Source organism: Cryptomeria japonica, chromosome 8, assembly GCF_030272615.1.
Source record: "Cryptomeria japonica chromosome 8, Sugi_1.0, whole genome shotgun sequence".
In the NCBI taxonomy this organism is placed as follows: domain Eukaryota; kingdom Viridiplantae; phylum Streptophyta; class Pinopsida; order Cupressales; family Cupressaceae; genus Cryptomeria; species Cryptomeria japonica.
In genome coordinates this window covers 226,156,029-226,228,117 of record NC_081412.1, presented here as the reverse complement: position 1 = coordinate 226,228,117, position 72,089 = coordinate 226,156,029, and positions in this window count along the sequence as shown.

The following is a 72,089-nucleotide window of genomic DNA, read 5'->3' as shown; positions in this document are numbered from 1 at the left end:
AAAATTTATATTAGAAATATATTATATTTAGTATATATTTTATTTAAGATCATAAAATTATATATTTAAAATATTTTTGTTGTTTAATTTTATTAATTTATAATTATAACATATATAAAAATAATAAATATAATTTATAAATAGTTAATTATATATTTAAATTTTTTTTTAAATTTTAAAAATAATTATATTTAATACATAAATATATTATTAAAAAACATTATTTTATTTTCATAATTATATTAGAATATATAGTATTAAATATAATTATATTATATATATTTTGATGTGTACTATCTATTATTATTAATCTTGATTACAATATTTGAATTGTAGATATATCTATCTCTATCTCTTTCTTTATCTCCCTCTTTCTCTTCTCCATGTCTCTTTCTAACCTTATCTACCTCTTTATAGACTACCTTAGTGTACAATAACTATGCCAAAGTGGTGTCGAACCTCAACTAGGAAAACTCAAACTCTCTCTCTCTCTCTCTCTCTCTCTCTCTCTCTCTCTCTCTCTCTCTCTCTCTCTCTCTCTCTCTCTCTCTCTCTCTCTCTCTCTTGCATCACTATCTCTATATATCCATATTCCCTCTTCAATATCTCTCCATATATATCTTTCTTAAGATCATGTCAATGGAGGCTTCAATAAATAACATCATTCATTAGATATCCTACCATTGAGACTCTTCTTGCATAAATAACATCATTCACTAAATATCCTACCCATTCACCTTATGTGATACACAACTTTGTTTGAAAAATAGATCAATTTCTTTCCTTATTGCATTTCCATACCTGTTCAACATAACTATTGTACATCAAAATTTGAATAGATAGAAATTATATTCCACTTATTTATATTTGAAATAGTTATTTTCATTTTAAAAACTAATTTTGAATTTCAATTTTTATTTTTTATAGTTTAATAATATGGACAATCATGTTTAAACATTTCATTATGTTTGGATTTACAAAAAGTATAGTTCACCCATCCTTATTTTGTTTATTTATTTCATACTTATACATTCTTCAAATTTACTCCTGTTAGGATATGACCAAAGATACAAATTGTGATGCTATCATTGAACTGTCTACTGGAGATACAACCAAAAGTATTGAAATCCCTTTATTGCCAATGGATATCACAACCATGCCAACAGAATCATGTTTTTCTCTGAATAAACCAGACTATCTTGCAACTAATGTCCAAAATATTGCTTCAATCATGTCCAGTAGCTGTCATGATATTGTACATAAATTCAAACATACATGTCAATCAAAGCCTCTTGTGGATCATATTGAAAAACTTCAGGAGACGTTGCCAACATTCCAAGCCATTTATACTAAATTAGATGGGCTATTCACTTTCCTAAAGGAGATATATTGTCACCAACAATATTCAAGTGATAAAGACTCCTCTGCCTCCTTTTTCATTGATGCATATCAAGCATACTTAAAAAATATGTGATTAGCTATTTTAGCTTCTCACAATGTAATTACCATACACTTATATTTGCGCTACAACTATCAGTAGAGATACTCAAAAGTAACTAAACAAACTTCTATTTTGGTATTATGTGACCTATGTAATCTATCAATGTACATTATCGACATAAGTAAATAAATAAAAATTTATTTTTGTATTATGTGACATACCTAATCCATCAATGTAAATTGTCTTATATAATATGATTCTTTGAGCTTAAAACACTCATCAATTTTAGAAATATATTTTTTACATAACATTTTAAAAAAAATTACATCATGTACCGATTCTTATTGATGTATCTTAGAACTTTATTTTTTGAACTAAATAGTTTTAAAATAGCTTAGATGAGTTGTATCACAAGGAATACTTCAAAAAATATTTGTTACAAGTTTGTTTCAATGTTTAATGAGATGTATAAAACTCATTATATACTCTCCATGTTTTACAAATAGCTTAGATGAGATGAGTTAAGTTTGATGAACTGTTCTTTTAAACATAGCTTAACAAGGAAACAAAGAGTTATATTATAGTTTATAAAGATAGTTAAAAAAAAAGGAAACATTGGTGGATAAATTCAACAACCCTTCAAACACTTAATTTTTTAAAACAAATCAATCTCAACTTGAATGCTACTTTGAAGAGTTCTTTTTTGAAAACTACATTTGTGGAAAAAAAAGATTAACATATTTCAATTTATATAAACAAACATGCTATTCCCACTCAATTTCAACTACATGTTGACCGTAATTTCTTTGTCGCAACCTAATTGTCACATGTCAACTTATTCACAAGTCAATATCTTCCAGTTAGTTTGAATTGAATGATGGTAACATTTACTTCAAATGACATAGCAAACATCCTTGCAGGCATGTCTCTTGTTGACCCTTCTTTACAAGTTACGACAATACATTCCATTCAACAACCTCATTCTACAAATGTCAAATACCGAGTACAACTCTCTGATGATATTCACACCCATCCAACATTGTTTCTTGACCAAATGAACAATCTTGTTTTAGAAGAAGCTTTAGTCACAGGTTCTATTCTCTGTCTTACAGAATATTCTTGCAAGATATTTGACAAATACACGTATGTCAACATTTTATAAATATTATTTTTTCATTCTTGTTTGTTCTTATAGACCTCCTTACTAAATAAACATCTCATTTTTATTGCAGGGCTATTATAATTGTTAGCTTGGACATTATTTTAAATAATGCAGCAATCATTGCATCTCCAACTCTACTCTGACAAGCTATTGCCTACCTTCCATCAAATAGTTTTGAAGACCCATTGAACCCTTTCTCAATTATTCCCATTAAAAAATTGACCCCATATCACAAACAATGGTCCACTGAAGGTCGAGCATTAGCAAAAACCCCTTTTCATGAATTTAAAAATGCAGGCCATGATGGGAAAGTTTTTGGATTTGATTTTGTAGACATGTTAGGTTCTTAAATACATGTGACTTGTTTTAATGAACTTGTTGATAGATTTTACCATGTTATTCACTCTAGTAGTCTTTATGTGATCTTCAACGGTCGTATTAAAGTGGCAAACACAAAATGTAGTAGCTCCACAAACACTTTTGAAATAATCCTCCACAACTCTTCCATAGTAAGTCCTTGCACATGCATAGACTCTACCATACCCAAGCATAGCTTCCACATTAAGAGCATAGATTCCCTACAGTCATTTCCTATTAATTCCTTTTTAGATGTCATTGGAATATTTTTATCCATCTCACCTACATCAACCATATGTAAAAGAGATGGCACTGAGACAATAAAGTGTACTGCTACAATCATAGACATGTCAAGTTGTACCATAGATATTACATTTTGGGGTCGCCACTATCAAATCAAGGGAAAATAAATATTTGAAATGTCCCTAGAACCGAATCCTCGTATTCTTTTGATCAAGTCTAGTCGTATAATATCTTGGAATGGAAAATCACTTGATACTATCTTTTCAACTATGCTTTTAATCAATCCAAATTTGTTGGAGACCACAACATTACAAACATGGTATGCCAAGAAAGGGATTGATGAACCCTACATTTCATTGTCACAAAGCCATCTTTCCCCCCACAGATTTGAAAAACCAATAGATATTTCATCTATTACTGATGAAAGCTTTCCTAAAAAAAATAATTTATGTGTGAAGGCCACTATTACAAAACTTCACTTGGACAACTTTTACTACCTTTCTTGTCCACAAGTAGTGGACAAAAACAAATGTAAGAAAAAAGTTGTGCAAAGTTCACCCAACACATTCCAATGCCCAAAGTGTTCCACTGATCTCTCTGAATGTGATTTTAGCTACATGCTTAAAATCGACTTGCAAGATGAAACGGGTGAACTTCTTAAAGTTACCGTATTCGAAAGACCATCAAATACCTTGTTGGGTGTTGGTGCAAAATATTTTCTGCTTGTTCTGGCAGAACCTAATGCTGTGGAGCATATATTGAGCAATATTATTGATTGCCAATTTTTCTTTGATCTCAACATCAAAATGGTTCCACTTGGTGGCCACGAAATGCAAAGCATTGTTATTACAACCATTAAGCCTACCTAAAAGTTACATTTAACATTGTTTATGGATATGTATCCAATTTGTATATCTTTTTCAATATTATGTATTTGACTTGTCCATATATGTAAAGATAATTTTTTTCAAACATATATATCAAACTATTTTGCATTATTTATGGTATGTTTACACATGTATTTAAACAAGTTTTTATGTCATCATCATGTATTGTAGTTAGTCATGTTACTTCAAATAATGCTTCTAAATTTACTTTAATCAACACATTACAAAAAATTAATGCAAACATTCTATATATGTAAAAATAATCAGCCTCAAATAAAGGGTATGTGTAGGATCATGGTGTGCCAAAACAGGCCCTTAAGTGGCAATGAAATTTCAGAAAATCAAAGTTATGCAACTTGACATGAAAATTTGAATAAGTTGTGAACATTATTTTTAAAATATGTAAGAAGAGAATATATAGAAAATTGAATGTATTTTATAAGCTACTAGTTGGTTTTTGGAAAAAAAAAAAATCCTATTTGATGAAAATTTCAAATTTCAATGCAGTGGTACTTAAATTTCAGGAAAAAAATAAGAAGTAGACGTATGTCTGACCACCCTAATCACAATAAAATAATAAAAAAAATTTATAATATTTATAATATAAATATTAGACTCATGTCAGGATGTGATACATTTTTATTTTTTTTCTATAGAGTAAATAATTATTTATGATTTTTTTACTACAGCTTTTAAGAAATTTAGAAACTCCTATGTCTGAGCACATTAACTTGGTCAAAACCTTATGAATTATTATTATTATTATTTTTTCCCTATAGTAGACGAAGCATAGGATGTGATGCATGTTTTGGAATCAAAAAATGTTATACCATTTGAAAGTTATGAGTGTTTTTCAATCAGTCTATCATTCAGGACTATTCTCAGAATTCAATTAGAAAATAAACAATAATTATTTATTAAAGTCAAAATAAGACAAGCCTTATATTGTTGGAAAGTTGGTAATGTCCTTAAAAAACCCTTTTCATTTTATCAATTTTGGCTACAAAAAAAAGTCGTCAGCCACCAGTGTAAAGTCTGGAAAATCAAGGAATACTGAAAAACACATTTTTTCATTTGACTTTCTAGGCTTGTCACTTCCAAGACAAATACCTAAGAATTTGCAAGCCAAAATTTGACATTTGAAAATTTATCTACAAAAATCAGATATCCGATATAATCGGATATCAAATTATATCGGATATCTGATTTTAATAAGTAAATTCTCTAACTAAATTTGCCCCTAATTAATCTAATGTTTATTAATATATTAATATTAATTTATAAATAAATTAGTATATGATATTAGGGAGAGGGAGAGAGAGAGAGAGAGAGAGAGAGAGAGAGAGAGAGAGAGAGAGAGAGAGAGAGAGAGAGAGAGAGAGAGAGAGAGAGAGAGAGAGAGAGAGAGAGAGAGAGATGGGGAGGGGGAAGGGAGAGATGGGTAGGGGGAAGGGGGAGAGAGAGACAGACAGACAGACAGACAGACAGACAGACAGAGACATAGAGAGAGAGATGGGGAGGGGGAAGTGAGAGATAGAGATAGAGAGAGATTAGGGGAGAGAGATAGATGGAAAGATTAGGGGAGAGGGATAAAGAGATATTAGGGGAGAGAGAGAGAAGGAGAGGGAGAGAGAGATTATTGGAGAGAGATAGAGAGATATTAGGGGAGAGGGGGAGAGAGAGATTAAGACACCATAAGACCCAAAGCGACCCAATATGGTGTCATAACGGGTCATATGGTGTCCTAAGGGGTCATAAGGGCTCATGGGATACCATATGACCCCTAAGGACAACATACAACCCCTTATGACACCATATGGTGTTGTGAGGGGTCATATGGTGTCTATAGGCATCATATGGTGTCTAGGACACCATATGACCGCTTAAGACACAAAATTGTGTCGTTATGGGTCATATGGTGTCCTAAGGGGTTGTAGGACATAATATGACCCCTTAGGACACAATATGACCCAAAGCGACCCAATATGGTGTCATTTGGAGTCATATGGTGTCCTAAGGGGTCATATGATGTCTTAAAGGGGTCATATGACACAATATGACCCACTAGGACATAACATGACCCATAATGACCAAGTATGGAGTCTTAAGAGGTAATATAGTGTCCTAAGGGGTCGTTGGACACCATATCACCCCTATGGATACCATAGGACCCCGTATGACACCATATGGTGTTGTTAGGGGTCATATGGTGTCCTAAGGGGTCGTAGGACATAATATGACCCTTGAGGACACCATAGGACCCAAAGCGATCCAATATGGTGTCATAATAAGTCATATAGTGTCCTAAGGGGTCATAAGGGTTAATGGGACACCATATGATCTCTAAGGACAACATATGACCCCTTATTACACCATATGGTGTCGTTAGGGGTCATATAGTGTCCATAGGTATCATATAGTGTCCTAGGACACCATATGACCCCTTAAGACACTAAATTGTGTCCTTATGGGTCATATGGTGTCCTAAGGGGTTGTAGGATACCATAGGACCCCTTATGACACCATATGGTGTAGTTAGGGGTCATATGGTGTTCTAAGGAGTCATAGGACATAATATGACCTCTTAGGACACTGTAAGACCCAAAGCAACCCAATATGGTGTCATAATGGATCGTATCGTGTCTTAAGGGGTCATAAGGGTTCATGGGACACCATATGATTCCTAAGGACAATATAAGACCCCTTATGACACCATATGGGGTCGTTAGGGGTCATATGGTGTCCATAGGGGTCATATGGTGTCCTAGGACACCATATGACCCCTTAAGGCATCAAATTTTGTCATTATGGGTCATATGGTGTCCTAAGGGGTCGTAGGACACAATATGACCCCTTAGGACACAATATGACACAAAGTGATCCAATATGGTGTCATTAGGGGTAATATGGTGTCCTAAGGGGTCATATGATGTCTTAAAGGGGTCATGTGATACAATATGACCCATTAGGACACAATATGACCCATAATGACCAAATATGGTGTCTTAAGCGGTCATATGGTGTCCTAAGGAGTCGTAGAACACCATAGGACCCCTTATGACACCATATGGTGTCGTTAGGGGTTGTATGGTGTCCTAAGGGGTTATAGGATATAATATGACCCCGTAGGACACCATAGGACCCAAAACGATCTAATATGGTGTCATAATGGGTCGTATGGTGTCCTAAGGGGTCATAAAGGTTCATGGGACACCATATGACATCTAAGGACAACATAAGACCCCTTATGACTCCATATGGTGTTGTTAGGGGTCATATGGTGTCCATAGGGATCATATGGTGTCCTAGGACACCATATGACCCCTTAAGACACCAAATTTTGTCGTTATGGGTCATATAGTGTCCTAAGGGGTCATAGGACATAATATGACCCCTTACGACACCATATGACCCCTAAGGACAACATAAGACCCCTTATGACACCATATGGTGTCCATAGGGGTCATATGGTGTCCTGAGACACCATATGACCCCTTAAGACACCAAATTATGTCATTATTAGGCATATGGTGTCCTAATGCATTGTATGGTGTCCTAAGGGGTCATAAGGGTTCATGGGACACCATTTGACCCCTAAGGACAACATAAAACCCCTTTTGATACCATATGGTATCATTAGGGGTCATATGGTGACCATAGGGGTCATATGGTGTCCTAGGACACCATATGACCCCTTAAGACACCAAATTGTGTCGTTATGGGTCATATGGTGTCCTAAGGGGTCGTAGGACACAATATGACCCAAATCTCTCTCTCTCTCCCTCTCCTCCACCCTCTCTCTCTCTCCCTCTCCTCCTCTCTCTCTCTCTTTCCCTCTCCTCCTCTCTCTCTCTTTCCCCCCTAGTCTCTCTCTCTCTCTCTCTCTCTCTCTCTCTCTCTCTCTCTCTCTCTCTCTCTCTCCCTTTCCTGTCTCTCTCTCTCTCTAAAATATGACCAATAAAACCCGATATCGGATATCGGATTTCTTTCATTGCCATTAATGTGGTAGTTCAGTAAAAAAAAGGCGGCAATGGGAAAATTTTTGGGGACCATGAATTTATACATTAAAATCAGATATTCGATAAAATCGAATATCTGATTTTATTGGATATCCAATTTTAATGTACATAAAAAGAGCCTTGTGGGCCATTTTGTGGATTCCAATGTCCCACGGTCTACATATTATGTTTTATGTCGATGATCGCGGGTTTTTAGATAGGTTGAGACAAATTTGTGCTTTTGGGAAATTCTTAAAGTCAAATCTTACATTGTCAATCATGTAGGAGCATCCATGTGGAGGAAAATGGGGAGTAGTAGTCGTTGGAAGTCTAAACGCAAAAGAAAACTACCAAATGACCAAATTGAAGTGTATAGAGAAAGAGATAGAGAATGTCATAGGAGGAGAAGACAAGGTATGTTAAATATTGCTAATGTTACTTCAAGTGAAGAGGAAATTGAATTTGAAAATGTGCCACAACTTATTGAAAATGAAAATGTAGATTTTGAAAGTGAAAATTTTGAAAATGTTAAAAATGTTGAAAGTGATAATCAAAATGCTCAACATGTGGAAAATTTTGACATAGGAGGTGAAAATGTGGAAAACTTTGACATTGAAGGTGGAATTGCTCAACCAAGTGAACCATATGTAACACCTAATTACTTTAGAAATGAAGACCCTCTCATGGATGAAAGACAAATTCAGAATCCAAGACCTTCAAGAACCCCAAAATGGTTATTTGAAATCGATGAGAACATTATTGTGAATCTTGAAGGCAAGAGGTCAACAAGAACCGTTCGGTTGTGGGCTACGCAACTTTTCAACCAAAATTTTAGCAATAAGACATTGACTGGGCAATGCCAACTCTTTGTTCAATTGCTAAAGATGATAAATATGATACCATTGCTAAACAAATTGAAGATTCATATGAACAAGAAGATGGAGAGAAATTCTATTATTGCAAAAAATCTATTTGACTCTCTCAATTCTATTGGAAAGAATACCAAAGAAAGAGATAAGAGAGCCGCTCGAAGAGTGATTACAACCTCCTTAGTAAGCCATCAATTGAGGAAGGCTCGTCAAATGAGACAAACTTGTGTTGATTTTAACATAAACCGTAAAACTTTGGATAGAGCACTTGCACGAAGACAAAGACTTGACGGCCCACTTCAATAAGATACATGGGATTTTAGTGGGAGGCTTCCACGTGTTGATAGAAAGTTGACTGACAATGTGAAGGAGGAGATTCAACAATTTTTGGCACTCTAATTCTAGAGTGTCACCCAATGTAAAGGACGTTTTGAAATTAAGAATTGGCAACCGAGACTGCACACTGCATCCCAAACATTTCTTGGAATCAAGCCAAACAATGTTGTACAATTTTTTTTGTGAATTACATCCAACTTTACAAATATCACAAAAGGCCTTTGAATCTTTGAAACCATTTTATTGTGTTCCTCTTAAGATTCACAATACTTGTTGTTGCAAGTACCATGTGGAGTTTTCAATGTACCATGAACTTTTATGTCATACTCATTCTACGATGCATACTAATGAGATGTTTTAGGAGTGTGGTGCAATGATATTTCTGAGATCATCAAGAGACTTGCAAGATCTATTTTTATGCCCTAGAGATGATGGCTGCTATTTCTATAGAAATGATTGTTTGAATGAGAAGTGCTCAGAATATGGTGGGTTGTCAAAGTTTGTTTCATGTTTTCATGAGGGCAGTGAACACGAGTTTGGAAAGAATTATGTTGAGAAAAAAAGATATGAGACAGTGAAATATAGTTTGAAGAGTTGAGGTGAAGTTTCTAGATGCGAATTAGTCTCAAGAGAAGTGAGTATTGCTGATTTTATTTTGGATTTTAAGGAAAATGTTTTCTACAAGTAAGCAAGGCACACCCATAGGTCTCAGTGGTTGGATCGATAGTTCAGGATGTGTAAGAACTCTTTCCCAATTGGCACTATTGTATCGGTGGTTGATTTTGCAGAGAACTATATATTGCAACCACAGAATGAGGTACAGTCTCAGTACTAGAATTCAATCCAGATTACTATTTTTGTTCACATTACATATAGACATGCTCCTGATAGTACAGAAGAGGATAGGAAGATAATTAGGGAGTATCATTTTTATATAAGTAATGATAGATCACACTTCTCCGAGTATGTGAAACATTCTTTCGAGAATTTTGTTGAGTTCTTGCATGAGAAAGATATTTCAATTGACCGACATATAATATGGTTAGATAACTATACGATTTAATTCAAGAATTCCCATATGTTTTATTGGTTGAGTAGAATTCATGTAGAGAGACGTATACCTTATATTTGGTGTTTTTTTGAGGTGGGGCATGGGAAGGGAGAGCATGATGGAGCAGGTGCATGTTTGAAGAGAGCTCTAGTAAAGGAGCAATTGAGGATTTTAGGTGCAAATTTCTCTGATGCACATTCTACTATTGATTGGTGTAGTTCAACATTGTCACATGGAGGTACTCTTAATTCAGCAGTGACCAAATTCATTTGGTTGGTTGAGGAGGGAACAGTGGGAGATAGATTGGATTGTCAAACAAATAAAGATTCTTGAAAGATGCATTCATTTCTCAGCTCAGATGCAAGTACATGGACCATTTGGACATGAGCGTTGGCTTGTTTTTGTCAGAGTTGTGTTCGGTGTGATTGGGATAAGTGCAAGTCAAGTGAGTGGGTTGATATGTGGGTTCCCCACTATCTAACTCCTTTATCTCAAACAATATCCTTGTCCAACAATGACATGGAAAGTTCACTTGAGTATGACCGTCTATTAGATCTTATACAACCAGGACATGTTTTTGTAGTTGTCGCACCGCAAGGGAATGAAGAAAGATCAGAATATTGGTTGGCATGATGTGTACAGGGAAAACAAAAGCTAACACAACTAGTGAAAGATAATGACGGGTTCACATATCCTACAGGTTCAGTTGTTGTTGTGGGAACTTGGTTGTGAACATACATGATTAGAAAGAATGGCATACCTACATTTGAAGACTATGAGAGACACAAAACCATTATAATGTATAATTATCGCAAAACCTTTATGCTCATGCAGGTCTTTTTTGATGATATACATCAGTATCACATTATGATTTTTGCATCAACATAGTGGGTTATGTTGATATAATTTGAAGGGACATATTTTTGTGGTATATAATCCCACATTTTCATTTATTATCATGCATTTCAGTTGAAGTGATTATCATAAAGCCTTTTTGTTCATCCATGCATTTTATGTGTAGACTAACAATTCTTAAAACTACAGGTTCATGCTAGATCATTCGTCATTGACAAGACCCTCTCTTGGTGATGGTACATATTCCTTTGTGCATTAATGAGATAAAATTTTGTGCATACACATTAAGTCAAGTGAATGTATTTCTAAACTAATTTGTATTAAGTGTTATAATTTGTTTCTTGTAGCACATTCATTCTGCATAAAAAGGTTACTTATTTTGGTCTTCATTTCTATGCAGGCATTGTTGTACGTAAGCTTTTCTCTTAGGACATGAGGATGTCTGATGCACATGAAGTGGGATGTTGTATTTGTATATGGATGTGAATTGATGTAACATTGTTATGATGATATACAATTTCCATGAGAAAATTGGTTTAGTTATATTGATGATAATGTCCATGTATCTGTACATGAGTACATTGGTGTAGTTGTATTGATAATGAAAAAAAATCATGTTTGCATATCTCTTCATAGATGTCACATGCAAGTGTAATGGTAATTATGTGTATACAATACATGGAAATATTGATGATAATTATGTTTCTATATTTTAATGCTTTTTTATATATAATTTTAGCACTTAGGGCGTTCAAGGGACGACCCTGGCAGGGTATGACTGACGATTTTTTCGCCAACCAAAAAATTGTTGCCCTAATAAAACCGTAGGGAAACTTGAAAAATTGAGATAGGATTTTGTAGGGATCCCTCTCATGGCACCATAGGTTCAAACAAATCATTTGCAGGTGCCATGGATTCCGAGTTAGGCCCATCAAATTTTGACAATTTTTAGCTCTTAGGGCACTCAAGGGACGATGCTGGTAGGGTATGACCCTGAGCGTTCAATCAAGTGGGGGGAAAAATAAGGAGCATGAATAGGGTAGTAATGCCTAACTGGACATGTTGGAGCTGGAGGTTTATCATCACAACGAGTAGAACGAGAAATTGGCCACACGACAACATTCGATTGAGTGAGACTGACGATTTTTTTGCTAATCAAAATATTACTGCCCTAATAAAACCATAGGGAAACTTGAAAAACCAAGATAGGCTTTTGTAGGGACCCCTCTTATGGCCCCGTAGGTTCAAATGGATTTTTTGCAGGTGCCATGGATTCCAAGTTAGGGCCCATCAAAGTTTGACAATTTTTAGCACTTAAGGCGCTCAAGGGACGACGTTGGTAGGGTATGACCCTGAGCATTCGATCAAGTGGGGGGGGGGGAATAGGAGCATGCATAGGGTAATAATGCCTAACTAGACATGTTGGAGCTGATGGTTCATCATCGTGATGAGTTGAACGAGAAATTGGCCACACGACAACATTCGATTGAGTGAGACTGACGATTTTTTCGCCAACCAAAAAATTGCTGCCCTAATAGAACCGTAGGGCAACTTGAAAAACTGAGATAGGATTTTGTACGGACCCCTCTCATGGACCCATCGGTTCATACGTATCATTCACAGGGACCACGTATTTCAAGCTAGGGCCTATCAAAGTTTGATAATTTTCAGCACTTATGGCGCTCAAGGGACGACGCCGGTAGGGTATGACCCCGAGCGATCGGTCGAGTGGGGGGGAAATAGGAGCATGCATAGGGTAATAATTCCTAACTAGACATGTCAGAGCTGACGGTTCATCATCACAATGAGCAGAATGAGAAATTGGCCACACGAAAACATTGGATTGAGTGAGACTGACGATTTTTTCGCCAACCGAAAAATTGCTGCCCAAATAAAACCGTAGGGAAACATGAAAAATTGAGATAGGCTTTTGTAGGGACCCTTCTTGTGGCTCCATAGGTTCAAATAGATCATTCGCAAGGACCACAAATTTTGTGTTAGGGCCTATCAAAGTTTGACAATTTTTAGCACTTAGGGCGCTCAAGGGACGACGTCGGTAGGGTATGACCCCGAGAGTTCAATCGAGTGGGGAGGAAAAATAGGAGCATTCATATGGTAATAATGCCTAACTGGACATGTCGGAGCAGACAGTTCGTCATCGCGACAAGCAAAACAAGAAATTGGTCATGCGACAACATTCGATTTGAGTGAGATTGATGATTTTTTTGCCAACTAAAAAATTGCTGCCCTAATAAAACCCTGAGCGTTCGACCGAGGTGGGGGGAGAAATAGGATCATGCATAGGGTAATAATGAATTGTATTAAGTATTGTTCATTAAATGAATTATATTGTATTGTTAATTAAATGAATTGTATTGTTCATTAGATGAATTGTATTGTATTTTTGATTAAATGAATTATATTGTATTGTTCGTTAAATGAATTATATTGTTCATTATAAAAACAACACTTACGATAAAATGAAATAAATTTTATTGTTCATTAAATAACCATGATTAACCATTGTTAATTATTTAAATGAAGATTAAAGATTTCCATGATAACACCATGCACAGATGAGCAACAATTTATAGGATCGAATATCAACTTCTGTATATATAAAAATGTCAAATGATTACAAATGTATGTCCATACACAAATATAGCATAAACACCAACTGAAACAAAATGTATGTCTAAATACGTGAATGTATGTCCATATACAAAATATACATGCCAAATAGACATGTAAGCATCCCAAAAATATCTATAACACCCTAAGTTGTTGATGCATCATCAAAATCGATCCTCTTCACCACACTGCTCGGCTCTAAAGGATCATGCACAAGAAAAACAAACCATGATTAATATTAGTTATATTATATAATTCAAATTCGAAAACTTAACATAAAAATGAACTATAATTGAACTATTCATGTTTACCTCATCTCCACATTTTCTCTTCAGCTTTGCAGAACTCTTGATGTATGTCTTCGGTAGAGGAGGTATGTTTTGAATATTCTCATACACAACCTACATATGTTCAGAAACATGACATTGATACAAGTTAGCATATAATTGTCATTGATAATAACAAATTATATCTACTAATCACAAAATAAAATAAACACACATCTACTCGACGCATCTCTTCTTCTTCTTCAGGTACATTGGGTGTAGTCATCAAGGATGTGAAGCCAAGAATTCTCTGTATATATACAGAACAAGTATATGAAACTATCAATCTATGTATAGACATGTATAATCACTATAAGTTATTTAAACTATTCATTCAATCATACTTGCATTCAATTACCTTTCCCTTGTCTCCAACTACACTACTAGATCCTAAATCACACTACTCTGCACTCGTGTTGCTTGTGCCCTACAAGAGTAAAAAAAGATATACATGCAAGTTACTACATAATCTAATTAATACCAATATAAATGATGAGCATGTATGTACAATAAAATACAAATGACTAGGTGCAATAATATATGTACTGTCAAGCTATCAAGGCCAAATGAAATGGCCGACAAGGTGCCCTCCTGAATCTGTCTCAACTCCTCCTCGGTCATCAATTGTTAAATAGACCATGTAAATAAAAATTAGTACTTAATATTATCTAGATTATAAATATTCATTTTAAATTTAACATGAACTGTGAAAATACAAATCTTACCACTACATCATCAATGTATGATGATGGTGCCTCCTCGCCTCTATCATGTGAGGAATCCCCAGGGTATCCTCCAGTCTGTGTAATAATATCTGGTGCATCATGCATCTCATGCACCTCATAATTTGCACTGTCTGTAGGAGGATCAATGGGTTGTCCAACTGGACCCAAGCATACGTGCCCACACATGACACAACTATGGGGCACACATGTGTGGAGTTGAGGATGATGTGTCAGTGCCACCAGATGCACCGCTACCATCAAGAGTAGGCTGAGCTACTAACCCAGCCTGAGAAACCAAAAGGCTACTCAAAGAGTGAATAGTCGATATGGTCCGTGAAGCTGCCTCACAAATGATATCAAGATGCTACACTACAGGTGGGGGATCAACATGAGGAGGGGGGACATATGGGCCCTAGACTACTCTGACTACCCTAGGTCTATTTTGGGGCATACCTAGACCTACACCCTAGAAAGGTTGGATGTCAAAGTAGTTAATATGTTTGCGTAAAACAAACTCAGCATACAAGTTTTTTATGAAATAGAAGGGGACATCAAGATTGTTGTTGGGTGGTTTGTCAAAAACCATCCACCAACGATCCCAAAAGTTTTTCACAATACCATCATTTGTGCACCATTTAATAGAAAGTTGTTTTTTGTGGATCTATAGGTTGACCAGTGCGTGGATTCACAAACAATGAGGCGATAGCGGCTTTGGATATCTTGAGATCCTTGATATCCTTATACGACAAGCCATCTGCATATTTTTCCCTCATAGAATTTTGCCACAAAAGGGCAGCATTGTACTCCTCAATCATGGTTTCCATACTCTTTATGATCGACATCAGAGGATCAAACATTGGGTTTAGATGAGGGATCCTACGATATACTTTTGCAATCCCCCTCAATTCATTCCAATTTTGTGCAATCAAATCCTGAATTGAGGGGGGGTTTGGCAAAGGAGGGTTTGGTTGTTGCAGTTGTGGTTGATCAATATTTTCATTGTTATCCCCCATTTTTAACCTAATTGAATGTAAGCAATTAAATGTGGCTAATAAATTTAAACAATTAGGTATTTGATTTAAAAAAACCTAGTTTTCATGAAAAAAATCATATTTTCAATGAAAAATCAAATAAACATTAACAAAAAATACAAAAACTGAATGAAAATGATTGAAAACAATAAAATTCTTACCTTTCAATATATTTTTTAGCAATTTTTTGCCAAAACACTAGATATCGGGTGCACCAGATATCGGTTTTTTATAAAATCGCATAGCCCATGAGTTAAAAATGACTGACAAGCTATCACTATCGAAATATATTTCTCTTAAAAAATTGGATATATCCGATTTAGTAGATATCCGATTTTTGTACTTAAATTATTTTAAAATAGCATATATAATATAATAATATATTATATAATACGTATTATATAATATATTATTATATTATATAATTATATAATCTATTATATAATAATATATAATAATATATAATGTACAACTTGAGTTGGCCTAGTGGTGGAGAACTTGTGCTCTTGAAAGAGAGGTCACAAGTTCAAATCTCATAGGGGGTACGGTATGTACATCTTATTGGCTTTGGCCTATTACCGATCAAAAAATATATATAATAATATATAATATGTTTTTTAATTTAAAATTACAAATAAAAATCAGATATTCGATTTGCATAGGTAATTACCATGCCAAGATGTACTGACACCCAGACCAAGCAAAAAGTCAACACAGATTTTCACGTTTTTAGGCAAGTGAAGAAGGCTATTTTTTTTCACATTGCCACTTTTTGGCCCCCCATGATCCTGCAATAACCCTAAACATATGTTGTATTATTTTCATTTATGATCAATTTTTTTTTTTTTGAACAATTAAACTCACAAGTTTCTTTATAGTGATTTCATATGCTATTTCACATTACACTTGCACTTTTTTTGGGTATATAAATATTTTTAAACCACTCTTGCAAACAGATACATGTCTTCAATTTAGATTATTGATTTGTTATATATTTATATTTTAAATATCTTCATTCACAGATAGATCATATTGCTTTCATTCTCAACACACTGTGCCATATAAATACAAAATGATATAGTGGAAGAAAGACATGCTCATCGAAATCAAATGCAACGCGCAAGGTACCATGGAAGGAAAAATATTCTTAATAAAAGAAGACGAGAAACCCGACACTCTTTTGTTGGCCAGGCCTCCACATCCACAGTATCAGCTCCCCACTTTCCAAACCATCTAGAAACACATGTACCCCAAACCCAAATACAAGTCAACCTGCCCTGATTGGCGAAATCCATAGTCCCCCAAAATTTTATCAAAAATATTGCATTGCTAGAAACAACTTTCATTCAAAATTGGACAAGCATTCAACGATTTCAACATGTCTAATCTGTATGGAGAGATATCCAGGAATTAAAACTTGAGAATTTAATGGAATCAATACTTGTTACAGATGCACAACAAAAAAAAAAGGGCACCGCTACTCAAATTGAAACAACATGGACCCTAGTGAGCAACCTCGATGTTTGCAAATACTAACTCAAGTTGAGGAGATGTTGATAGCAAGGATTAGCCCTGTCCTTCAAGTTACCTATGCAAGAGGAGGCCAACTAAAATATAGTGGCCACACTATTTGTTTTCCTCAAGATATTTTTTCAATTGAATCCCACTTGCCTAAGTGTATAGATGGATTGGACATGACAATAGTAAACAAGGTAAGAACTGGCCAACAACAATACAACTTCTATGTTAGTAGAGGATGTGTCCATGAGGCATTACAATATAAGATTTACTATGACCCATACTACAAAGATGTAGAATTACATGAATTAGCATTAGCATCTCTACCCATTAACCCCACTAATATATTTGACCTTCTATATGCAACAACTTTAAATCTTGATCCCATTGATCTAAGTTCCATGCAAGAATATGTTATAGAGTATGATCCATTCATAGAGAAGTTGCAAATAAAAAATTCATCTGTGGCAAATCTTCCACCTGCACGTCGAGAGGTCGAAGAAGTGTGCTCTTTACTACAACTAGGGAAAGGACACCCAACTCCTATAGTTCAATGGCCACCCATTTCCCCATCTCCTATAAATGAATACACTACTGAAGGATTGCTTGTAATGTCATTCCCCACTTTTTTCCCTAAAGGTATAGCTGCATTGAAACAACCATGCCTCAAAGAAGTTATGCTACATGAGTATGCTCTCCATCTTTTAAGATAACATGATAATAGGTTTGGTCAACACCCAAGGTTTAGGTACTTCATATTGAATATACTTATGCACAATATAAGTCAAGCCACCGCATCTGTATTTATCCAGGATCAACTTCATAATTCAATGCCTATAAGAATTTCTGACCTTTGTCATAGATTAAAGGACTTGCCTGATGACAAACTTGCAGATCAACTAATGCACTTTAGCTCGTCAATTTGTGGAACAAAACCATTCTCGAATCAACATAGAGGGGAACTTATAGACATGATCATCCAAATTGGTTGTCCAATGCTATTTTTCACACTCAGTGTTGCTGATACAAAATGACCAAACTTGCATAATATCATGTCGTCCACCACACCTACAAATCCATATGCAACTGCTAGGTGGAGGTTATAAAATATAGTTCAAAATCTACACCTTACTACAATGTATATGCATCATATATTTACTACATTACGTGAAGAAGTGTTGGAAAAACTTCTTGGCGCAAATGACTATTGGTATAGGCATAACTTTTGCAACCTTATAATTTTACCATTAGCTCTTACTCTTCTTTTTTTTGTTTTTTTTCTCTAAAAACATCATTTCCCAAGTATGAATGGCAACATAGAGGCTCTGCACATATCCATGGTTTCATTTGGCTACTAGAAGCACCTGACATTGGCAAATTACAATGGAATAACATTCAATTAGGACAAAATGCACTTGATTACATTGATAAATATGTCTCTGCATGGAACCCACAAAGTCTTGAATTGAGAAACCAAGTGTTCCACCGATCCGTTGTTGATGACCCTTGCTTGATGGACACAAGCATGATAGTGTCAAGTGATCCTTCCATTGACTATTGTGATTTGGCCAACCGTGTTCAAAGACATACAAAGTGTACTATCTAGACATGCCTTTGAAGGAAGGGGACATCTCTTGTATGCTGTTAAAAAGCCCCTTGGAGCATTAAATAAAACTAATATCTTTCTAATGATAAAAATGGCCAGTCTATGCACACCCCTGCTCGCAATGATGGCTGCCTAAAACTTCACAAACCATTTATACTCTCAATATGGAGGGCTAATGTCAATTGCCAACCTATTCTCTCAATTGATGTTGTGATCAAATATATTGCAAAATATGCAGCTAAAGCTAAAAACAAATCCGAAACATACCATGCAATGTTATCTCGAATTTCAACAAACTTTGAGTTTGATAAACCAGCTCCTAATGATTATTTTTGCAAAATGCTTCTTGACAACCTTGTGGATCATGATATAAGTGCCCAAGAAAGCTTCCACCTTCTACTAAAGCTACCACTCTCCCTTTGTAGAAGAACCTTTTTTTCTTTAAATGTGAACCGAAAAAAATTCCAACGCGTACCAATCATATCCACAGATACAACCATATATCCAAACTATATTGCCTCTTACACGGCATGACCAATACACTTAGAGAGAATGTCTCTTATTGAAGTAACTCAAAAATGGTCCTTCAACGCATCAAGAAAGAACGATCAATGGAAATAGCGAGCTACATTGGTTATAGTTCAAGTACCGCCATGATTCACAACCATCCTTGCAAAGGAAGAAAAATGTTATCAAGCATTTTGTTGGAGTGAACTATTATTGTACCACTCATTCCACAACATTGAAATAGATTTCGGCTCAACAGATGATGAAATTCAAGCATAGTGGTAAAGGTTCTCACACAACTACAACCCATGGCATGTACGTTGCACACCTCCAAAAGTAGATGGAAAATCTAATCCTAGCACTCCTTCAAGCGATGAAGAATAAAGCCAGAAAACATCCTCAATGAATGGTAAGTACTATCAGCTTCATACCTAGGACTTCCTATTCACCTAAATGAACTTGATATCCTTGGCCAATGTGATATTGACTTGAACCATGACTGGGGGGAACATCACTTCAGTCCACAAGAAAAAGAAATAGGTACAGATTTCATACACCCCAGTCACTGAACATTTCATCCCCATCATGTTCTCCAGCAGCAGACCCAAAATAACCTATGTATACAACAACAAAGGGCATATGATATATTTATTTCACATCCACATGGTAATAGTTTGCAACCACCATTGAAAATTATTGTTCAAGGAACTGCTGGCACATGAAAGTCGCACCTCATAACAAGCATAAAGTCAACACTCACAAGATCCACACTGAATGGACAATCACCATTGTTTCTCCTCGCACCAACAAGATTTGCAGCATTCAACATACAAGCATCAACAATTCATTCAGCACTCTGAATTCCAATCAAAGAAGTGGTCCCTCTACAAGGAAAAACCAAGCTTCCAAGAAAGTAGGTACTTCATTTGCTACATTATAATTGATGCAATGAGCTTCATTGGTCCAAAGTTAATACAACGCATTGATATTAGGTTACGTGAGGCATTCCCTACCCATAACCAACTCCAATTTGGAGGATGCTCAATCATTCTCTTTGGTGACTTGGGCCAACTACCACCTGTCAAGGACATTACTATGTATGCTTCAACTTCATATGGAGCGACATTATGGTGTATCTTTATAAAAATTATAACATTAAAAAAATATTTCATCAAATTGGAGAGCAACGTGCCCAAATTGCCTTTCATGCACTTCTCTCCAATTTACGAAATGTAGAACCTACTATTGCAGACTGACAACTTTTAATGTCTCCATCAAATTCGATGCTTTCTTCTGCATAGAAAACTATATTCTTATCATCCACACACCTATTTGCAACAAATGAAATGGTATCATTACATAACAAACGCATGTTGTTGTCTATGGCAAAGCCTATTGCCCTATCTACTACAGAACAACTCGAGCGATTCACATTCTAAAATCCAGATGAGGAAGAACTTTAATCTAATATCCTCTTATGTATTGGCCAGGAAGTTATGTTATTTGCAAACTTGTGGGTGGAAACAGGACTTGTCAATGGTGCACTTGGACAAGTAAAAGAAATTGTATATAATGGTGGTGAAAGACCACCTGAACTTCCCTTATTTGTTGTTGTTCAATTCAAAAATTACATTGGCCCAGTTTGGGACCAAAACAACCCAAAAAATATCCCTCTTGTTCCAATAAGTTGTGGTCTTCGCTGTCAAATACCACTAAAAAAGGCATGGGCCTTAACAATTCACAAAGCACAAGGCCTCACACTTCAAAGAGCAACAATCAACATCGACAATATTGATTGTCAAGGGTTGACATTCACAACAATTTCAAGGGCTGTGACCTTACAACTCTTCGCATACACCCTCTAGTCATGCTCCAAAGATATTCACATATACAACATAGTCCATATGCTGCTCGGCGAAAACAAGAAGAGGAACGACTGACAACATTATGAAAAGAAAACTCTTCAATAGATCAAACATAACTACAACAACTCCAGGTTTTTCCTCTTCAACCCCTTATCACATTAAATCTTCTAAGTTTCCCATGCTTTTGAATACACCAAACAGAAATCTTATATGAATTTTAAAATTAGAGAATAAAATGATGTTTTCATTCCATTCCAAATTTCATTTTCCTTTATTTTATTTCATCTAAATTTCTTAGAAGTGGATCATTTACAAAATTGTTAAAAAGAAGTCCCTCTACTAAAACAAAACATGTACACACATTTGTTCAAACCAATAGTGTTTGTCCTTATATGGATTGTGCTTTATAAAACTCTATTTGACGGATTTATTGTGTTTTGTAACAGCATGTAAAATCTTCAAAAGAATGGTTTGGGCCTAACATATCAATCTACGTATCATTTATTTCAAACACTTGTTGTTGCTGAAAAATGTATGATCTCTACATGGTTAAAGACTTGATGTATCCTAACATCTCAACCTTCTTTTAATTAATTCTACTTAATTTTGCTCATTAAACAATTATCTCGATACAATGAATCATTGAAGTGGTTTAACTTGTTAAAAAAAGTATTCCATTTTACCAATTTTCCTTTCCATTTGATCATATTTTGATTTTTATATATACTATAAATTCTACCATTGCAATCTTTTTTCATTGATTCCAAAGGACCTATACTATACCATATAATGTTTATATTGTTATTCTTTTATTTCCCCATCTTATATTCAACATACCCATTGCACACCAAAATGCAATTGCTAGTATAAACATAATTTACATATAGTACCTTACACATATATGTTGGCCCTTGAAAGCGAGTGATTGTCAAGCAAAGAACAAATACTAACAACAGCAAATGGCGTAATACTACCTGGACCCAATGATAATTATTGGTGGCTAATTGAATATGAAGATATTTAAAAGCAACTTGAATATTATCAACTTATAAAGCATCCATATCGGCAGACAAGATAGAAATCTAAAAACGACAACATCAATGAAAAAGAGACCAAATATCGGCTAAGGCATTGTATCACCAAATTTGTAGATTGGTACATGCCCGGTTCGACAACAAATGACAATTAGTGACCATAATATCTACACTTGGAGGAGCGCAATATCAACTAGAACAATAAGCAGGTTGATCGATTGAACATTAATCCTTCCAGCACCTTGGTCGATAGGGAGATTAATGCTAAATGTTAACAATAAACTAATCTCGTTAATGATAATCCATTACCGACAATCAGTAATAATGAATGGTTGCATGTACAAACCCAATTGGGATTAAGGCAGCGATTAAGAGAATGATTGAATGATGCAAGTATGAAAGGACATAGGACATGTCTTTCACCAAGTGTCTTATCATTCCACAAATAAGATATAAAAGGCATTTATAATTTCTCAAAGAGTAGGGAGGCTTTTCAGTATCGACATACTCTTCAAAAGTAATATTATTGGTTTTCCTTATATCATCACGGCGATTACTGGTGATGTGAAGATCGATACAAAGTCAAACAAATATTAAAATCAAAATTAAAGAAACAACATAACTACGTGGCTAAGTGGATATAAGTTTAAACTGTGGAAGATAGATATAAATTGTCACCATCGATCAAATCAGATCAGAACCATGATTAAGTTACAGGCAGTAACATCCTTGTTCTTGGGGGTTTGCATGGTGATGTGCTTAATACGTATGTTTAATATATGAAGTCCGATGGTGTTTTTATGGAATGGTAATATTAGTATAAACTATGACAGTCATCCTTAATTCCATATGCAGTGGCAGACCAGATCTGTCTGCCATTACCAGCCACCAAACATATTACTAACAAGTAATGTTTAAGTAGTAGTATTAGTAATTTATATAATAGGTGGTAATATTACTTAATTTACATATTTATTTATGTATACATATACTCAAATCAAAGTAAGGAATCATGTAACGATTGTAAATATGGATATTGATAATAATAAATGTTAATATTATACCTTTAGAAATTAGTAACAATTCATATAAATAGTAATTATTAAATACGTAATGATCTATAAATAAATTAAAATAAGATTAACTATTTAGTATGGTAAGATAACAAGTATTTGATTGACTAAAGAAAGAAAGAACATTCCAGATATGATTCATGTTAAGGGAGTCTTGACTCTTAATCAAGTTAGTTTTAGTCATAAGTACTTTAAAAATAGATTAATTATGGTTAAAATTGATCAAAACCTAGCAGGGGACATTATAGTTAAGAAAAAGACAATAAATAATCAACTAACAATTAGAAAGTATTGGGGTTTGGGGCTAAGGCGTGTTAGGGAGTTCAATCTTATCTAATTGGGTAAACAATTATGGTATCCTTTCAATAGTAACAACGAGCAGAGTTCAACTTTAAGAAGTAAATACCTAATGAACTCAAGATCTTTAGCTTCCTTTATGAAATTACAGAATATGCCATCGAGGCTTATACGTTGGAAAAATCTTAAGATTTCTAAGCTTGCTATTCAGAAAGTTACGAGATAGAAAGTTGGATCTCGTAATAATGTAAAGTTCTGGAATAATAATTGGCTAGGGGAGGAGCCTCTCTCTTCTTCTCTGATTTTTAGACCATTCATCGATGAATGAATTGATAGGTTTGGTAGCTTGGTTAAAGATTGAACATTGGACTAATGGAACGTGGATTGATCTTTCAGTGGTTCATGGGGATCTTGGGAGCCTTATTTTTATTCTTAATTCAATCTATTTATCTCAGTTTGAAGATAAGTTGGTGTGATTTGGTTCATCATTGAGCTCATATGATATTTCTTTTTCATTACCTTTCCTCAAACCTACCCTTCACCACCCCCTTTTATGGGTTAAAGTGTGAGAGTCCAATTTAATCCCTAAAATTGATATTTTCTTCTAGATATTTGTTCAAAATAAAGCCCTTACTCTCAATGACAATTTATATAAATGAGGTCTTTATTTGGCAAATAGATGTTTCCTTTGCCAGGATCAAGGTCCATTCAACCCTTCTTTGTAAGAAATACCTCTTCTTTCAACAAATAGAAATTGATTCGACTCATACTTGCCATATTGTCCACATCTCCTTTTATGTCATCTAGTCAAACTTGGTTAAACGTCTATATGGGCACTTTCATTTCAGTATTCACTACTGTGGTGGAAAACACATTGTTTGAACTACCCCAACTATTTGAGGTATTTCGCCAATGCTCCTCTAAGTCACGGTGAAAAAGATCATATCACTACAACGCCAAAGTATGCCAAGAATAAAAATGAGCTTTATGGAAAAACAAAGTCTCATCAAAATGACATGTCGATGAGGCACATCTAATGTCACATTGAAATACATGTCAATAAGACACATATAAAGTCTCTCTAAAATAGGGATGTTGGTATAACACCGAGTATCTACAAAGACTGAAAGAGGTCTCATCAAAATGCAAAGTCAAATCGAAATGCAAAGTCACATCAAAATGCAAGGGTATCAAAGAAACTTGTAGGATCTCTCACCGAAATGCTTCATCACTGTGATGAAAAACATAGTTTGATATCTACTCTTCTTTTTTCCAATCACCTTTGTCAATGCAAACATGTTGACCTATAAAATAGTGACCACCCTCTCCTTTTAGTCTACTCTTATGGTGAGAAACACGATGTGTTGTCTTCATATAGATAAGATGGCGTGATTACAATATTGCAATAACATATTTTTTGAGTCAATCCAATTCATCCAGTTCCTTCATGGCTCTATTGCCTTTGTCCTCTTATGAATTGTACCTCCAAATAGCTAGCCTAAAAATGTCTTCTTTATCTTCTTTGTGGCCTTTTACTAAATACCTCCACAAACTTCATGCGTGTTCCTTGCACACATACAATCAAATCTACTCAACCTCTAGGAAACTTCATCATCCAACATTGAGGATACCCATCATGTTATATCTCTATAATTTTCCAACATTGGACAACACCAGGTCACTATCAATTTTCCCTTCATTTGGGACATTCATTATCCTACATCTATGTCCAATGGATGTCTTTGCATCTCTGTCCAATGTATCATCTCAACTATTGACATCAATGACAATCTAATTTCAACATGTTTGTGTGCACACAATTCCTATGGAGGTGGTTATTGTGTTCATGGTTTCTCTTACTCTAACCAATATTATCTGGATTAGAAACCCCACCTGTGATCCTATTGAGGTGGATTATTTAGGGGTTGCCAGGGTTTCAACCTATAGGTCGTTTAGAGGTGGTGGTTTTTGGTGTTTTATGCGGATGTGTCTTCTTCCTCTGTTAATGGCTTCTCCCCTTGTATTAGTAGTCTCCTACCATTTGTGGATGGCCAGTGGTGGCACAAGGTGGGTTGGTTACTCATGGATGCGTAACTAGCATGTGCTCTTCTCTTGTCGTACTTGATTTGGTGGTGATTGTTCACTTCCTCTAGGAGTGTCTTTTTTCTTGGGCTTTGACACTTACCTCCTCTACCTTTGTTTATTTTTATTCTATAGATTGTGTATATATTGAGGTGGTCTAGTGTGAATTTTTTTGGGTGGTCCATGTTATGAGGCTTGTAGTGGTTTTTTTCTAGATGGAGTTGGGCCTACCACCCCTCTCCCTTTCTATTGGGAATGCTACTCATAGGGGATCTATTGGTAAAAGATTTTAGGAAGCCTTTCAAAACCCAATGTGTTATTTTATCTCTCAACTGTTTTGCTTCAGTGCAAGGGGTTATTGTTGGATGTTGGTTTAGGGTCATCCTAAACCCCTCTATTATGCTTAGGTGATTCTACTTGTTTGGGATCTCTCTCTTGCTAGTTGTGCTCCAGTGTAAAGTAACATTTTTAATAAGGATTTCTCATTTTTTTATTTTTTTATCTAGGGTGTTGTGCACCTATATGATGGTTATGTATTGGTAACACACCTATCTTGTCTTTTTTCTAATAAAAAAATTTCTCTATATGATAGCCATATCTTTATGTTAATAGATATTTAAGGAGTGCAATCAAATAGTTCACATGTATATTTTTAAAAAATCCATATAAAATTCATTTCATCATAGGTAACTAGAACAATATTTATATAGATGATTTTTTCTTTATCTTTACATTTTTTATTTCATGTATTTATCAAACTATTTCTTTGAAATATTAAAATAATTGTAGATATTTCAATTTGGTTCTTGAAAGAACCAATGTCTTTTAATTTTTAAGTAATGTGTGTATGTTTTTCTCTTGCATGCATTCACAACATTGAGACTTGAAAGTACCACATCTTTCAAATTTAATTTTTGGAGGATTGCCTTCGATTTCATTAATTAGGAAATGATCTCAACTATAGTCTTCTAAAAGTATAATAAGAGAGGGGTGAATTAAAAGATGGCTCTTAGAATTTATAATTTTATCATTTGGTGTTAGCCTCCAAGAACTTTATAGATTGGGAAAATGAAGAAGTTAGATTTCCCTCTTCTTTCATTTGTTTAAGATATTTGCACTTTTAAATTCGTATATTATACTTCATGTGCCCTTGTATCATATTAAAGATTCCCTTAAAATATTTTTATAGTCTAGATAAGACCCTTTCGTCGTCATTCCAAATGATAAATCAGATACTAGTTAGGCTTGAGAAATTACGCACAATGTCCTTTCATAATGGGGAGAAGAAGTAAACTTAGGGTAAAGCTCTAGCCTCCAAGATAAGGGATGCATAGGTAGGGCATGACATTAAGAAGAAGGAAAAAAAATTATGGTTATTTTGTTTAAAATAAGATAGGAAAAACTTATAGTTATTTGATTCACATTTTCCTTCAAATCACTACCTTTTAAAAAGTATATTTGCATTTGATACTTAAAAGTGTAGGAAATGTTTTCAAGCGCTAGTATATATTTAAAGGAATTTTATAGAAAAATATTTGAAAGTGATTAGAAATATCTTATTCAAGAACATATCCTTGGAAATAAAGTCTATATATACAATAATAGAAATCTTAAGGATTAATTGAGCATGAGAAGGGAGAAGCGCTGCATTTGAATTCAGGGCAGGGTGGGAAACCCTGCAATGGATAGGAAAACCAAGGAGAGAATGGAAAGGATGATTCTCAAGACTGCCTGGATTCCTCTGAGCCAAGTCGAAAGGACCCAATGGATGGGGACCCACAAGCAACCAACAAGCCTATCGATCCTAATGGAGAAAATGGAGAATCATTTGCTGGAGACATTCCTAGGCATGAACTTGTTTGAAGGGACATCGGTCGGTCTTGGAATTCTCTATTTGGTGTCAAATTGAGTGGAAAGTCCTCGCTCCCTCCAGTTCATAATATCTCAAACCCAGAAAAGGGTAGATTTTCTATTGAAATTCCAGACCTTGTTATTTAACACAATATTAATCTTATGACAATGACACTAGTTGGAAAATATTTGGGCTCAAGGCCAAATATTGATATTGTCAGTGCATTTTCTAAACGCAAATGGGCACTTAAAGGTCAAGTAGAGATCACTGCTATGTCCAAATGGCCGATGTCATTGGCTTTCTCTTGCAAGGAAGACATGTCAAGAGTTCTCTGTGATGGCCCTTGGCTGATCGGTAAATCAATGATAGCTTTGCAAAAATGGTTGCCTAAGATGGACCTAAATGAATCCTTCTTTGTTAAAGCTCTAGTCTGGGTTAAGCTGTCGGGCCTTCACTTAGATTTTTGGGTGGAAGATAAGTTTAAAGGAATTGCTAGCTCTTTTGGTAACCTCATTTCTATGGACCCTATCACAACGACTAGAAGAAGACTTACTTTTGCCAGGATCTGTGTGGGAGTTATGCAAGGCACATATATGCCCCTATCCATTGAGATCAATTCTAGATTGGGAAAATGGAACCAACCTTTGGAATATGAAAGTGTTCCTTTCGCTTGTTTTCATTGCAGAAAAGTGAGACATACAACAAGGAAATGCCCTCTTCAAGTTGTCAAAGAGAAAGAAAAGGCAATGCAATGGAAAGCAAAAAACCTTGTTAAGCAACCTAAGAGCTCTGAAAAAGAGAAAAGAATCAAAGAGACCTAGAGTGTCATCATCCCTGATACGGTAGAATAACAAGTGGATGTTAATGTGGAAAATATAGAAATACCTTTGCTTGAAGAAGGTAAAAAAGGATCAAACAGGCAAAGACAATAGAGAACAACAAGATACAAATTAGGAGGACCAAAGAAGTGATAACCTGGAAGAAGGAGAAATATAGGTGGTGTTACATGACAATGAGGAAGCAGATTCAAATCAAATTACAGATAACACCAACAGAGATGGCCTTAGTAGCGACTATGAAGAAGCCCAGAAGTGTTTGATCCCTGGAGGAATCTCGTAGTCAGGATCACAACAATCTATGGAGATGGTGAAATCCACCTTCTAGCAATCACCAATGAACTCACTGCTTGATGCTAAGTGGGCTGAGGTCAAAGATGTTGACTAGAATATAACCACCCAGAATATTCAAGAGGAAGATTGCCATACAAATGAAGTAGTGGAGCCAAATAGAGGGGGTAAATAAGGACCTAAATCTACCCCTCAGGCTAATTCAGTCAAGACAAGAAACCGGACCAAAGCTGACACAAATTTTAACCCATCTCCTCCTGCAAGGAAAAAAGAAAGCCAGATTAGAGATCAAGAGGCAATCAAGAATATAGCAGATGGTACTCAACATACCATCCATGAGGTATGTTCCCTAGTTAGAAAATGAAAATAATTTCATGGAATATACGTGGACTGAATAGTCCACATAAAGAGGATTTTCTTAGAAATTTAGTCAGAGAACATAAACAAGACATTGTTATTATCCCAGAAACTAAAATGACTAAAGAGAAAGTAGAAAAGATTAAGCTTTTTAAGGATGGGGAAGTTTTTGGTGGAAGCTTTGATGGTGTTTCTCAGGGTATTGCCATTTTTTGGAACCTTAGGAGTGTTTTTGGGAAGCTAGTCAAGCAAGATAACAATTTGGCCTTTATTAGGTTTAATTATATTGTGAATGACACCTCTTTACTACTTACCAATATTTATGCCCCTAATAATAGACTTGGTAGAAGCAAATTTTGGAAAAAGATGGAAGCTATTCGTGTTCTTTATAAGGAGGATATACAATGGATTGTTCTAGGGGATTTCAACACTCCTCTTCGAGACAACAAGAAATTTGGAGGTATCCCTTCATAGCTAGAAAGTAGACTGGACCTTTTGAACTTTATCAACAACTAGGGTCTGCATGATATTGAACTCTAAGGAGCCAATTTTACCTGGATGAACAGGAGGATGGGGGAAGATCTCATTCAAGTCAGACTTGATAGGGCCCTTATTTCTAACGAGTGGTTGAACCATTATCAGTGCTCCCTCTATGCTATCTCTAGGATAGGTTCTAACCATTTTCCTATGATTTTTGTTGCTGCTAATACCATTGTTAAAAGAAATTTCTCGTTCATATTTGAAAGGATGTGTCTAGACCACCCTAACCTTGTGAAGGTCATTGAGAAGTGGTGGTCTTCTGATGTTAAAGGTACTGCTATGTATAGAATGGCAAAAAAATTAAGGAATGTGAAGGACAATATTAAAAAATGGAACAAAGAGGTTTTCAGAGATCTGTTTTCTTCCAAGACCAAAATCTAGCTGGAACTCAAGGAAATGTAGGATAAAATCCATACGAGTGGATACAATGAAGTGCTAGTGAAGTACCACAAGATTATTAGAAGAGAAGAAGAATTCTGGAAACAAAGGTCTAGATATATATGGCTTAAAGATGGAGACATAAATCCTAGATTCTTCCATATGACCACAATGAAACACAAGGGTGCTAATAGAATCTCTAAGCTAAGAATTGGAGAAACTAAAACGAGGAAGGATAATGATATCAGGAAGGAAGCCAGGAAATTTTTTACCTCACTTCTTTCGGTGAAGTCTGGTTTGGATGGTCAACTATTAATAAGGACCAGAACAAGGCCTTGGTGGCCATCCCTTATGAGGAGGAAGTTAAAAAAGCAGTTTTTTTCTTTTGATGGGAACATAGCCTCGAGCCCGGATGGATTTCCATTGTTCTTCTTTCAAACCTTTTGGGACATCCTCAAAGTTGATGTTGTTAAAGATGTGTAGGAGTTTTTTGGGGCTAGAATAATCTTAAAGGAACTCAATACAATTTTCTTGGTTCTGATACCCAAATGCCCGGGGGTTGACTCTATGGATAAGTTCCGGCCAATAAGCTTATGTAACTCATTCTATAAAATCATCTCTAAGGTGGTGACAAGTAGGTTGGTAAGGATTCTTCCTCTGATCATTTCGCCCCAACAGAGTGGATTTGTTCTCGAAAGATATATCATTGACTCTATCATTTCTATCCATGAAAAAATTCACTCACTAGTGGATTCGAAAAGCAAGGATTTCTTATGAAGCTGGATTTGTCTAAAGCCTATGACCGAGTGGACTAGAGTTTCTTGGGTAAGGTGCTTGGAGCTTTTGGTTTTGGAGTTAGGTTTATTCTGATGATTGATCAACTCATCTCGACCTCTTCTTTTTTTGTTATTGTCAATGGGGTTCCTTTCCCCTCTTCAAAACTTCTAGGGGTATCAGGCAGGGGGATCCCATATCCCCTATTCTCTTCATCATTTTGGTTGAATGTCTGGGTAGATTTATCAACCAAATTTGTTTCTTTAGGGCTGGTCTATGGTATATCACCCTCTTCTGGTTTTAGAGCTTGTACTCATCAACAATTTGTTGATGATACCATTTTAATGAGATCATCCACTATCAAAGAAGTGTCCAATCTAAAGAACCTTCTCAACACTTATGGCTTGGCCTCGGGTCAAACCATCAATTGGGAGAAAGGCTCAGTTTTCTTCTTCAACATCCCAGAGGACAGACAAATGAGGATGGCCTGGATCCTTGGATGCCAAATTGGTAAGCCTCCTCCTATCTACCTTAGCCTCCCTTTGGGATTGAAACCCTCGAAGTTGTTTTGGAATAGTCTTGTGGATAGATTTAGTAGAAATCTAGCTGGTTGGAAATGTACCCTTCTTAGTCAAGCTGGAAAAGTCCATCTTTTAAAATATTCTCTCTAGGGTCTTCCGGTGTATGCTTTAAGCCTTCTTAAAATCCCTGGAAAATTTGTTGATGCCATTGAGAAAATCCAGAAAGCCTTCCTGTGGTTTGGAGTGGAGGAGAAGAAGAGGATGGCTCTCATAGCCTGTGATAATGTGTGTAAACCCAAAAAGAAGGGGGGTCTAGGCTTAAGGAATATCAAAACCTTGAACAAAACTCTTCTTGCCAAACAAATTTGTAGAACTTATCAAGGAAAAGGAGAATGGAATGATATCTAGAAGGCTAAGTACTTACGAAAAGTTCCCACCATAGAGGATTTCCTGGTCTCTGATCAAATACCAAGTGGCTCTTTCATTTGGAATAGTGTAATTTAGGCTAAAGGTATTGCTAGTCTCGGAAATGTCTGGGCTATAGGTGATGGCCGGAAAGTGGACTTTTGAGATGATCCTTGGATTGGTGGATCCCCTCTTAATAAGAAGGCCTCTCAAATTCTCATCCATAATTGTAAGGAGAAGGTTGATGCCAAAGTGGTTGATTATTGGAAAGATCAAAAGTGGGTGGACCTCAGTTCTATTGATCCCAAACTCAAGCAGGTAAATTTAATGATCAACCATGATGTCTTAAATACTAGAAGGGAAGACCACATGGTATGGGGTGGGACTTCCTCAGGGACTTATTCGGTCTCTTCTGTTGTCCTTTTACTGGCTCAATTCCAAGATCCTACTCCTTGTTGGGCTAAGGCTTGGTATCCAGGTTTGACCCCTAAAATCAATATGCTTTTATGGATCCTTTTGCAAAATAAGATTCTAACTAATGATAATTTGAGAAAGAGGGGATTTTGTTTCCCAAATATATGCTATCTTTGTCTTAATAATGAGGAATTTGTGAACAACATCTTTATACATTGCCCTTTTACTACTCCTATTTGGGGGATGTTTATTCAAATGTAGGGGTTGAATTGGGTTTTCCATGAGGAGATTCAGGATTGTTTCAGAAGCTGGCATTATTCTACCAATAACATCACCATAAGAAATATGTGGAAATTGTCTTTTCCCCATATCCTCTTGGGGATATGGAAAGAGAGAAATAATAAAATATTCAGGAATGATATTAATACCTTTGAAGTGGTGTGGGTCAAGATAAAAAATAATTATGTTGAGAATGTGATGGCCAAGGTCGTGCATTATTGTAGCAATAAGGAGGATTTTGATATTCTCAAAAGCTGGAATATCCCATCATTTTTGGGCTCCAACATTAACCAAATCAATAGAAGAATTAGATGCTGGTCTTTTCCCCCGCAATGATTGGTTTAAGGCCAAATTTGATGGTGCGGTGAAAGGGAACCTGAGACCTACTGGTTGTGGTGGTGTTATTCGAAATGGGGCTGGATTTAGCACTGGGGCGGTTGCCTATCCCTTGGGAATTCAGACCAATCATCTCGCGGAAGCTATGGGCACCCTTCAATCAATTAAATTAGCTTATATTTTGGGGGTCAATATGCTATGGTTGGAAGGCGACTCTAAAAACATTATTAACTGCCTTCTAGGTAAACATCAACCTTCGTGAACAATTAAAAACATTAGTGATTCTATCAGGGAGTTGCTTTAGGGGTTTAAAATATGCCACATTTCCTATTTTTACAAAGAGGCCAATAGGAGTGTTGATCGAGCTGCCAATGAGGCAGTACGTTGCAAGAAAATTATTACCTAGAACGGCGAAGGGGAGCTACCATGTGTGGTATGTGATATCTAAACTTATGAAAGATTGCATGGTAAGTAAGGTCAGATTAAAAATCATTTCTTGAGGTGTAAGGATAGGTCATGGCGGCAGGAGCTAGTTTTGTAGGCAGCCAAGAAGGAGGTATAGTAATCATTGTAGGATCACATTGCATGCTTTATGGGCATTTTTATCCCTCTTGAACAAAAGCATTAGAAACGCCTACAAAATTTTGTTGGTTTCTCATAGAAAGTTTGTTTAGAAGAACGATATCAGCTAGAAATTATAGACAATTGATATCAATAGCATTATGGGTGGAAAACGAAAGAGAACAAAGGCTACCACCATTGATAAATGGAGAAATTGTTCACAGGTCTAGGAAGTAATTCAAGTTGCCAAGATGACTGATTTTATGGAGCGCATGCAGGAGAAATGGCCTGAAATTACGAGAAACTTCAAGAAGGGCTGGAGAAAAGGCACATTAACCATAGGCAACAAGTAGGTCAAGGTGACTGAAACTATGATTGAGGAGGCTACGGGTCTTCCAATGGACGATATCAAGTTCTAGAGGGACAAAAATATGTCAGGTGCTACCGTGAAGAAATTTCTAAAGAATGAGGAGGAGAAAGCTAGACTAGTGAAGGGCAGCCATACCTACTTCTCACCAAAGGTAATTAAATTAATTTGGTGAAGGTTTTTGCTTTCTATAATGGAATTTATCACACTCAATGGTAGATATACTAGGGTTTACAACTACCGTTTTGTCTTAATCACTTTAGGTATAAAGATAAAATTTCTATTCCATATTATCTTTTCTGCACCCTTAATGTTGGGATCAAGGATGCAATATCCAACCCCAAAATGAACCCAGCGATGCATGAAGGTTTGATGGTGATTCTATATAATAATATCAAGAACACTATCGTCCAGTTGAATATAGTTGAAGTCTCCAAGTCGGAAGAGGATTTCGATTACTCTGATGATGAGGAAGGCAAAGGCTATGATACAGAAGCTGAGATAGAGGAAAATCCCCAAATTGTTGGGTCGAGCAGGAAAAATAGAAAAACAAAGCATGGGAAAAAGATGAAAGGGTCAGCCAAAAATAAGCAGAGAGGGGAGGATAAGGATAGCTAGTATGAGGAGGATAATGAGACTGACAATGACATGGATACTGAAAGCGACGAGGTCCAAACCCTTGTGAGCCAGAAGTAGAAAAGGAAGACTCCTAATATTAAGGATATGGGAACCAAGAACTGCTCACCTCTCATGACTGATTCTAAGGATAAGGGCTTGATGGGGGAGGATACAACCATGAAAGAAGCTCAAAGCTCCGATGTCAGGGAGGTGGGACTGAAAGTGAATCTTGAGACCACAGGTGACAAGACCCAGGAAGAGCATCACCTGGATATTGACCTTTGTATCAATAATGGCATGGATAGCTTCAAACAGGTGCTCCTCTGGATGCAAAAGGAAATTAATGGCATTAAAACCAAGCAAGCCCAGGAAGAAGGGAAAATCGAGACTCTACAAGCTTTAGGCTCAAGTAAATTCAATTCCCTCCCAGATTGTCTTAGTGAGCTTACCAAAGCTATTGGTAATGCAGAGGAGATTATCAATGCTAATCGAAATAGCTTTCTTAGCCTGGAGAACAGAGTAGGGACCATTGAAAAAAGACTTGATGGAGTTGAGAACACGCTCAAAAAAATTGGCGAGCAAAGTCATAAGATTCTTAAGGCTGTCTTGGCTAGTATGAAGGCTCTTATCAGTAAGCTTGAGAATGACCATGGGGATAAGGCTGCGGTGGGCATTATTGAAGTAAAGGATGATATCCCAAAATATAAGGAAACAGGGCTTGGGAGAAGAACGCGGGTGAACACTAGAAAGATGCAAAGACATAGCAAGGAAATTGAGGAAATCAAGCGAGCAGCTGATAATATGGAACAGCTGGAGATGGAAGCTGCTGAAATGCTTCAAAACTTAACCTAAATATGGGCTTTTGTCAATCCTTTTGGTTTTTCACTAGTTATCTCTAGTTTGTTGGCGTTTTGTTCATCAGCTATCGTTTTCTTTGTGTTTTGTTACGCTTTAATGTAAATCTTTCGATATTTTGGTTGTAATAGATTTTAGGGGCCCATCAAAACCTGTTTTCCCATATTCAAAAACATAAATCTTAAGATATGTATTAAGATACCATGTGCATGTTGTATTGATAATCATAATGCAAAAAATCATTCATCATTACAAATAAATAATTTATTTTTATGATCTAAAAACTATAATGCATTCTTCAAAAACATAAGAAAAAATTAATTTAATAAGAAAACTTTCAACACCATCTTATTTTTTATGAATACATTCATACAATTAAAAAAATAAAGTGTGAATGCAAGCCTCTTTCATAATACCATTTCTACATTAAAAACAATGATAAAAACAATCATAGAATACCACTAATATTTATTTTTTTCCTATTCAAATTTAGTTTTTAAATTTATTTTTTTATTCGATGAAGGTTAAAGTAAAGATTAACGTCTTTAAATAGATGATAAAAGATAGGGAAAATCTTTGTTGGAAATGGTGCAGCATTGATGAGCAGAGATACGACCTCAACAACTACATAATTTAAACATTTCTTCCGTTCTTGGAAATCAGTGTGGCTGATTACTCTAATTCTACCAATTTTCCATGAAATCGCATTTCAAAGTAGAATAGAATAAAATAAAATAAAAGAAAAAATAATTATAATAAGTTTAAAGATGAGCAATTCATCGGGAGAAGACAGAAAAATGTTAGATGTCTGCTATGATTTATCGTAAATAAAATAAAGAGCAACACGTTTCTCTGTTACGAATCAGAAATAACACCAAACCCTGCATCTTATAATACATTTCTAATACGAAATTTCATTTGCAGCAAGGTGGACCACCTAGGAACTGTTTTTTTCTAAAATAGTCTAAAACTATGAACCACCTGTGGTAAAAACTATTTGTTATTTAATTTCTGAACAACAGTTAGTCGAGGAAAGAATTACATGTAAACATTCTTCGAAATTTAGTTATGAAAGTGTAGTGATGTACCACTTTCACTATTATAAAGGTTTGAAGTAAAGGAAATTTTGCGCATATGGTGAGAAAGTACTCTTGCTCAGTTTAGTTCAATGAATTTAATTCTGGTTTAAGGTCAAGAGTAGCTGTCAAAGTCTTGTCTTCAAATAAGGTGGTGGGAGGCTTCCCTATGGAGTGTTAATTCATGATTAGTTCGTTAGAGAATTTATGGTCATTCAAGGAAAGTTTTCAATTGTTATCTTTAGTGCTCGTTGAAAAGACACCAATAGAGGCGTGGTCTGGTAAGAAGACCTTGTTCATACATCTCACTCTTCGATTAACATTAGAAAAATTAATGTGTTAAGAGGATTAGTGGAATAGGAGGTGGTGTGAATGGGTATTGCGGTGACAGTGGATAATGTGAAGCACAGGTTTTGAATCAACATACTTCAACTCATTTGCATGCCCTCCATTTCCTAACAAACCAACAACCAACTAAATTAGGTTTTTTCGATTTCTTTGTATTTAAAAAAAAAAAAACTATCTATTTTAAATAGTTTTTCTTTTAGGCAATATTATTCTATTTACTTAAGCCTAAATAATCGATTTTATGCACAAATAAAAAATGACTATTATTTTTGTTTTCAAAATAAAATTGATTTTTATATAATTGAGATTTATATTTCTAAACTAAAAATTATTTATCTATAATATGATTGAATGAAAAAAAATTGATGTTATAACAACAAATTTTCTAGGAATGATATATTTTATAGACTTTTTTATAGATTCTCTTATATTAAAAAAATAAATGTCTATTTTAAATAACCTTTTTCATTTTCATTGATAATTTTCTAAATAAATTGATTTTTTTGTATATATATATAAATTTTAATAATTCTTTTAAATATAGGTAATAGAATCAATTAACTATTGTATAGGGATTTGATTCACAACATAAAATAAAATAAAATAAAATAAAAATTTAAATAAATAATTAAACGATTTCATTACAAGCAGTAGACAACAAATATTTCTATTAAAAAAATAAATCCAAGTATGTATCTTTTATAATTATATTTTCTATAAGTTTTTTAAATCATTCTACTTTTTATTAATAATTTATTAAAATGGTAATTTTATTTTTAATCATTTTAAGATATACAATATAATTTAACAAGTGTCACGTAGTGACAAGTACTTGACATCATAGTATTGTAAAAAAATATTTGTTCTAATTTTTAATTATTATAATTTTGAATTGTTATTAAAATATTTGAATTTTTTATTATTATAATTTTTTTTATTGTTATTTTAAATTTATATTAGAATAATTATATTTATATAATATTAACTATAACTCTTATTTTAATAAAATAATATAAACTAGTAATTGCACTTTAGTGTGCAATGGGTATGCCAAAGAGGTGTGGAAGGTCAACTGGGAAAAAATTGGTCTATTTTTTGGATAAATTTGTGTAGTGCATGAGGGCGATCTATGGCCATGATGTCGTTTGTACAAAAAAGGAATTAATTGAGAGGTGATAGCTTAAAATAAAACTATGCATCCACTTACAAGGATTCAATTATAACTAAAATGAAACCTTTGAATTGAGAAGATAATCAAGTTTTATTAGCAATAGACTCGTATTATCTTTGCAATAGGGTGAGCGCAAGATTGAAGTTGAGATAGGGATACAAAGAGGGATATATAGAGGGGTAAGAGTGAGGGAGAGATTGGTAAAGAGATAGACATAGAGATAGAGAAGAAGATTAAGATATAGTTAGAGTCAAATATAGAGATGGAGAATGGGGAGAGGAAGATGGGGAGGAGAGAGATATGAGAGAGACCGAGAGAGAGGGGAGAGGAATATATAGATATAGAAGAGAAAAATAAATAGTTGAAGAGAGATGAAGATATATAAAGATAAAGATAGAGATAGAAAGTGATATATAGAGAGAGGGAGAGATATAGTTGTACTGAGAGATAGATATAGATGGATAGATGAATGAAGTGATCTAGAGAGATAGATATAGAGAGGAAAAGGGATATGGATATAGAGAGCCAAAAAGAGGGAGAATGAGAGAGAGATGGATGGATAGAAGCAGACATGTCTAGAGATTAGGGGAGAGATGACAATAGAGGTAGAGATGAAGATAGAGAAAGGAGAGGAGGACGTAAAGATAGAAAGAGAGGAGATATAGAGGGAGAGACAAAGAGGAAGAGATATAGAGAGATATAAAGGAAGTGGGAGAGATGATATATAGTGAGATAGACCTAAAGAGTTAGATATATATAGAGATGGGAAGAGGGAGAGAGATGAATAAATGGGCAAATAGAGATAGAGAGAGGGTAAGAGAAATGAAGGACATAGATGTATATTGGAAGAGAAAGAGAGATATAGAGATATATAGAAAGAAAAAGGGAGAGAGGTAGATAAAAAGAGATAAATAGGGTGATAGGGAGGGAATGGGGGGAGGGAGAGATGGGGAAAAATAGATAGGAGGGTAAGATAAAGAGAGGGATAGACCAAAGAGAGAGAGTGGGGGAAAATTGATATAGATAGAGGAAAATATAGATAGATAGAGAGGGATAGAGAGATACAAAGATATGTGTATAAAAAGTGATAGATAGATGAGCCAAAAAGAGATGGAGAAAAATATATATTGTGCAAGAGATATGGAGAAAATGAGAGAGAGAGGGCCAAGAGTGAGAGAAATGAGTTGATAAAGACAAATAGTAGAGAAAGGTTTAGACTTTAGAGAGATGGAGAGAGATAAAGAGGGGGAAAGATAGAGATAGAGAGATGTATAGAGAGAGGGAGAAACATGGATTGCGTATGTATATTAGAGATTATAAGTAGAGAAATATAAAAAAGAGGGAGTGATGGGGAGATAGGGAGAGATAAGATAGAAAGAGGGGGAGAAGCAATATATAAGGATATAAAGAGATAGATATAGGGATAGAAAGGATCTAGAGAGTAAATATAACTTGTAAAAGATAGAGGGGGTGAGAAACAGGGAGAGATATAAGGAGAGAAAAAGAGGAAGCAGAAGAAATAGAGATAAAAATGTGATGAGAATTAGAGAGGGAGAGATAGAGAGATAGAAAGATAAAGATATAGGAAGTGGTATATGGAGAGGTGTAGATGAAAATGGAGAGAGTGAGAGAGACAAAGAGGAGTGTATAATATCTAGAGATAGTGAGAAAGAATAGAGATGGGAAGGGAGAAATAGGCAAGAGTGTGTGTTTGTGTGAGTGAGAGAGATATTGATATAAAGATAAGGAGGGAGTAAGACAAAATGTGTGCGAGTAAAAGATATATAGAGATAGATATAAAGAGGAAGAAAGATATACAAAAAAGTAGAGAGAGGGGGAGAGGGAGAGAGATGATATAGAAGTAGAGAAATATAAAAAGAGGGAGTGAGAAGGAGAGAGAGAGATAGATAGAGAGAGGGAGAGATAGAGAGATAGATATATTGGGAAGGATAGAATAGGAAAAGAAAGTGATATAGGGTGACGTGAGGATATATAAATAAAGAAGAGATACGTAGATGGAGATAATAATTAAATGACATGCTACTGTCAACATAACTCCCCAAAGACATATGATATCCTTAAATTATTTGCATGGAATGACTAATCAAAAGTTAGTTACTCTTTCTTTCTCTCTTGCTCTAAACATTTGATTTAGGTGTTAAGTTGAAATTTATTTTATTATATAAATTAGATTAAAATTTAAATATTATTATTCTAATATGAATAAAATTGAAATAAGAAAAAAATATAAATTCCAATATCTTTTAATTATTATTTGTAATTCCATTAAAAAACACATAATTAGAATACAATTTTAATTTAATTAAAAATCAACCCTTAAAATAAGTGGAAGAATTAGAATAAATATATAAATAATATAATATCTAACCAAAATAGATAATATTAAAAGAAAATAGTAAGAAATGAAAGATTTTAATTCAAAATATAAACATGTTATCGTAATTAAAATTTGAATAAGACAAATAATTATAGATTAAATTATAATTATTTTTAATTATTATAAAAAGACATAAATAATTAAAATAAATTTTAAACTTAATGAAAATTAACTTCTAATAAATAATAATAAAATGTATATTTTTTATTTTTTATTATTAAACATCTCTTTTTTAAATTTAATATAAATTAAAAATATTAATTTTATAGTCTTCATTCTTCTCCCCAATTTTAAATCATTGATTTCAATAAGTAGGTGCTTCACTTCATATAGGGAATGTTTCGACATAATAATTATAATATTATACAAATTTAATAGTGAAAAAATATATTTTACTTAAAAGCATAATCCTAATTTAATTTACAAAAACTATATAATTATAATTATAATAATTTAATTTAATTATAAATATAATAATTAAATTAATCTAAAATATAATTACTAATTTTTAGTATAATATTATATTATTTTTTATATTATATAATATTAATGATAATTAGTTTTAATAAAATAACTATTAATAATTATTAAAGTAAAAATGCACATCTGAGTTTCCTTCCTCTGTGTATTTCAAAGGGTTTTTTTTGCGCAATGGAAATCGGGGTCGTAATTTGAAAAATTGGCAAAAGAATGGCCAAAAGCAGTTTCATCATGCTAGGGTTTCTGATAGTAGGGCTCGAGTTGGCCTGCCGAGTGACTCTGCTAATTCACAGCCATTTAACAAGTGCTCGGTTGGTCAAGAGCCGAATGTTGTTTTGCCCTCCTAGCCTGCTTCGTCCCTGGTTCTGTTAATTGATGCCTCAGATGTTTCTTTAGGAAAGAAGGCACATGATCTTTGAGCTTTGGCAGTTGTTATCCAGGTTTGGGGTGACTCTCTTCCTCTATCTAAGCTCCATTATAAAATAAATGTGCATTGGTATGGAACTTTATATTTCCATGTCCTCTCTGCAAGTTCGTTCATTGTTATTTTTGATTCTACATCTGCTAGAGATAAGGCATTGTGTGCTCCATTTTTCTGGCTTAGAAAAAATCTGATCTTTGTAGAAAATTGGAAGCCCTTTCACGCTTCCTCTAGGGTTGGTCCAAAACAGGTCCCCACTTGGTTTAAACTTCCTTTGTTGCCATCAGAATTTGTTGAATTTGATATTTTAACTAAAATTGGGGATTCTTTTGGTAAATTTTTGTTGTCTCATTTGGAATTTGAGGATGGGGTAGTGGTGGTAAAAATTTGTGTTTTAATTTCACCTAATCTTTCTCCACCAAAGTTTTGTAATATTTGGTCTCCTTTTGGTCTTTGGCATCAAACTTTGTTAAAAGACTCTGGAATTTTTGGCTGTTCTTCAGTGGTTATGGACTCTCCTCTATTTTTTCACATGAAAACCATTCAATTTGGCTCAGGTGGTATTGATTCCTCTTTTGATAGGGATGCAGAGTTGTTTGTTTGGACTAAGAATCGCTTAGATGTTTCTGCTGATAATTTACCTTCCCCCAAGAAGACTAGGTTCATGCTTGAAGCTTCGGCAAAGGCTTCCCTGCATTTTGTTCCTTCCCCGAAGTCTGGGTGTGTGAACGGTTGTCTTTTGAATAAATCTATTGATCCTAATAATACTTTACCTTTGGGAAACTCTTCTGTTGAGTTTGGGAAAGTTTTAGGGTCTGAGATACAATGTCTTGAAGGGTTGAAAACCTCATAACATCCTGGGGGTGTTGATGTTGTCCCAGATGAGCAGCTTATTGCTCAAGTGCAAGATATTACTAATACAAATAAGGTCTCTCTCAATTTTGATCTTGCAAATAAATTGATTTCTTCAATCTCAGTTGATTTGGGTAGTCTGGAAAATGACTTGGCTACTTTTCCTACTACAAACTCTTTTGATGTTCTTAATCTGGATAAAGTCGTAGTGCAATCAGATCTTGAACCATTTTCAGCTCTCATTCCTTTGGATAGGGTGGGTCAGGTGGCTTCGTTTCTAGATAATAGATTACCTCCAAACACTTCTTTGGGCAATACCGGTCTTCCTCTAGTACAAACCCCTCTTTCTCCCACTTTGTCAACTCCTAGGAAAAGAGGTCGGAAACCCAAATCTGTTAAAACTAAACTATAAATTGATGTGTGAATTTAGTCAACTCTTCTTTCCTCTTTAGAAACTTCCATAAAGAAGAGATCCATAAAACCTTTTAGTCCACCAGTCACAAGAGGCTTGGTGACTAAGCATAGTCTTCACAAGACTTTTTTGGTAAGTAAGGTTTCTCCGATTTCTTTGGAAGTCTCGAGGGGAGCATATGCTTCCCCTTAGGGCAAATGAGGATTTTATCATGGAATGTTAGGGGCCTAAATGCCACTAACAAATGATTCTTGATTAAGTCTTAATTGGACTTAATGAAGTGTGATGTGGTCATGGTATAAGAAACTAAGTTAAATCTCTCTTTGGCTGATAGGTTATTCTCTTCTTGGAGAGGGTGGGATTTTTGTGCTTCTCCTTCTTCAGGTGCTTTTGGGGGTCTTGCATTTCTTTGGAAAGATTGTAGTGTTCATTTCTCATTAATTGCTTCTTCATCCAACTAGATGCTTGGCCTGGTCAAAAGTAGGATAGCTAACTTAAAATTTTGGCTCCTTAACGTTTATGGGCCGTCTGAGGTTTTAGATAAAAGAAACCTTTGGGAATATTTGGCCTCCCTTGCTACCCCGCTGCGTAATGTTTTTCTAATTTTGGGGGGGGATTTTAATACAATTACTAGTTTGAATGAAAAGGTTGGGAGAATCATCCCTAATTACCATTCTATGTCAGATTTTTGCCTCTTCATTCAGTCATTAAATTTGGTTGATTGTAAACCGCTTAATCAGAAATTTACATGGACCAACATGCGTAGGGACTTTTGCCAAATTTCTAAGAGACTAGATCATTTTCAGGTTTCATAAAATTCATTCAGTTCAGGACAGGACTTTGTTTCCTCAGCTCTCCCCTTTACTGGTTCTGATCATTTTCCTATCTAGTTTACTATTTTTGAGGACAGGGCTCCTCGAAAGTTACCTTTTAAGTTTGAGCCAATGTGGTTTCGAGATCAATCTTTCCTTCCTTCATTAAAGAAATGGTGGTGTTCTGCTCCATTCTTTCCTGGATCCCAGATGTTTCAACTTGTTAAGAAGTTGGGTTACTTAAAATAGAAGATTAAGGTGTGGAATGTATTGCATTTCAAGAACATTTTCGAGGAAAAGGCCAGGATTTAGGAAGAAATTGAACAAATTAATAAGAGCATTATGGCTTTAGGAATGTCCTCTCTTTTGTATGATAGATTGAAGTTGTTGAACTTTCAACTTTCTGAGACTTTGGCTATGGAAGAATCTTATTGGAGGCAAAAGTCTAGAGATATTTGGCTCTCCGAAGGGGATAAAAATACTAAGTTTTTCCATTCCTCGTCCAAGCTCAAGAGACAGCGTAATCAAATTTCCTGTATTAATGACTCTAATGGAAAAAATTTGGTGGATGAGGAAGAGATTGCTTCTGAAGTGGCTAGGTTCTTTAAGTTAGTTCTTACAGTCGAGCCAGTTGCGTTAGATAATGAGATTGTGCAATTGATCCCCCCTTTAGTTTCTCAAGAAGATAATAAGAAGCTTAGGGCTCCCTTTACTCTAGCTGAACTGAAAGAAATAGTTTTCTCCATGCATCCGGAGAAAGCTCTGGGTCTGGATGGGTTTACAACACTATTCTTTCAAAAGTGTTGGGAGTTTATAGGGAATGACGTACCGCTAGCCTTGGAGGAATCTAGAAGAAATAGGTCTATTCTTAGAGAGCTTAATACTACTCTTATTGCTATCATTCCAAAGGTGGATAATCCTTCTTCATTCTTGGATTTTCATCTGATTGCTTTGTGTACTACTTTATATAAAATCTTTACTAAGACAATTTTGGTTAGGCTCTCTAAGCTCCTCCCTCGGATTGTCTCCCTTGAACAAGGAGGATTTGTACCTGGGCAAGAAACATCTAAAGGTGCGATTGTAGCTCATGAAGTTCTGCACTCCATATCTCAACAAAAGGTATCAGCTATGATACTTAAGCTAGACATGTTGAAGGCTTATGATTGGGTTGATTCGCAGGCTCTTAGGGTTGTTTTGTATCATCTGGGCTTTTCGCGTTGTTGGGTTAAGTGGGTGTTTTCTTGTATATCTTCTGCTCTCTTTTCAGTTTTGGTTAATGGTTCCCTGTCAAGGTTTTTTGCTTCCTCTCGGGCACTTAGGCAAGGGGATCCTTTGTCTCCTTTTCTATTTATTCTTTTAGCGAAAACATTAAGTAGGGCCATATCTAATGCTAAATCATTGGGTTTATGGTCAGGTATTAGAATAGATGGCCTCTTGTCTCCACAATCCCATTCCTTGTTTGCGGATGATTCACTTCTGTTTGGGCCAGCCTCTCTAAGGGAGGCTCATGTTATTAAGAAAATCATTTATGAGTATGCAACTTTTTCTGGACAAAGTGTTGTTGCTAATTATTTCGACATTGTCTCAACTGGTCCTTGTGTGATTGCAAAATGGAAGATCATCCCTTCCTTGTCAGTTGATAATAATCTTATGCTGGCTTTTATGGAATAACTTCACAAAATACCCCTTGTTTTCCAAAATAAAGAGGACTCCTTGATTTGGATTAAGAGTGCTGCTGGTTCTTATTCAATTAAAGACAGTTATAATTCTTTAGTTCAGACTTCACCATCCCCTTGCTGGCCTACTAATCTCTTTTGGCATCTGGCTTGTCTTCCTAAAGTAGGGTCATTTGCTTGGCTAGCACTCCTAGATAAGGTTCTAATTGGGATGCATTTGGATAGACTTGGGATTACAGTTGTATTTCCTTGTGTTTTTTGTGGTCACTGTATGGAATCCATGGATCATCTTTTTTTGTTTTGTCCATTTGCTTCTGAGTACTGGTATTGGTTATTTGGCATGCTTGGCTAGTCTTCTGTGATAGGTCCCAATCTACTTTTGTATTTCATGGCCTGGCCCTTGTTGTTTTCCTCATCATTTTATTCATCCCTTTGGGTTGTGGTTCCATCATTGGTGATTTGGAAGCTTTGGCTTGAAAGAAATTCTAGAATTTTTAATCATAAAAATGCCTCTTTGTCTGAAGTAATTGGTAAAATTCAAACCTCCATCAGTGAGGTGGTACTTCCTTTCATTCATAAAAACTTAGATCATCTCAGTTCTTTCTCTCATTGGGATAATCAGGTTACTTGGAAATGGTCTGCACTTCGTCTGATACCTTCCCATGGGGCTATATCAGGAGGTCTATCTTCTTTGGTTAAATTAAAAATGGCCAGATGGACTCCCCCTTCGTTCCCTTCATTCAAACTTCAGTTTGATGGGGCTTCCAAGGGGAATCCGGGAAAGTCTGGTATTGGAGTAGTTATTTTTTATCATTCTTTGAAAGTCATCAAAGTTGTGGGTAAACAAATTAGACATGGTACTAATAACATGGCTGAGTTTTAGGCTTTATCCTTTGGGCTTGATCTCGCTCTTTCATTAAACATTAAAGACATTATTATTGAAGGTGATTCCATGGTGGTGTTTCAAGCGGTTGTTGCTAAGAAATGTCTAGCTTGGCATCTTCAATATTTCTTAGATCACATTCTTCAGCAGTTAAAATGCTTTACCACTTTTTCTATTTCGCATTGTTTTAGGGAAATCAACATCATTGCGGATTTTTTAGCCAATAAGGCTATTGTTGAGGGTGTTGATTTCCTGGAGGTCTCTCCCTCGGACATTCCTACATCTTGAATGAAGATGCTATTTCAATAGGTGGTCCTCCTTCTTGAAAACCTACTTCACTATTTATGCTTCGTTAGTATTTGCAGTAGAGGTGTTGGCCTTCCTGACAATCATGTGCTTTTGATATTTTATTCATGAAATAGGAAATTGGTTGGGTTTTTTTACTGGTCTAAGATGCCTACTGTATTTATACCTTCTCATGTCTCTGTGCTTTATGTGTTGGTTACTTCCCTATATGGCTATAGGGGGATGTTGTCATGCCTTATGGCAGCATTCCTGTTGTAGTCATATTTGGTAATTTCTTCGCACAAAGTCCGAGGGCAGGGGGGGTCTCTTTGGTTTGGATGGTGGCATTTTGCTTTCTCAGCTAAGTGGTTGACTTTGGTTATCTTGGTTGGCAAGATTTTTTGAACTTCTTTTGTAGGTTTGGGATCTCTTTGGCTTATGACAATCATTATATATTAATTAGTATCTGTGTGGCAACAGGGGTACTTGTATAATATCTGTTTGATCCTCTGCTTTTGGTAATCATTTTTTGTTGCGACTAGCTGGTTGATTCCTTTCCATCAGGCTATCATACCTTATGCACTGGTTTCTTTTTCGCTTCATTTGGCATCATGATCTATCGATGATTCAAGTTGTCGTTCTAATGATTGGGGATATTATGGTATCCACTGGCTTTATCATTGCATGATCATCTCCATTTTAGCAGGCTTCTTTCATGATGGGATAATTAAGACATGGTGATCTCGTTCTCAGTTATATTGTTTGCTGGTGGGCACTTATAGATTTCATTCGATCTTTGTCTTGCTTTTCACTCTAACATCATGTTTTGTTTTCTTTGGAGAATTTTGCCAAATGTGGTGGATGGTGGCTTTTTCTAAGGAATTGGAAAGAGAAGTTAATGTGGTTTTGCAGAGGGTTTCTTATTTTGATATTGCTCCATTGGTTACTACTCTAGATTATCCTTTGGTTCGGTCTCATCCTTCTTCCTGAGGGTCTTCAATATCCTTCTTTGTTTCTTATTTGGATCTATCTATGTTTGCTCACCATATTTGTGATGGCAAGATCTCTTATTCTTGGTTCTCTCATGGCTCTGAGTTTTGCTTTCTTCAGAGCTTTGGATTATTGTGGTATTTAGATAGGTTGGATTTTGGGGTGATGGCATTGATTTTTGGAGGACAATCTTGACTCCATCTTCAGATGATCCCTGATAGACTGATTCTTACAGCTTCCTTTATATCTAATACGGATGGAAATGTATTGCAATGTATCTAGGGGGTTTGGTATGCATATGGGCTTTTTGTAATGGGTAGATAGGCTTATGTTTTCTTGAGCAATACTAAAGGGTTTTCTTACTAGTTCTTTCCCTTCGGTGCTCTTTGAACCAAACACATGTAAAAAATATATATAATTTTAATATAATTTTAGTGGTCTCATCCACTTTTATCAAAAAATAAAAAATAATTAGGTTTATTTTTTAATAGAAATATTTGTATTTAATTTTTCAATTTAATTTCATTTAAACTAAATGAAATCCTTATAATTGGTTTTATTATCTATATTTTGAGAAGAAAAAAATTATTAAAATTTATATGTTTATGTGGAAAAAATATTTTATTTACAATATTATAAATGATAATAATGAAGAAAAACTTTTTAAAATAGACATTTTAGTTTTTAAAATACAAAGAAATCCAAAAAAGCCTAAAAACCACATCATCCCTAAAATTTGCTCCTATAACAATAATTTTTTTAAACCAATCATAGTGTAGATAAATAATTTTTATAATATCTTAATTTTAAAAATATAATTCTTAACTTTACAAAAACCAAGATGTTTTTTAAGAAAAAATAATAATCACTTTTGATTGGTGCAAATTAATTGAATAAAGCAGCTTCACTGAATGCCATAGTATTGCCTACGACAAGTACTAATAACATTTAATCATAAATTTAAAAAAAATTATTTAGTCATTAAAAATACATATTTTTTATTTAATTGTTTATATTATATGATTGTATAATTATTATTAATTAGTTTATTAAGATCAATTGTATTTAATATTACATAAATATAATTAAAATAATATATAAGATTAAACTAATAATTACAAATTAAATTTAAGATTAATTTTATTATATCAATTTTATTTTATTTTTATTTGTAAAAAGTATATTTATATTAATATCATCAAAATAACTACAAACAGTTCACAATTTTTGAAACTTGAAAACACCAACAGACATAAATCAATACAAATTTAAACCAAACGACTTTGTTCATATAAACACACATACATATAAATACGACTTTGTTCAATCTAAACCAAACATTATGAAAGGATAAATAAAAAACTATGTGAAATTTCAATTCACTGCCTTCTTACGACTTAGCCAATAATCCTCCTTCTTGAAGGAACTCTTCTTCCTTGTTTTCTTTGGCTCCTTTGGCCCCAACACATCTGCCATCTTCTCTCTTCTTCTTAGGTAATCCTTCATATAGTCTCAACCGACCTGTGCCTCCTCCCTCTGAGCTTTGCCTATCCATGTCTGCCCGTCAAATTAGAAAGGGTTCCAAAGGTGGCACAAACTTAGTAGACTGAATCCATTCTCCATTTGTGGATACAAATTGTTCCTTTAGTCTTGCCATGGTGATGAATGTCTCTATTTTAAACTTCCATTTCTCGTTGACACCCTCCCTCATGAACAACTTGACATCCTCCTTCATTCCAAATTCAAGCCCGCATGCAAAAAACATGGAGACCAAATCAACATTGGTTATATATCTAAATTTTAATTCCATCAATTCCCTCCCCAACAATACGTCCATCATCTGAAACAATTTTAGGTTCTCAATCTTAAATAAATTACACATTTTGTCTTTTGATATCACCCCCATGAATGCCAACTACTATATTGTTATGACAAGTAATAAATTTACTTCCATATCCACCACCGCACCACCAAAATCTCATTGTTTCCACCTCCCAACCAAGTGCAAACAAAGAATTTGTGATCTACACTCTCGAAGAATTCTTGGTATGCACTTTATTTGTCTCAATTCTAAATATGACAACCTTCACATTGCCTTACAATTATTAAGAAAGCCTCATCAATCTAATAAAAATCCATTCAAAGTGGATGTCACGTGTTGTGTGCCACCACCTTACCTTGGTATTAATGTTCACACATACCAATTCTGCAAATTTTCTTGAGACTTACAACACAACATCTACATTTAAATTTTGGTGGCATAATCCCTATCCCATCATAATTGTAATTGTTGGATGTGATTGTCATTCATTTAAACTTGTAGACCTTTGTTGGAGATTCAAATCTAAAAGCCACCTCATCTATGGCCTTACCAACTCACCGCATGACATCACCTTCCACCATCTATACAATCTCTTGTCCTGCATGTAAGCCTTCCCACCATCACACCTCTTGCTTGTTAAGAACACACCCTTGATTAAAAACAAAATCCGCCTCCCATTCCCCTCTCTTCATATGTGTGAGATTTTGAAGTCTTGGAAAGTGTTTTTGAAGGAGTGCAATCAAATAGTTCACATGTATATTTAAAAAAAATCCATATAAATTTTTTCATCATAGGTAACTAGAAGAAAATTTGTATAGATGATTTTTTATTTATGTTTACATTATTTATTTCATGTATTTATCAAACAATTATGTAGCTAACTAGGCCAAACCAAGACTTGTCTTTAGCTAATAGTTGGCCATTTAAGGTTTGAGTTATCTATCCATGCTGCCTTCAGATGGATAATCGCGAATGAGTTTAGTATATAAGGCAGAGTGACAATAGGGCATAGGAACAATTGTTTACAAAAGAGTGATCTGGGTTGCATGCAGGACTCTGCACAAAACTCACAGAAGCTAGGGTTGCAAGGTAAAAGATCTAGCATAGTTGAAATTTATCAAATTTTTTATTTTAGATCTTGGATTTTCTTCCTTAGGTCTTGTAGCCCATTTGAAGCTCGGGTTGCAAGCTAAAAGATCGAGCACAGTTGAAATATATCAGTTTTAACAACTTTTGTCAACTCACTGACTTGAAAAAGTCCAATTTTTTATGCTCACGGGGATATGATTTCATAGGAGCACCCCTCAAAGGGATGCAGGTGAAATTCTTCCCAAGACCAGAGCTGCAGTGCAAGGAATGAAATGGTGGAGCTTCCCGAGATCGATTGAGAAAATGGTAATGATTATTCAAATTTGCATCATGTTTCTGAAAGTGAACAAGTCACAGTATAACGAATAGAAAGTCTCAAGTTCAAATCCCCACAAAAAATAGTATTAGGAAGATGGGTAAATAGGAAACAACAATGCTGATGATGATTGTCATGTTTGTTTCTTTACCCACAAAGGATTGTTGTCCTGTTGCCAATTCTAATAGCGGCCCAAATTGGACACCCATTTATTCAATTTTGCTCTGAATTTGGAGTACTGGGAATGCAAATTTTTCTTTAGGGCTGTATATGGCAAAGGGCTAGATAAATTTGCAGCTAATCTTGCAGGAGGCAGGCTTCCCCCGCTAGGCATTTGTATGGCCAATATCAACCCTGAAACTAGGGATATTGTCATCTCCCAAAATATTACTGACCATACTTCCCGCCTAGTAACCCATAAATTTATATTCTCACTTCTCTAAGGCAGGAAAATTTTCTGAACTAAAGCACAAAAATATTTTTGTTAAATATGTAGATTTTATAACAGAGGATAAATATAGACAAGACAATAAACAAAGGAAAAATAGAGTACTAATTCACACACATAAAGAATTATTTATTCAATTCAATCAGAATTTATTGCATTGTGTAGACTATATTAATCCTTACATAGAAGTTGTTGCCTCTCCAACCGTTTATATCATCAACATGCACTTCATGCATTACATGCACCATATTTAGCTAGCTGCATGCAAGAATAGAAAAAACCTCAACTGAACATGTGAATGTAAAGAATAGTTCAGAACAACTAGTTCTCATAAAAAAAAAAATTAGCCTAAAAAAGCTACGTATGCCTTGATCGGTGATCAGTGGATGGTTGAGTTGAAGCATTGTGGTGCATGGCGGTGTTTTACGGTGGAACTCTTAGTAAGTCTATAAAGGTGGAACTGGGAGCTCAACATCACTTATCTATATACTCTCCCTTGATGCTGAGACTCACAATATAATCTAGAATCTCTGACAAACTAGATCTTTGCATCTCGATGTAACCTTACAAGGCTACTCAATGTGCAACACCAATCATAGCAAGCAATCATCTGACTCGAACATCGAAACTGTGTCTAATCACTTCTTTTATTCACATGCGAATATTTAAGCTTATACAACCTTCTGAACATATTCGTTAACTTTTTCCAATAAGATCCATCGATCCAACCATAATCAATCTGCATACAACCTTTCTTAGATTGTTGATGCAGAGGAATAAGGAAAATGAGTAGTTTGTCTTGTTTTCTTCTCAAGGGTTTACAAATGGCACCATCCAATGGTCCAATCTCCAAGACCTTCCAAATCCCTTTCAATATTGTCTCTGATCCTTCCCAAGGATCCCCACAACACTAACAACTTGTGTTAGGGATTCAAGCAGATCCAAAGCAAATATGAACTAACAATTATATGCAGATTTAAATACAAAAGATAAAGAAATAAAATAGGACACAGATAACAAAGAGATTTAACATGGTTCACCCAAAATGGGGTACGTCCACCATACACAGCCGTCCAATCTTTCTTATTATCCAACAAAAATAGTAAATCAACCTTACAATGCCTTAAGCATCCCAACCGCTTATAACATGCATTTTTAGGATACGTGCTAAGTGTACAGTACTTTGTTGATCAGTCACCACATTTCAACAATCTCCCATTTGGAGACTGATCAGGCTCCACACCGAACAATCTCCCACTTGGAGACTGATACTACACAACACCACTGTACATGCAACATCCGCTAGATAAAACACTAGGACTCAACTAGTATAAATTCCACAATTATCAATCAAGAAGACCAACAGAAATTGATGAAGAAATTAGCTTCTCCTGTGGAACTGCCTTTGTGAACATATCGGCAGGATTCTCACTTGTGTGAATCTTCTCAAGCCGTAACTGACCCTCCTCCAAAATAGTCTGGATGAAGTGGTACCTGAGCTGAATGTTCTTTGTCCTTGAATGAAAAGCAGAGTTCTTCGCAAGATGAATGGCACTCTGGCTATCAGTATACAATGGGCGATCCTCCTGTGTCTGACCCAATTCCTCTAGAAAACATTGTAACCAAATCATCTCCTTGTTGGCTTCTGTAGTAGCAACATACTCAACTTCAGTGGTTGAAAGTGCAACAACCTTTTGCAGCCTAGAAACCCAACTGACTGCAGTTCCCCCTATAGTAAAAACATACCCTGTAGTACTCCTCCGTGAATCAATATCACTCGCCAGATCAGAGTCAACAAATCCACTTAGAGAAGCATTAGATCCTTTGAAACATAATGCCTTTGTAGTAGTTCCTTTCAAATACCAAAGAATCCATTTCACAGCATTCCAATGTTCCATACCCGGATTACTCATAAACCTGCTCACAACTCCCACTACATGTGCAATATCTGGCCTTGTACATACCATTGTATACATCAGACTGCCAACAACTGATGAATATGGGATGTTAGACATTTTATTAACCTCTTCCTGTGCCTTTCGGCACATCTCCTTAGTAAATTTGAAATGACTAGCCAAAGATGTACTAACTGCTTTTGCATCCTGCATGTTAAATATTTTCAACACCTTCTTTATATCCTCACTTTGGGACAAATTCAAGGTTCTATTTTTCCTATCCCGTGTAATCCTCATACTGAGAATTTGCTTAGCTGCACCCAAATCCTTCATAGCAAATGACCTGGCTAATTTTTGTTTAAGATCATTTATATGTTGCATGTTAGACCCACCAACAAGCATGTCATCAACATAAAGCAACAGGATAATATAGCTGCCATTATCAAATCTCTTAAAATATACACAATGATCAGAATGACATCTATGATAATCGTGTTCATCTATGAAACTATCAAATTTTAAATACCATTGCCAGGGTGCTTTCTTTAGGCCATACAGACTTTTCTTCAACCTGCACACCAAGTTCTCCTTACCTTTGACTTCATATCCCTATGGTTGCAACATGTAAATTTCCTCCTCCAAATCTCCATGGAGAAAAGCTATTTTGACATCTAATTGTTCAAGATGTAAATCATCTGCAGCCACAAGACTAAGTACAGTTCTAATTGAAGTCATTTTTACAACTGGAGAAAATATTTCATCATAATCTATACCCTTTTTCTGTGCAAAACCTTTTACCACAAGTCTGGCCTTATATCTTTTCTGACCTCCTTCCTCCTCCTTCAGTCGATAAACCCATTTTTTAGGCAAGGCTCTTTTTTCTGTAGGTAAAGGGACTAAGTCCCAAGTCTTATTTTTCATCAAGAGTCCATCTCCTCTTTCATGCCTAGCTGCCACTGTTGTTTGGCATCCACCTGCATTGCTTCTTCATATTCTTCTGGTTCACCAGAATCCATTAATAAAATAGAATACAAAGAAGGAGAAAATCTTTTAGGGGGTCTACTTGTCCTCGTAGAATGTCTAACACTTGCAGGAGTTTGTGGGACAATCTGTTGTTGCTAAGCATCAGGTACCTGTGGCAATTCATTTTCAGGAATCCCATCCAACACCACATATTCTTGTTTGTCTTGTTCATGCTTCTTTTCCTGCATCTGTTCTTTATACATAACCTTCTCATTAAATATAACATCTCTACTTCTAATTATTTTCTTATTTTCAAAATCCCATAACCGATAGCCATATTCATCTATCCCATATCCAATGAAGGTACATTTCTGAGATTTAGCATCAAGCTTGGTTCTGTTTTCTTTATCAACATGGACAAAAGCTTCGCAACCAAAAGTTTTTAGAAAAGAATAATTTACCTTTTTACCAGTCCATGCCTCCTCTGGAATACCACCATCCAAAGGGGTTGAAGGTCCTCTATTTATCAAATAGACAGCAGTATGTACAGCATCTGCCCAAAAATATAAGGGCAATCTAGCATGCAATCTCATTCTCCTCATGCGTTCCATGATAGTCCTATTCATTCTCTCTGACACACCATTTTCTTGTGGAGTTCCAGGAATTGTCTTCTACTTTCGAATCTCATTTAAGGAGCAGTAATCTTCAAATGTTTTGTTGCAATACTCACCTCCATTATCCGATCTAAGACACTTCAACTTTTTTCCTGTCTCATTCTCAACCAAAGCTTTCCATTTCTTAAAAGTTTCAAAAACATCCAATTTTTGTTTTAGGAAATATACCCATGTTTTTCTGGTTGAGTCATCAATAAAAATAACATAATAACAAGAGCCACCAACAGATGATACCTGAGCCAGTCCCCATACATCTAAATGTACAAGCTCTAACTTCTCACTCTTCTTCTCTTTCCCAACCTTGAGAAATCTGACTCTTTTCTATTTACCATAAACATAGTTTTCACAGAACTCCAAATCAATCTTCTTTAGTCCTGGCAATAGATTTTTGGAGTGAAGGATTTTCATCCCTTTCTCACTCATGTGCCCAAGCCGATGGTGCCACATTATCGAATCTGTTCTTGCAACATTTATTGTTGTTGTCCCTGTAGTAACTTTATCTGTAGCAGCTAAGGTAGAGTAAGTGTTACCAGTACACATATATAATGTGCCTACCTTCGCACCTTTAGCTACTACTAATGATCCTTTAGTGACCTTCCACATACTATCTGAGAAGGTAACTATGCAACCTTCACTACCGAGTTGCCTTGCAGAAATTAAATTTCTTCTTAAATTAGGAACATTTCTTACCTCTTGCAGAAACCAGTCATTACCATTATGCAACTTGATCTTTATCTTTCCTTTTCCAACAATTTGACAGGGCTCATCATCACCCAAATATACCTGTCCAAAATCACCTTGAATATAATCTAGAAAATATTTTCTATGGGGTGTAGCATGAAATGAAGCCCTAGAATCTATTACCCAGGAATCATTAACATTATCCAAACATAAGATTAAAGCATCTTGTAAAGTATTACTTGCAATATTAGCTTCCTTACTATCATTTTCATTTTTGTCTCCTTCTTTGTTTTTTCGAGACCAACAGTCTTTCTTTAGATGACCAGGCTTTCTGTAGTACCAGCAATCTTTCTTTCCTCTAGATTGAGAGTGTCCTTTCTTTGACTTCCCTCGTGAATTCTCATTCCCAGGGCCTTTTCCTCTTTCCTTTGATCTTCCTCTATTCTCCACATTCAAAACACTACCCGATGATGTTGGAGTCTCACCTGTGCTTTTCCTTCGTATTTCCTCGCTTAGGATAACACCAACAATATCATCAAATACCAAAGTATTTTTACCAAAGATAGAGTTACTTACAGCCATAACCAAGCTATTCTAGCTTTCTGGCAAAGAACATAAAATCAAGAGAGCCCTAACCTCTTTTGCAAAGGTAATTTTTACCAAAGACAATTGACTGGTAATTGTATTAAATTCATTTAAGTGCTCCGCTATAGATCCTCCCTCACTCATTTTCAAATTAAACAAACGCTTCATAAGAAATACTTTATTCGAAGCCGAGGGTTTCTCATACAACTTAGCCAATGTTGCCATCAAATCTACAGTCGTTTTTGCTTCTATTATATTGAATGCTATAGATGATGCAAGGCACAATCGAATGGATCCCAATGCCTTTCTATCTAAAATGTCCCACTCTTCATCTGATATTGTGGTCGGTTTCTTTGCCTTTCCTTCCAATGGCCACCACAAATCCTTTTGATACAGGTAATCCTCCATCTGCATTTTCCATAATTGATAATTCTAGCCGTTAAACTTTTCGACCTTGAATCTGGAATCTTCCATTGCTCCCACTCAAATCTGAAAGTCCTGCCAATTTACAAAAAACCTTGCTCTAACACCAATTGTTAGGGATTCAAGCATATCCGAAGCAAATATGAACTAACAATTATATGTGGATTTAAATACAAAAGATAAAGAAATAAAACAAGACACAGATAACACAGAGATTTAACGTGGTTCACCTAGAATGGGTTACGTCCACCATACACAGTCGTCCAACCTTTCTTATTATCCAGCAAAAATAGTACATCAACCTTACAATGTCTTAAGCATCCCAGCTGCTTATAACATGAATTTTTAGGGCAACAAACAAAGTACAGTACTTTTTTGATCATTCGCCACATTTCAACAACTTGAATCAAATGAGGAGTTTCCCAATCACAACTCTGACTACCCTTCTTTACCAAGCCTACTCACTACACCAAACCCTCTACCGAGTGGATCTTTTAACAAAGGTGATTGTAGACATATCTATGGATTTTTACATGTTTGGGATGACAAATGCAAGGTTTATAAACATTCAAACCAACCCTTTCAACCCCTGACTACAAAATGCCCTTAGCAACCTAGTGGACAGGGCTACAAGGAATTAGGCCTAGTTTTGTTGTTATTTTTACTTCATTTGCATTTTCCCTGAACAAGCTCCCAAAAAAATTGGATATTATAATACCCTTTTCAAATAATCATAGGATTCCAAGGAATTGCATCTAGGTTTGATCGGCAAGTATCTTAACCCCAATATGGCCTATTTGCCCTTCCTTAGGTGGTGTGGTGTATTTGTTATGAAAAACTTCACCAGTCAAAATGGATTGCAATAAAAACTTTTGTAAAAGGTCTACACATGTTTATGTGTCACTTTAATGCCAACTTGAGTCACCGTTTGGTCCACCTTCATTGGTTTACACACCCTTTTACCCCTGCACAAACTTGTCACATGGAGAATGCCAAGTCTAGGGCATCCTCTGAAAAATAGAAAATCACAGTCCGTTCTCTCAAAACCAAGTGAAACAATTAGTATACATGTTATTTCATCATTCCCCAAGGTTTTAGATTTTTCCCATGATGTAATGATGAAATATGGCTCTTTTTGCATTCAAACCCTAGGTTCTAGGGCTTTTCCCAAGCAACAGGGATATAAATTCAATAACTTCTTTATTCTGACGTTTCAGAAGACCACACTAGAATCAAATGAAATATAAAACATAGAATCACATTTCCCAATGGTTCAGATCATGAATAGATCCATATAATTCCGTACAAAACCAAAAGAACAACAAAAAATGTAGTAAAAAGACAATTTTTTTAATAGTTTGAAAGCAAGAATTCTTCTTCTTCAACTCCAAATGAGCCATAGTGAGTTCCAAAGGCTTATATGATTCCTAGGAACAAGTTAAAACCTCTTCAAATAGTTAAGAACAACCTTTTAACCGTTGGAAACCACTTTTTGAATATTTTGTCAATGCTGCCTAATGCAACATGACAACTTTTGACAACAAAGCAAAACATGAAACATGCCTTCATGATGATAATATAAAGTGGACCTATAACCCATATATGAACCATACACACAAAAAACATGAATGAAATTCCCAAATAAGACCTTTTACCAAGTTGACCAATCTTGGTTGCCTTTGGGCTTATTACATAGCAAAATTGCTCAAACAAAAATGTAAAGTATCAAATAGGACCTAGCCATCAAAGGGCCATCCTTAGACCTTATTGGACACCTTACAACATATGAGAAATAAGGTAGACTCCTTTTTGGTGCCCTTGCACCATACTAATAGAGGCCCAAATTGGACGCCCATTTATTCAATTATGCTCTGAATTTGGAGTACTGGGAATGTGAATTTTTCCTTAGGGTTGTATATGGCAAAGGGCTAGATAAATTTGCAACTAATCTCATAGGAGGAAAGCTTCCTCTACAAGGCATTTGTATGGCAAATCTCAACCCTAAAACTAGGGATATTGTCATCTCCCAAAATATTACAGACCATACTTCCCACCTAATAACCCATAAATTTATATTCTCACTTCTAAGGCAGGAAAATTTTATGAACTAAAGCACAATTTTTTTTTTGTTAAATATGTAGATTTTATAACAGAAGATAAATAGAGATAATAAAATAAACAAAGGAAAAATAGAGCACTGATTTACACACATAAAGAATTCTTTATTCAATTCAATCAAAATTTATTACATTGTGCAGTCTATATTAATCCTTACATAGAAGTTGCAACCTCTACAACCGTTTATATCATCAACATACACTTCATGCATTACATGCACCATATTTAGCTAGCTGCATGCAAGAACAAAAAAAACCTTAACTGAACATGTGAATGTAAAGACTAGTTTGGAACAACTAGTTCTCATGCAAAAACTAAAATTAGCCTAAACAGGCTATATATGCCTTGATCGGTGATTGATGGATGGTTGTGCATGATCGGTGGATGGTTGAGTTGAAGCATTGCAGTGCATGGTAGTGTTTTACGGTGGAACTCCCAGTAAGTCTATAAAGGTGGAACTGGGAGCTCAACATCACTTATCTACATACTCTCCCTTGATGTTGAGACTCACAATATAATCTGAAAGCTTTGACAAACTAGATCTTTTCAACTTGATGTAGAAAAGTCTAAACCCTTGCTACTCACTGTGCAACACTAATCATAGCAAGCAGTCATCTGACTCGAACATCGGAACTGTGTCCAATCACTTATTTTGTTCACATGAGAACATTTAGGCTTATACAACCTTCTGAACATATTTGTTAACTTTTGCCAACAAGATACATCGATCCAACCATAATCAATCTGCATAAAACCTTTCTTAGATTGTTCATTCATCTCTCTGTTTCAACATTACTTTTCACAATGATTCTTCAACCCACAAATTGAACAAGGTTGAAGATCCTAAACTTATCTTGTTTATGTCCTTCTCTATGGCAATGTGAACACCAAATTCTTTTAGCTAATTTGCAAGATCAAATCTCTCTTTCGTAAAATATCCAAGGCCTTCATTTTTTGGTCTCATAACCGGCCTAATGGCTCTTTTATTCCTTTCTCGTGCTTTCCAAGTCCTCATCCTTTATAACCCATTTTTTGCATCATCTTCCAACCAACATTATTTTCAGAACAACCTTTGTCTTGAACATCACAACTTGCATCTATACATGCAAACACATCCTTACTTTCAATTTCACCATCTTCACCTGAAGAAACTTTTAGTAAATCATGCATATCAGCCAATTGATCAAGGGGATGAAACAAATCTTCTGTGCCACACAATACATCACAAACTAATGGCTTTTCTTTCAAACACTCATTTTATTTTTTCAACACTGCTAATTGTTTCTCAAAATCTTCATTTTCTTTATTGACTTCATCAAACAACTTTAACTTTTCTTTTAATTGTCCATTTTCCTGTTTAACTTTCTCTAATTCTTTTTGAAGAATATCATTGTCACATGAACTTTCATAAATATCTTTTCCTAACTGTCTTATCTTTTCTATCAAATCTAAATTAGACTTCTTGACTTTCACCAATTCATCTTGCAAAATATCTTTTTCACAAATTAGATTTGCATTTTCTTTTTTTCACCTTTTTTCCAATCTTCCCCATTGAAGCAAAAGATTTAAATTCACCTTTTTTTATTTATTTTCCTTCTGATAGTTGACTTTCTTGGTTGTGAGACAAATCTACAGTCCTCTTCAAACGGACTTGTATTCTTCTTCCTCTGTCAGCAGTAGGTTCATTACCAAGTGAAGGCTTTATGCTTCTCAAATCAGCACCTTAACACATTGCAATCTCTCATTGCATGGCAATTTTCTTTTTAAATTTTTTTTTTTTGGCACAATTCTGCACCTTCCACAAACATGCACCAACCTATTTTATTTTCTGTAACAGCTGCAAACAAAATACGGTAGTTGTGATTGGCTTTATTCCTCTTCAATGATTTCTGCACACTTCAATAATTTAACCTTGCTTCAACAGGGGCGACTTAACTGCAGCGACTTCTTTCATGCAATGATTTCACCTTAAATTGAACAACTCTCCTTTTTGCAATAGTTGTGGTCTATTCTATGGCTTTCAACCTCTGTGACTGTCAGTGCTGCCTTTCGATCACAATCTTCTAATCTGCATGCTGATGGCTAGCTCTAACTTCCACTGAACCCAAATCTGAAGCAAGGACAATCTTTGATCTTTCCACAAATTTTTCAAACACTCATGATCCTCTAACCTAGAATCTTCTAACCTGATCTGATACCATTTGTAGATTTTAAAACACAGGATAAATAGACTGCACAATGTAATAAGTTCTGATTGAATTGAATAAAGAATTCTTTATGTGCATAAATTAGTGCTCTATTTTTCCTTTGTTTATTGTCTTGTCTCTATTTATCCTCTGTTTTAAAATCTACAAAATAATATAGAGTTCACCAGCAATGAATTATTTAGATAATATCATGTAGTACCCTCATAGCTTATGCTCAACTAGACGATAATCGGGAGCATAATCAATTTTAATCTCAGAAGTTTGACCATGAATGATTTCCTTAGCTTTCAATCTACTACGTTAAAGAAGGCAGTATATATTATTTCAGGGGATTTAATCTCAAGCAACATGAATGGCCAGGATCACTTCTCTCGAGATGAACTACCTAGTCTTGTGATATTTGCAGAGTCAAGTACGTGGGAAAAAAGAAAAACTCATTGATATTTTTTTTGCACAGATTGTGTACATATACATTGTATATATTCTCTTGGTATAGAAGGATTGTATCAAATTATAATATTTGAGTTTTTGAATCATAGGTATTTTAATGTGCTTGTTTTTCTTTGTTAAATATGTTCAATTTAAGAATTGAATCGCGGTTGAAAAGGCTAAAAACCTGAACTCATTTGAATAGGTTTCCCTGTTTGATGTGTGTATCTAAACATTATATATACGTTTGTAGCAAAAGTCAAATCGGAATTTGTTTGCAAGTTCGTAAGTTTTTGAATTAGTTATTTTGATAGTCACTGTACAATATATTTAATTTGAATTTGAACGCTGGTCGAATGGGCATATTTTTCCTATTAAACTTTCTGATCGTGAGTTAAAATTCAAGTTAGGCTTAGCTATTATTGAATGGGTCTGCAAATGCAAGTTGCGTGTTTTATTATTTTGATGGAGCTCTAGCAAAAACTATACTGGAATGAAAACCCTAATGGAAATTTAGGGTTATGTAAATTAGATATGACTGAGCTTCTATTTCTCATAGTAAACACAACTCTTCATAATCTTCAACAAACCTAAAACTAATTTTTCTATTCACAGTCAATATTTTTCTACCCATAATAATGGGGGATTCGGGTGATCCATGTTGGATGGGTTTAATGCCTGTGCGCCTAATTAAGGATAGGTTTTGGAGTTGAAGGGCTGGCTATCTTAATCCAACAATTTCAGTCCATATATTTCATATTTCTGTAATGCTTGCATTATTTAGGTAGACGTGAATTGATGTTTGTTCTTTATGTGTAATTTTAGTTACAGGGTTGTAAAGGTCATCAAGCCAAAGGCGAAACCGACACTTTTGAATTGGGTGTCAACTGGTTGTTTGCGTAGCTATTTCTAATATGTATTTGAGCTATGCAAGTGAATTGTTAATGTTTTTTTTTTTCAATTTACAGTTCTATTGGTATCGAACTATCCTACTGCATGAAACATATGGAAACTTTGTAATGTCAAATGTGAGCCCCCAACATTTTTTTCTAGGCTACACGTATATATAAATTTCTTAAAATACAATCGTTTCTAAGAACTATGGACCGAACAAGCTAATGCAGTTGACACTGAATTACTAGGCTTTATATCATTATTGTTCACTTTGATTGTTGTTGCGTACCTGTTTGTTTGCCAGCCCAAGAAGAAGCTCTATAACGATTCCTTTCAATAGATCAAGCATTTAGAGGTTTTACAATCTCAACATTAAAGGTTTTTGGAGCACTCACATTAAAACAATATTTTTAGATCTTTTTTAGCCCTGTGGTAGCTATACAACATCACATTTCCAACTGTACCAGCCATTATTACAGTCGTACCACTGTTGCAGTAGGCCATGCACCTCTTGGTTGCTATTTATCAGTCATTTCAGGCTCATATCTGATCAGCCTTTTCAAGTGATTTGTAAGTTTGAAAACTATAAATAATCCATTTTTTATCAGCACCGTACCTATTGATGGCATGTAACAATCAGGCTTGGACTTTATGACAATGTTCTCAGCCCTTTAAATCAGTTCCAGCAGTTGCATATCAATCAAATCAGACTTGGGATCATTTCTATATTCATATTTGGCTCAGAAATCATAACTGATTTTATTTGGTTCAAACTTACTATGTGATGTGTCTAAGGTTTTATTTCTATACTTTCAGTTGATTGTGTGCAGGATTACTTTGCTGTTTCATTTGGTTTTCATCTTCAAAAAGAAGAAAATCACCAAAAAAATAAAAATAAAAAAATAGAGTATTCCAAAAATACTTAACTGGAGACATTATATTTTTGCATTTATAACCCTTGTTTTCCAAATTGTTCTAAAGTGTTCAAGTTATCAAGGAGAAACCACAACAAAGTCTTTGAAGAAGAACCTTGAAGACCTCCACAAAAGCATGAGTTAGTTTTGGAAAAGCTTTGTATCTGATCATAGCATAGAGTTTGGAAATTTCTTAGTTTTTAACCATGCTGAGAAATCCCATTTTATTGTCCAAATATTTGGACGAAGTGGTTGAAAGAAGCAAAGTGCTTTCACTATGAAAAGTACTAAATCCTTAATGGATGAGTGCGAGTTGAAAGCTAAAAAAAATGCATGGCTTTTTGTAGAAACTACTATTGTCAATTGTTGTTATACTTGCATTAATGCAAACATTTGAATCAATACAGAGATGGAACAAATTCAAGCACAAATCGAGGAAGCTTCCTTAGAAGATGATGATACACCTTTGTGGAAAATAAACTTGATGAATTTCCAGAATGTTTGATAAAATCCATTAGCATTGTTTGTCTTCTAGTATGGATCTTAAGCTATACAAAAAAATTTGTCATAGGAAGTTGTTGATGGCTGGCCAAAAGATATTAGGTTCTCATTTGAAAAGATATTAGTTGTTTCTTTTGAATGTTTTCAATCAAACATAACTAGCCATCTAATCAACCATGAAGTCAATAGCAAGAAAAGTTTTTTGGATTTTGAAAGAGACAAGGGGCCTTTTGAGACATTGGTTTTAGCTTTAACCTAACAGTAATTTTATATATATATATATATATATATATATATATATATATATATATATATATATATATATATATATATATATATATATATATATATATATATATATATATATATAATTTATTTTTTTTGTCTCGAACAAGAAGCTTTGTACTTTGTAGTCATTAAATTTGTGTGGGATAAATAGTGTAGAATTTTAGACAAAGCTGTTAATTTCTATTAACATTTCCTCTACAATATTTTTACAATAACCCTATATGCCTAATACTTGTCACATGAAGTCGAAGATGGAATTATTTGTCTTGACACACCCAAAATTGAATACCAAAAGTTTAAGTACATGCTGACTAAAATTTATTTCAAACTCTTCTTTTCTTGACCTTTGAGGAGAATAAAAAATGGTTACTGTCACGGACCTTATCAGTGAGATCCGTATGGCACTGGAATTAGTCATCTCAGGTGCGCAAAGGCCTGTAGACAACCAACCCAGACTACGCCTTCTAATACCTAATCGGATCGGAACTCAATGTCGCCTAAAATCAATGTTGCAAATGTTGCCAATGTGAAATCCAAATCAATGCAGAATTAAGTAATCAGATGCAAGTTGGATGCAAAGCCTAACTTAGTATGCACAAGAACACAAAAGATGGTGGGCAAACACGAATTCTTTTCTATTATGTAAAGCCATCATTACAAAACCAAAATCCAAGCATGTTGTGTTAAGAAACACTAGTCACTGCGTTGTCTAAAGCTAACAAAGTTCTTAGCCAGACTTATTACAAAGAAACGCTCCAGAGTTCCCAACTTAGTTCATAGCCCCACAATCAGACTTCCTCGGCTCGCCTTGCTCGCACTTTCGCCTGATTGCGCCCTGCTCTGAACTCAGAGATGTATCTCTTACATTCTCAATGCTTCAAATGGCTAAGGCATCCCACCTTATATAGCAAGTCTGCCTATGAACGCATCAGATGGATGAACATTTTCCCTATCATCGATCTTGTAACGGCTTCATCGCATGACATAGAAAAATCATACTAAAGGATGATCAGTGTGCTCTCAACGGTCGGCTCAAACATGCTAAGCAAGTCCGCCCAATATAGGTCCTACTTAAGCATGTGATCCATAACGTACACCAAAATAGGTTCGCACCCATCTGCGGCCCCCTAGGTACTCATTCCACAAAGTTGGCCCGCCAAGCACATAACCGCTCAAGTCGCAAAGCACCTTGGTACTTGTCCCAACTTAAGTCGGCCCCAATGCATAAGCGATCCATGTGGATCCCCTTAGACCGAAAAGTGTCATCCGAACTTGGCTAAGTGTTCAGATCAATGCACACAGAAAAAGACTTCATCCCAAAAATGAATGCAAAGTCTGGGTCCGTTACAGTTACATACAATTACAAAGTAAGCTCTCAACATGGAATACAAATTAGAGCATTATTATCACTTCTACCAAGCCTGTTGGTCGCGCCCACAAAAGGATATGAAAATCACAGTAAAACCTTTCTTGGGAATTGGGCATTCCAACAGGTGACCAATATCTCTCTCTACAGATATTCATTTACTTGTCAAACCAGGGGACGTATACTTTAAATGGCGCAGCAAAATATATGCACTAGGAACTCATTTTGGTCAAATCTTAGCAGAAATACATACTGGAAAGAAATTCTACCTACGCTATAGGAAGGTAATGCAAAGCTCTTTAACTCAACTATGATTTGATTAAAACAGAAACCATGATAACTACAACTGAAACACAAACTATGAACTGGCCTTATGTTGCAGGAACAGGCACAGTGATGGATTCCTTGTGCTGCAGGAGCAATGTAAAGCTGAGTTTGTATAAAAACTTTAAAGATGAAAGCAAACTGAAGCTTAATAGGAAAGAACAACTAACTAACTAGCTACAGATACCTACTAAGTGGGCCCCCTTAGCAAGCATCTCCTGATTACGCAGATGCTAAACTCAGAACTTCATTGAACTTTATTCATAAAAACAGAATGATATACATTGTTTTGTTGATATGGAAACTAACAACAAACTCTATCTCTAGTTAAACAGATTATGTCTTTCATTATCATATTGATTCTTACATGATATCTACTACTCTGATTCTATCTTCTTCTAACTCTCTTCTCTCTTTTTTCTCGTGCAGGAGGAGAACTTTATTTAAAAACAGGAGAGAAACTAACTAACTAACCCCATCAAAGAAAGACGTGGAAGTAAAATATATCCCCGAATCAAGGAAAAAACTTTATAAATGAATTTATGCATTCAACCCGATCTAGAGAGAATCTAGCGCTCCACTCTTTCCAGATTGACTGTCATTAAAATTCTTTCCCATGGTTTCGGTCAAAGAGTCTTCGTCGGAGCTCCCTCGAAGTCGTGCAGAAGATGGACTTTACTACAAGGCCGAGATCGGCTGCGCTTGACTCGATCGTTCTTCAACAACCTGCGTAACAAAAGGTAACAGGCAACAGAAAAGGCGTATGGCACATACATGATATCTATTCATTAATCACACATTTTAAATCTACTTCATCATTCAAAAACTGTATATGATATATCAGTCATTTTAGGGAGTCAACGGGGCAATAAATGCAATCAAGTCAACACAATGAGCTGCAGGAATATAAAAGTATCTTGCTATAGGATATCCCAAAAAGGTTTCAACAAGGTCTGAACATCCATGAAATAACAAAAGTAAAGGCATTTAAAAGTTTATCATAACATCCAAATTATGAGCATATTTTAAGCTCATCACTGCCCCCTACTTAGTCCAATGCTGGTCCTCCAGCATTAACTTTCTTGGTGGTTTCTCTGAAGTCGGTGGTTGCTACATGACTCTGAAACAAATTTTTAAACTTGTAATAAAATCCTCTAAAGACCCGGCATTTTTCATACCTTTGGTCTTCTAATTCATTGTTAAGATTTGTAGCCTGGTGAGGATAAAGTGGCCACATTAGCACAGGGGGTCTGAATGTCAGCGGCAACCACAATTCAAATCTTGTTTGAAGTCCCAATTGAATATATCTGCTGGTTCGTTTGAGAGCTGCTGTAAAATTTAGGGGACCATGTGGTTCTGACTTTCTTAACCCAACAATTAATCTCTCCCATCTTTTCTCACTTCTGGTGAATGCCAATTTCCAAAATGAATATTGTTGTGCCTGGAATTCATCATATACTTGTTTTATGATATCAAATATTTTCTCTCTTGCTAAAACATTATTAATACCATATGTCAGAGTAAACCAATCTTTCAACATTGCATGGGGGTTTGAACTTTGAGAACGTAATGGAACAGGCTCTGTTTTCTCAGCTTCCTCATATGTTTCCCACTGCCTGCCATAATTCGCTTCATTTGCTGCCCATGACATAAATGCTCTCAAATGAATATCACCAATATATAGAAGAGGATTTCATTCTGTTTCAAATGGTATTAAAAAGCCATGCAAATAGAATTCACAAAGAGAATTCCTTAACCAGTTAGGGGCTGCCTGGTATGCTTCATAGAATTCTTTGGCAGTATGAATTATAGGATCTTGGTTTCTGGAAATTCTCATCAATTGGAACCATAAAAACTGTTCTTTAAGGCACAGAGCATAAACTTTGGGTGGTGGTCTACATTCCATAATCTGACCAGTTACTTTTAACATTTCGTCCATTTTTGCTTTCAACTCAGAAATTTCCTGCTTCTCACTTTCAATTTTCTTTTTCAATTTCTTCTTTTCTATTTCCCATAGACTTTGTTGCATGTCAGTCTGGGCTATGTATCAGAAAGTCAGGGTTTGCAATGTAACTATTTCCCAATTAGCTTTAACATATTCCCGAAATTCAATTAAAAACGTTCTCTTATACACAACAATGGCTTTACAAATTGCAAGATGAAATACAACTTCACTAGGCACATTCAATTGTTCAGTCTGTTCTTGCTCTTGTTGCAAGATAAATTCTTCTTGTTGCTGCGGTGGAGAAGTCTATGCTTCCTCCGAAAATTGCATAGTAGCAGTAGCCAAATCATCAAAATTTGGTAACCCTTGCTCATTATGCCCTGTTCCTTTTGTCTCAACTTGTTCCTCTTCAGGAACGAACGAACTCTGGGCAGCATTTTTGGACACATTCTGAGAATCATTAAATTCAGACTCAACAGACCCTTCTAAAATTACAATCACCTCTGGTTGCGGTGAAGCAGGGGAGATCTTAGATTGTTTCCTTGCGGAAACCCTTCTTGGCACTGATGCGGTTGTAGGAGGTGTTCCGATATCTTTCCTCTTCCTTATTTGTTTAGAGGGTTTTTCCCTACTAGAGGATGATGGTGAACTAGTAATAGCAACAGGTGTTGTTGTAGGAGAAACAACTGCAGGGGAAGGTGCTGCAGGAGAAGGGCATTGCCTTTTCTGAGAACGAGGGTCAGATTTTGGGGACCCTTCTACCTTTGTTTTTCCCTTCTCTCTCCTAGTGCCAGACCTAGTTTGTACCCTAGCAGAGGATTCAGGTGCGAAAGCTGCAGGACCAGGTGCTATAGGAGTAGATGACCCTTGCCCTGTTTTACTGGTAGATGCAATTTCTTTCTTCTTTTTCTGAGGCTGTGGGGTAAGTACCCTAGGGGGTTGTGGAATTTGCAAACTCTTTTGGACAACAAATTGTTGCCAGGAGAGAGGTGAGACATCTCTCAAAGAGCGCTCAATCAGTAATTTAATAAGGCCATGATGAGCGACAGAATTATCTTTCCCCTGTTGAGTTCCGTGGGCACTGTGTTCTAAAAATTTTAACAAGAAATTCGGAACATTTATAACTAACCCATGCCTCATATGGCTCAATAATTTAAAATGATGAGAATGCAGATAGGAAAAACGGCCTTCACAAGTCAAATACCTGATTATGTAAGTAGCATACTCTGAATAAGGAGGAGGCAACGATACGCGTTTGCAGCCCTGCTTGGAGACTTCTAGAAGTCCATCAGTAGGCATTGAAAACTCAGCCCTTGCAGCTGTAGCGTCTGAAGAAAAGTTTTCTCTAACGGCTGGAATCCCAGTTACTTCAGCAATTCTGTTTTCAATTGCAACAACCGTTAGACCCCATACGGTGGCTTCCCCTTCAGAAAGGGTTCTCAAAAATTCTCCAGCAGCCTCCTCATCAAAATCATTTAAGCTCAAGAAATAATTTAACCATCCACAGAGGCTGAATGCGTGGACTATTTGCGGATTTTGCAATAACATTTCATGAGCCACAGGCTCATGTCGCACCAACTGACCACCCATGTTTGTAGTTTTCCTTTACCTGAACTCAATTCCTTGCTTGAAGATTCAAATTCTCTGCTTCCCTTTCTGCTCTGGTTTTTCCTCTTTCGTGCTATCACATTTCTTTCTTTTCCAAAAATGAACTTTTTGAACAAGCAGTCTTAATCATAATTATGCAATAAAGAAAGACATGCGATCATATTTGGAAAGTACCAGAAAAGTATTAAAGAAAGATTATTTTGCAGTTATGGCAGCGGCGAAAAGACAGGTTTTAAAAGATGGATTACCCCGCCCCCTACTTAAAGTATGACATGTGTCCTCACATGTCATAAAGAACAGGTAGAGATTCGGGTAATAATGACCAGTACATGCATAGCAGTAAATGAATAGAATGAAATAAATCAAATATGCGATAAGAAAAGATATGGCATACCTTTGATAATTGCACGTATGCGTGAAGAAAGATGACAGCGTCTGCATAAATTGACAAGTGGGAAAGATATCTTAATTAAGTCTGATACGGACGGATGACGTGGATGGGTGAAATGGGCGGATGAAATGAACGGATGGAATGGATGGACGGAAGATAAAGAAGTGAAATGGGAGCGATAAATGAGAATGGAGAAAAAGGGGTTTCCTTTTATAAAAAGAAAACCTTTATTATGGGCATGCTTTTTTGAAAATTACGGTAATGCTGCAAGAGAAAGGCTAAAGCCTTTGGCTGTAGGAAGAGTAGCGGGAGGAACCTGAATGAACTGCTGCATGAATTCTTCCTTGGAGACTGGTTTGTAGTATAACCGGAGTCGGTGGCCATTCACTAGCAATTTGAAGCGGACTGGGTCTATTGTTACCAGCTGTACAGCTCCATTGTCGAACACATTTTCAACTTCATAGGGGCCAAGCCATCTTGTTGTGAGCTTACCTTGGTTTTCTTGATATCTAGAATCATATAACAGAGCTCAATCTCCAGTAGAAAATTTCATGGTTTTGATGTGCTGATCATGCCATTTCTTCCTTTGCTGTTGGATTGCTTCTGTATGCTGCAGAGCGGCTTTTCTCATTTCGTCCAAAGCATTTAGCTGCAGGAGATGGTCCTTCTATGCTTCAGAGATGTCTATATTGAGTTCAAGAGCTGTCCTCAAAGTTTTGTGTTCAAATTCTATGGGTAACATGGTTGTTTTCCCATAAAGCAGTTCAAAAGGTGTAAACCCCGTTGTTGTTTTTCATGTAGTTCTGTAAGCCCAAACTGCTTCAAGAAGTCTATTGCTCCAATCTTTTCTATGGATCTGCACTGTCTTTGTGAGGATCGCCTCAATTTCTCTGTTTGTTACCTCTGCGTGACCATTGGCTTGAGGGTGATGAGGGCTGGACTTCCTATATTTGATTTTATAGTCATTCATTAGTGCAGTGATCAGATTCGACGTAAACTAAGCTCCTTGATCAGTAACAAGCTCTCTGGGAACCCCAAATCTTGTGAAAATTTGTTCATACAGAAACTCAACAACTTTGTTATCTCGAGCATGAGTCATAGCTATTACCTTGACCCATTTTGTTACATAGTCCGTGCAAACTAGAATGTATGACTTTCCATTTGATGGTGGATCAATTGGCCCTACAAAATTCATCCCCCATTTATCAAAAGGGGTGACTATTATCTGCGGATATAGTTGCATTTCATCGGACTTAGTTGGTCTTCCCATACGCTGGCATCTGTCACATTTTCTTGTATAGGCCACAGCATCCTTATGTAATGTTGGCCAGTAGTACCCTGTTGTAAGAACTTTCATTGATGTTCTTTTTGCTGCAAAATATCCTCCACATTGTTCATCATGGCAAGCATGCAATATGTCATAAGTTTCGTCTTCTCTTACACATCTTCGCATTACTTGATCAGGTCCAGTATAAAACAAACTATTTGCAATCTAAGAAAAGTTAAAACTTTTCTCTATTAACAATTTCTTTTCTTTTGGACAAAAGTGGTCTGGTATTCTGTTTGCTGCTAGATAATTGGCAATGTCTGCATACCAGGGTATATGTGCAGCGATGGAAAACAAGTGTTCATCTGGGAACCTATCATCAATGATCTCATGTTCAACAGGTGCAGCTAATTGAAGTCTTGATAAAAAGTCAGCTACAACATTAGCTCTCCCTGGTTTGTCAATTATGGAAATGTCAAACTCTTGTAACAACAGGAGCCAACGTACCAACCTACTAGAGATGGCAAGTTTGTTCATCAGATACTTGATTGCTGCATGGTCAGTATGGACAAATATCTGATAACCTATGACATAATGCCTAAATTTATTCAAAGCATATACTACTGCAAGCAACTCCTTTTCTATGACAGTATAGTTGAGCTCAGGACCTTGAAGGTTCTTGCTGATAAAGTAAATAGCATGTTCAACTGAATTTTCTTTTTGATTCAGAACTGCTCCTATGCCAAAATCAGAAGCATCAGCATGTATGTGAAAAGGCAAATTTTATTTTGGACCTTGAAGAACAGGAGCTTTAGTAAGCAAGTCCTTTAATTGTAGGAAGGATTTTTCACAGGCCTCTGTCTACTCAAATTGGGAATCCTTTGTTAGCAAAGCATAAAGTGGACTGGCAATTTTACTGAAGTCTTTTATAAACTTTCTATAATACCCTGCATGACCAAGAAAACTTCTGACATCTTTCTATTTTGCAGGAGTTTGTAAATTCTGAATTACTTCAATTTTAGCAGGGTCGACCTGAATTCCATTCTTTGAAACATGATGACCTAGAACAATACCTTCTTCCATCATTAGAAAACACTTCTCACTGTTTAGAGACAAAATTTTCTCTCTACACCTTTTCAATACTTTTTCTAAATTTACCAGTGCTTCTTCAAATGTGACTCCATAGGCAGTGAAATCATCCATGTAAATCTCCATACATTCATGAGATATATCAGCAAAGATACTAATTACTGCTCTCTAAAATGTTGCTGGCGCATTGCATAGGCCAAAAGGCAAGACCGAATAAGCAAATATTCCCCATGGACAGGTAAAAGTGTTCTTATCTTGATCTTCAGGGGCAATTTTTATCTGATTGTACCCACTCTAACCATCCAAAAAGAAAAAATATCTTTTGCCAGACAGTGAGTCTAGTACTTGATCTACAAAACATAGTGGAAAGTGATCTTTTTTAGTGGCACTGTTCAATTCTCTGTAATCTACACATACTCTCCATTTTCCACCTTTCTTGGGGACAATGACTAATGGAGAAATCCATTGACTGTCAGAGATTGGATAAATAAAACCAGCATCAAGCAACTTTTGAAGCTCACTTTTAACTATTTCTCTAAGTGCTGGATTTACTCTTCTTTGAGGTTGTCTAATTGGTGAAAAAATCTTCTTTGATATATATCTTATGAGTACAAACTCGAGGATTTATTCCTTGCATGTCCCCATATTCCCATGCAAAAGCTTTATGATGTTCCTGTAGCATTTTTAATAGGTCAGCCTGTTGAGACTGTGACAGCTTGTTATTGATATTCAAACAATGACCTTGAGACAATTCTATCCACTCCATGAGA